The sequence below is a fragment of the Rosa rugosa genome, chromosome 4, assembly GCF_958449725.1.
Source record: "Rosa rugosa chromosome 4, drRosRugo1.1, whole genome shotgun sequence".
Classification (NCBI taxonomy): Eukaryota; Viridiplantae; Streptophyta; class Magnoliopsida; order Rosales; family Rosaceae; genus Rosa; species Rosa rugosa.
Window position 1 is genome coordinate 11,598,885 of NC_084823.1, and position 71,455 is coordinate 11,670,339.

General features: G+C 39.7%; 4 protein-coding genes and 1 pseudogene across 9 annotated transcripts; 1 reads left to right on the top strand and 4 right to left on the bottom strand.

Annotated features, from left to right (window-relative positions):
* The first annotated feature begins 1,459 nt into the window (after window positions 1-1,459).
* LOC133744340 (G-type lectin S-receptor-like serine/threonine-protein kinase LECRK2) lies at window positions 1,460-12,547 on the top strand (annotated as a pseudogene).
* A 1,834-nt stretch (window positions 12,548-14,381) lies between these two features.
* Window positions 14,382-25,269, bottom strand: LOC133706980 (oligopeptide transporter 2-like). 2 transcript variants are annotated; one of them, XM_062132522.1, is made up of 7 exons: window positions 25,255-25,269; window positions 17,873-18,319; window positions 17,687-17,784; window positions 16,853-17,416; window positions 16,502-16,757; window positions 15,091-15,273; window positions 14,382-14,996 (listed from the first exon to the last, which is right to left on the bottom strand). In XM_062132522.1, the coding sequence occupies exons 1-7, from the start codon at window positions 25,267-25,269 to the stop codon at window positions 14,382-14,384; spliced, it is 2,178 nt and encodes a 725-aa protein (XP_061988506.1). The 2 variants fall into 2 exon arrangements, with proteins under 2 accessions (XP_061988506.1, XP_061988507.1); XM_062132523.1 differs by lacking the exon at window positions 25,255-25,269 and having other exon boundaries at window positions 17,873-18,349.
* LOC133707151 (hydroxyproline O-galactosyltransferase HPGT1-like) lies at window positions 21,082-24,443 on the bottom strand. 5 transcript variants are annotated; one of them, XR_009844953.1, is made up of 9 exons: window positions 23,952-24,427; window positions 23,591-23,811; window positions 23,313-23,498; window positions 22,806-22,917; window positions 22,395-22,473; window positions 22,257-22,298; window positions 22,049-22,086; window positions 21,462-21,520; window positions 21,082-21,324 (listed from the first exon to the last, which is right to left on the bottom strand). XR_009844953.1 is itself a non-coding variant. In XM_062132699.1 (9 exons), the coding sequence occupies exons 3-8, from the start codon at window positions 23,331-23,333 to the stop codon at window positions 21,513-21,515; spliced, it is 300 nt and encodes a 99-aa protein (XP_061988683.1). In that variant the 5' UTR covers window positions 23,334-23,498; window positions 23,591-23,811; window positions 23,952-24,425; the 3' UTR covers window positions 21,082-21,324; window positions 21,466-21,512. The 5 variants fall into 5 exon arrangements, 1 of the variants encoding a protein (XP_061988683.1); XM_062132699.1 differs by having other exon boundaries at window positions 21,466-21,520; window positions 23,952-24,425; XR_009844956.1 differs by having other exon boundaries at window positions 21,466-21,520; window positions 22,049-22,298; window positions 23,325-23,498; window positions 23,952-24,434.
* Window positions 25,270-42,013: 16,744 nt separating the features above from the next.
* On the bottom strand, window positions 42,014-46,503 carry LOC133745650 (oligopeptide transporter 2-like). Its single transcript, XM_062173757.1, has 6 exons — window positions 45,960-46,503; window positions 45,732-45,829; window positions 44,813-45,376; window positions 44,237-44,489; window positions 43,111-43,293; window positions 42,014-42,849 (listed from the first exon to the last, which is right to left on the bottom strand). Exons 1-6 carry the CDS (start codon window positions 46,479-46,481, stop codon window positions 42,241-42,243), a joined length of 2,229 nt encoding a protein of 742 aa, XP_062029741.1. The 5' UTR covers window positions 46,482-46,503; the 3' UTR covers window positions 42,014-42,240.
* Window positions 46,504-47,302: 799 nt separating this feature from the next.
* On the bottom strand, window positions 47,303-53,922 carry LOC133745408 (serine hydroxymethyltransferase 2, mitochondrial). The gene is made up of 16 exons (XM_062173471.1): window positions 53,645-53,922; window positions 53,509-53,559; window positions 53,286-53,372; window positions 53,029-53,150; window positions 52,606-52,682; window positions 51,284-51,408; window positions 50,501-50,593; window positions 49,870-49,962; window positions 49,575-49,772; window positions 49,262-49,366; window positions 49,041-49,106; window positions 48,774-48,851; window positions 48,292-48,403; window positions 48,094-48,204; window positions 47,834-48,008; window positions 47,303-47,714 (listed from the first exon to the last, which is right to left on the bottom strand). Exons 1-15 carry the CDS (start codon window positions 53,735-53,737, stop codon window positions 47,860-47,862), a joined length of 1,560 nt encoding a protein of 519 aa, XP_062029455.1. The 5' UTR covers window positions 53,738-53,922; the 3' UTR covers window positions 47,303-47,714; window positions 47,834-47,859.
* Between the last annotated feature and the right edge of the window lie 17,533 nt (window positions 53,923-71,455).

Sequence of the window (71,455 nt, forward strand, 5' to 3'; positions counted from 1 at the left end):
CCTTGAGGTGCGATCACAGAGAAGGCCTTGGCCGGATTAGCGACTGCAGGAAAAAAGGTAAGATAATGTGGTTTTTGTTTGGCATGTTTTTGTTTTTCTTGGGTTTTTTTGTGTTGCGCTTCTGGGTTTTTCCTGGGTTTTTGTTTGTTTGCGTTTCTGGGTTTTGTTTGTTTGCGTTTTCTGGGTTTTTCAGAATAAGCAATATGTGAAAGTGGGTAGGGATTGCTACAGCCGATTGGGTGTTTATGGACTTTGCTTGAATTTCTGGGTTTTTCTGGGTTTTTCGTTTGAAGTGGGGAGTGATCCGCGCTTCACCATGGTCTTAGATCTGGCTAGGCTAACCCTTGTGCTTCTGATTCCAGATACATCGAGTTTGAAGTCCCCGGTATCGTAGTTAGGATGGAATCAGAAACCAAGGGTGGGGATGCGGGATCGTCGTACCAGTCCTCTGCCAGGCAAGCTGAAGTGGACATCGATCGGTACTTAGCGCAAGTAAGTCAATTAGCAGAGAACACCAGATCCTCGACTGGGGTGTTCTCGGAGAGCAGTGAGGAGTCGGACGAGGGTGAGAGCGAGGTAGGGTCGGCGGAGGCCCCGGTAGTCACAGTGGCAATTCCCGAGGAGGGCATACCGAAGCCTAGGTATATACTTGCGGACGGGACCGTGTGCGACGAACCCCGGAGAAGTATGACGATGAAGGAGATCATCGCCATGCGACTGAAGTGGGGAATACCGGATACAGTGGAGCTGAGGCCTCTCAAGGATGGAGAGATGGCCGCAAATCCTTCCCCGGGGTGGGTAGCGCTGCACGAGAACCAGTTCCACCAAGGATTATCGCTACCTCTGCCCCGGTGCCTACAGTATCTGCTGCGGATGCTGAACTTGTCACCGGGGCAGTTGACCCCGAATTCTATTCGTCAAATATACAGTATGTTGGCCATGTGGGACTTGTGCCAACAAGGGTGGCCTTCCGTAAATGAATTCCGCGCGGTGCACAGGATCCTGTACTCGAGGAAGCTGTCCTGTGCGAGTACGGTGACATTTGCTGCTAGGGACTACGAACCGCTAGTTACCGATATGCCTTCCTCGATGAGCAAAAGGTGGAGGAACAAAGTATTTCTAGCCGGGGGCCGGTGGCAAATCAAAAATAAGAAGTGGCAGCTGACCGGTACCTTCCAAGCCATCGGGGACCAGGCCTACAGTTTGTCTGAGGTAGAAAGGAAGAGGATAGCCCGGGTATATGCTGTTTGGAGTGAGAAGGAGAGGAGCTCTTATAGATTCATCCGGCACTCAATACTTTATAGGCTAGGACTAGGATGGCTTCCCGGTGAGGCTGAGAGGTTTTTTTTTTGTTTTTTTTTTTTGTATGACACCCTATCCTTTTTCCTTGACTAACTTCGAACTGATTGCAGTGAAAGCACCGAAGAGGAAACCCCGGAAAGGCAAAGAGGAGGACAGGATGGACGATAATCAGCTGATGGATATGCTGATGGGGCAGGGAGAAGACGCCCTGCACATTGAAGTCGACCTCGGGTCGAAAACTACGGGTCGGTCCGTCGAAGAGACCCTACTGGAGCTTACCGATGCGGGGTACGGGGAACCTGATCCTGAAGCTCCCGCGACCCAAGTCGTACAGCCGTCAGTTGCTGACGTTATTACAATTGCTGATACCGGAAAGGAAAAAGCACCGGCCGCCGTATCTATTTCCTCCCGCTCCACTGGGAGTGATGAGGCCTTGCTTCCGGGTGAGAAGAAGAGATCTCACAAGCATCGGCACCGAAGTGAGAAGCACGAGGTGACTTACACCGGCCAGGACGTTAAGGGGTCCGGTGCTAAGAGACAGAAGAAGGATCACCCGGTACCCGAGTCGTCGCCTTCGCTTGCCCTGTTCTCTCCTGCCCTTCCGGTAATCCCCAAAAAGCCCATCAAGCAGCTGCTGAGTGAGTACGGGGTTGCTGACGAGAAGTTCGTGCGGTCCATGCTTAGTGACCTGAAGGATATTGATCTCGACCGGGTGCGGGCGAAAGACAATACTCCCAAAGAGAATCGCCGTATCGCCCGGGAATCCATGATGCGGGTACGGAGTTGGCTTTACCCTTGTAGCCTTTTATTATCATATATATATTTTAATCGGTGCGCTTGCAGGCACTCTTCAATGTCTACGCGGTGGATGCCAGCGAGGAAGACACTCAACTGAAGGAGGAGGTTAGCAATCTCTCCGGGCAGGTGAAGTTTCTTCATGGCGAGAAGGCCAAGCTGGAGAAGGAGCGGGACTCCTTGAAGAAGAAGGTTGAGTCCTTGACTCCCCTGGTTGCCGAGATGGACGCGGCCAAGCAGCGGATCGCGGAGCTTGAATCTGAAATCTCAGAGGCCCGGGAAGAAGTGAAAAGTGCCCGGGACTCCGAAAAAGAGGCTGCGGAGTCTGCCACATCCTGGAAGGAGAAAGCAGACTACCTGGAGGAGCGTCTTCCCGCGGAGAAGCACGAGGCTGTGGAGGAGTACAAGGCCTCCGAAGAGCTCATTGCCATGCTGGCTGCTGCCCAAGACAAAGCTGTTATCATGAAGTTCAAGGAATGGGTGGCGGCCGGGTACCTGGACGAGGCCAAATTCAGGCGGGGCCTTCTTGAGAAGAAGAAGAAAGACAAGGATGCGGCGGCCAGGTCTGGTGCCGGTGGATCCCAGAGTACCGGTGGGGAGCAGTAATACCTGGATTCCCTTCTTTCTTCTTTTTTTTTTGTATATGTTTTTTTTTTTTTTTTTAAGTAGAAGTAACCCTTGCCTTGAACAATGGCGTAATTCCTGTGTTTGGTAGTCCAGGCTTTTGTGGATTAAAATTTTTTGAATTTGAATGGGAATTGGAAAGGAATTAAAATTTCTAGGATTTTGTACCTTAAGCATTTACTTGCATCACTTATTACTGGAATAGAGTAACTGACAATAGCTATGTCCGGGCATGTCCGGGGTAGGTAAAAAAAAATGCTAGAAATGGTCTGAATAATTCATTTTTCCATTCAAATACCACATGGTGGTTAAATACAGAATGAGTACCCGATGGGTAGCTTGCCATAGCTGTATGGTCAAAAAGCAAAAGCTAGGACAAGATGCTCCCGGAGCTACTTGTAATAGTACCGCAGGCGCTGGGTATTCCATGGATGCCGGGATACGACTCCGTCCATGTCCCGGATAAAAAAGGTTGCGGGGCCTACCTCTTCAATGATCTCGTAAGGGCCTGTCCAGGATGGATCCAGCCCCCGGGGCTCTGGGTAGACCTGCTTCATGACCCAGTCCCCCAACTTCAGTGTGCGGGATTGTACCTTGGCATCGTAGTAGCGAGCTATCCTGCGCTTGTTAGCCAAGTTATGCATGTGTGCCACATCCCTTCGCTCCTCTAGTAAATCGGCATCGAGTTGTAGGCCTTCCGAGTTGGTACCCGCATCGAAGTATTCGATCCGGGGACTCTGGACCTGTGTTTCGATAGGGAGTACCGCTTCTGTCCCGAAAGCCATGCAGAATGGGGTCTCTCCGGTGGCCTCTGTTGCCGTGGTCCTGATAGCCCATAACACCTCCGGGAGTTTAGCAGCCCAAAGTCCCTTGGCATCGTCGAGCTTCTTTTTCAGTATCTTCTTGATGATCTTGTTGACAGCTTCGACCTGACCGTTGGTCTGGGGGTGGGCCGGGGACGCATACAGAATCCGGGTGCCCAGGTTCTCCGTGTAAGCCCTCAATTCATCATTGTCAAACTGGGTACCATTGTCCGTGATTATGGTGTCCGGGACTCCAAACCTGCAGTAGATGTTCTTCCACAGAAATTTTTTTACCTTTTCCGTGGTGATGGCGACAAGAGGTTCTGCCTCAACCCACTTTGTTTGATAGTCCACAGCGACGATGGCGTATTTGAATTGTCCCACTGCAGTGGGAAGTTTACCAATCAAGTCCAAACCCCACTGACAGAACGGCCACGGTGCCAGGAGGATGGAGAGCGCAATGGGCGGTGCCCTTGGGATATTTGCATACATTTGGCACTTGTGGCAAGAACTGGATATTGTTTGGGCTAGGGCCGACATGGTTGGCCAGAAATATCCTGCCCTTAGGGTCTTGTGTGCAAGAGACCGGGCTCCGGCATGGTTACCGCATACACCAGCATGTATGTCCTTCATTATTTTGTGACCTTCCTCCGGTGTTACACACCTCAGACTGGGGAAGCAGCGGCCTCTCCGGTATAACTTGCCATTCATGATCGTGTATCGAGCTGACCTTAACTGCAATCTTTTGGCCTCGACCTTATCATCCGGTGCCAGGCCGTCGATCATATATTTCAAAATTGGGTCCATCCACGAAGCTGTGTGATCCACAGCGAATATTTCTGACACCGTTTTAGAGGTGCTGGGTCTCTCGAGTATTTCGACTTTAGTGGCTCCATAGGTAGGACTTGGGGAAGCTGACGCAAGCTTAGCAAGGGCGTCTGCCTTGTCGTTTTCTGCCCTCGGTATTTGGGTAAAAATGTAAGAGGTAAACCTCTGCACTAATGCCCGGGCCAGAGCCTGGTAAGAGGACATGTGGGGCTCCTTTGCCTCGAAGTTACCGCTGACCTGGTTCACGACTAACTGGGAATCACTGAAAATACTAAGGTGCTGCACTCCTAGTTCCCGGGCGATCTGCAGACCTGCAATGAGTGCCTCGTACTCTGCGGTGTTGTTGGATGCCTTGAAGGCAAATTTGAGGGCGTACTCGTACGCTTGATCGTCCGGGCTAATTAGCAGGATACCGGCTCCACTTGTTTTCTTGTTGGATGCGCCATCAACATATAATCGCCAAGTGCTCGGTGGAGGCGGATCCGGGGCTGGTGGTTCAGATGATTCCCGGGAAGGGTTATGGGAGGGAATCGCCTCAGAAATAAAATCTGCCGCTGCCTGGCCCTTGATAGCTGTCCGGGGTTGGTACTTGATATCGAACTCTCCCAGCTCGATGGCCCACTTAATTAACCTACCCGATGTCTCCGGTTTCTGCAAAACCTGCCTCAGCGGGTGATTAGTAAAAACGGTGATTGAATGTGCTTGGAAGTAATGCCTTAGCTTCCGGGCCGATACCAGGAGGGCTAGTGCTATTTTTTCAATGTCCGGGTACCTGGACTCTGCACCAGTGTACCCCTTTCCAGCATAGTACACCGGGTACTCGCAATCGGAGTCCTTCCTAATCAAAGCTGAGCTTACAGCCGTCGAAGATGCCGCCAGATATATGTAGAGCATTTCTCCTGGAACAGGTTTGTAAAGTAGAGGTACCGCTGATAAGTACGCCTTCAAGCCAATAAAAGCAGTCTCGTGCTCAGCTGTCCAGGCTATTACCTCGACGTGCTGGGTTTTCAGCAGGTTGAAGAAAGGAGTACACTTGTCCGTCAGCCTGGAGATGAACCTTGACAGGGCGGCCACCTTGCCTGTAAGAGATTGGACCTCGTTCCGGTAGGTTGGGGATACCATGTCTAATATAGCCTGCACCTTCTCCGGGTTGGCCTCGATTCCCCTGTGGCTAATGATGTACCCGAGAAACTGTCCTACCTCGACCCCGAAGATGCACTTCTGCGGGTTAAGCCGCATACCATTGCGTAATATGATGGTGAAGACGATTGACAAGTTGGTTACGTGGTCCTCCGGAGTTAAACTTTTTACTAGCATATCGTCCACGTAAACTTCCATGATAGTACCGATGACCTCTTCAAACATAGAGTTGACGAGTCGCTGATAAGTGGCACCTGCGTTCTTTAATCCGAAAGGCATGACCTGGTAACAATAGAGACCCTTGTCTGTGGTGAAGGCAGTGTGCTCCTCGTCTGCCGGGTTCATTCGAATTTGATTGTACCCACTGAACGCATCCATGAAACTGAGTAACCGGTACCCAGCAGTAGAGTCGATTAGTTGGTCAATTCGCGGGAGCGGGAAGCTATCCTTGGGGCATGCCCGGTTGAGGTTTGTGTAGTCCACACACATGCGCCATGATCCCTGGGATTTCTTTGGCACCATGACCACGTTAGCTAACCACCGAGGATACGTGACTTCCCTAACAAAGTTGATGGCCATCAACTTTTTTACTTCAGCTTGGATAGCCCGGTACTTATCATGTGTGAAGGCCCTCCTCTTTTGTCTTACCGGTGCTGAATAAGGGACAATACTAAGATTGTGCGTGGCTATCTCCATTGGTATACCGGGCATGTCCTCATATGACCAGGCGAATGCAGATGAGTTTGAGCGGAGGAACGAGATCAACCTTTCCCTGATAACCGGAGGGAGCTTAGTACCTATCCTAACAGTCCTGTCCGGGAACTGCTCTGATAGAACCACTTCCTCAATGTCCTCTACGGCACCGGGCCGTTCTTCGTCTGAATCGGTATCGTCCCTGGGATCCTCGTACCGTTCCGACAGAGGGTTAGTAGCCACCGGCAACATCTCAGACTTTCCCTTACCGCGAGATACGGTCAATGAATAGCACTTCCTCGCTGCGGCCTGGTCACCCCGGATCGTAGCAATGCCGACCGGGGTTGGCACCTTCATCATCAGCATGTGACCTGCAATGAAGGTTTTCAGACGCCAAAGTGCCGGTCGGCCTAGGATAGCATTAAAGGATGAGACGCAGTCCACCACGATGAACTCTGTTTTGATGGTTGAACAATTTGGGCTTTCGCCTACCGTGATTGATAGGTAATCTGATCCGAGTGGTTGGACAATATCCCCCGAAAAGCTAATGAGGGGCTCATTATCCTGCGACAGCTTGGCTCTCCCTCTGTTCAAAGCTTTGTACGCATCGCGAAATAATACGCTAACTGAAGCCCCGGTGTCCACTAGAACCCGGGACATTATATAATGGTCCATTTGGAGCGTGATTAAGAAGGGATCATCATGGGGCATTTTCAGATCGGCCTCCTCCTCCTGCAGGAATGTCACCGATGTCCATCCGGTACCCCCGTCCGGCCGCGGGGCCTTGTGGAAGTTGAAAACTTCCGGATGACCGAAACTAGAATTTCGCCTCTTCCTTTGGGGATGTAATTCCTTCGGGCCCCCACCGTGGATCGTGAAGATTTGGCCGTACACGTCCACCGCTCCTATCTCCTTAGCAGGCAGGTACCGCTGAAGCTTGCCCCTCTGGATAAGGGACTCGATAGTATTTTTTAAAGCAACACAGAGATTGGTATTGTGTCCGGCATCCTCGTGATAAGTGCAGAACTTTCCGGTATCCTGCTGGGTAAGTTTACTCTTCGGGAACTTCCTTGGGGGTGGGCCCGGTATCTCATCCTTACTTTCGTTCCAAATAGTCTCGTATGAAGCGTTAAGGATTGTGAACACCTCATACCGGGGGGGTGGTGGTGTTCGCGGGGCCTGCTGTACCCCTGGCTCCCGCTGATGGTGAGTGGTTCCATAACTGTTAGTCCTGGAAGAGGACTCCTTGCTTCTTTTGCCCGAGGTATGGGGTGACCTGTCATGACTATGGGCCCACTCCCTCTTTCGTGGCTCATCCCTGACAGTTGAAGCCGGGGTTGGCACCCTTAGCTCTGGTCTGGGGGTGTCCCCGTAGGTTTCGAATTCGGCCTGGGCGTGTATGATGGCAGTGGCCATCAGCTCGTCGTAGTTGGCTGGAGGATTATGGTTAATCCCATAGAGAAATTCTCCGCGCCTCAAGCCTCTCCTGAAAGCCAGCTCGGCCAGTTCCTTGTTAAGGTCCCGGCATTTGGCGGTAGCCGCCTGCCACCGGTTTACAAAAGACTTCAAAGTCTCATTCTCTCCCTGCTGGACCTTTAATAGGCCCTTTGGTGTGTGTATCCCATCGGTGCGTAAGATGAATCGAGCTACAAACTTGTCAGCTAACTCCTTGAAGTTCCCTACAGAACCGACCGGCAGTTCGTAGAACCAACTCAAAGCTTCCCCTGACAAGGTTTCCTGGAACATATTACAACACACCTCATCCGTATATCCCTTGGCGCTTGTTTGTGAACGGAGGGCCTGTAGATGCTGATAGGGGTCTCCAACCCCCGTGTAGTCAATCTTTAGTGGCTTCGACATATCCGCTCGAATGGCTCCCCTGACTTGTTGGGTGAAAGGACCCGGGCGGTCCTCGTAGGTGGCCAGGGCCCTCCATGTGTCCCTGGTTTCCGTGGCCTGCACCCTTGCCTGCAGAGCATGCAAAGAGTTGCTCATTTGCACAAGTAATGCCGTGTTTGCGTCGGTTACCGGGGGAATATTCGGTACTGGCTGTGGCAACGGTGGTGGTGGTAGATGCCTCAAGCTTTCCGGGAACAACTCTACCGGTACTTGGATTACCCGCTGGGCAGCGTTCACGCCCGTTGCTGGTTGGGATGCCCTAGCCAGGGCCTGGGTGAGCGCCTCGTTGTGCTGATGCCTCCGGTCCAGTGCTCGGGCCAGCGCTGTGTTTTCATCTTCCAGCTCCTGCATTTTCTGTTGCGTAAGGCGGTTCGTTTCCCTATCGGTACTCCGTTGTTCCCGATCGATCCTGGATTGTTCCCTGAACGCTGCTATCTCCGCCCGCATGGATTCCAATTCCGATACCGGAGACACTTGGTCCGGTACATGCGGGTCCGAGGATCCGAGACCATGAATTTCTTCAACACCTGGCGCTTGTGCTGATGAAGTACCCGGAGAGAATATCAGTGCCCGGGCGACACTTCTACCCTCTTCTGCCGCTCCTTCCGGCTCAGTCATGATTGCTCCCCTATCTGGCGCGCCAATGTTTCTGGTGGCTTTCTCCGGGTACCTCACACAGAATGCTATACCGTCCGGGGTACCGATGCACCTTCTAAATCCTGTACCAAGAACACACGCTTAGAGGGGTAAACCGTACCGGACGGTTTACACCTCTCCGATGCCTGAGTGAGAAGCTAATATAAGTGTACAGTAAGTAAATAGTAGACGAAGGAGTTATTACCCGTAAAAGGTGGTTGTGCTAATGCCTTTATACTCGAGCATGTCAAGGAAGTCTCCCCCATCTTCGATGTGGGACACTAGTTGTTCTTCTGATGCCATATCAGTTCTCCTGTGTGTAAATAGTTGGGCTGTGCTGGCCTTGCCCAGGGCCCTGGGTGCCCGGGGTGGCATCCCAAATGAGCCCCGCCATGGTGGGTCGTGAACCCGGCCCATGGCATAGTACATGGGAGTACCGATGGGCCAAGCCGATAGTGCCAAACTTAGTTGAGACTTCCCTAGTATGTACAGTTTACAATGAGGGTCACCTGTCATATGTTTGGCTGCTTGTGCCATCTAGAACTTTTGGTATGAGACAACCTATGATGTACGTGCCTTCTGGCCATGGATAAGTAATGAAGTTATCTATTTTCTCAAAAAAAAAAAAATGTAATATTTTTGGCGCTTATATTTGATTGATATGGCTTGGACGGACCAACCAGGTCGCGGATGCCTTAAGTAGGAAGACAGAGCTGGTGGCTGCCACTGCCTCACACTTAACCTTTGTGAGATTGGCATTTGATCTTAGGCTACGAAGTAGAAGTGAAGAAGTCCATCTTATTTACAATTAGGCGGATAAATACCCCGGTTATGAAAGAACGGTAGCTTGCCAAGAAGTGGCTTGCTCGCTCAAAAGCCCCTGGCCGATCATGGGTAAGATATGGCTGGATTGAAGAAGCCTTTCTAGCCATGGAAATACCAGGTGGAGTATAAGCCCCCCCAACCCTTTTGTTTGCCCACCTTCGCATGCTTAGGAACCCCACTTTTACACGGTTCGCCTCTCACTCACGGTCGAGCTACTTCGTCACTCGGAAGTTTCGCTTCACTGATTCTTTATTTCGTTCATAAGGTCTTCCCGCGGACCCTTAGTCCGGTACGTCTGGCCTCCCCTCCTTTGTGTGCCTTATCACCCACGGTGTTCTGAAACAAAAGTAGTGGTGCTAGAGATCCAAAACCAACCACGCCACACTACAGCGTAGTCTCTTCTTGTCAGAGTCGAGCGCCTTTACTTCGTAACCGTCGCATATTGTATACACATATTGTCAACTAAGCCAAGCAGCCCCTGCTGTTTGCTGCACATGATTCGACTTAAACGCAGAAGCTTCTAAAGAATCAGAGTAGAAAATTATATAGCGGAATTCATGTCAAAAGATTCCTTCATCTAATGAAGTATCGTGGCATATATAATGCAAATGATGATGAGTATTCTGCACATCACATCATCACCCAGAGGCTTTCTCGTACCATGGCTTTTGCACTGCCACATCTTTTATGCTTCCTAGTTATCCTTCAACAATTGCCAATTTTCACCACTGCTCAAAATATATCTTTGGGCACATCCCTGACTGCAATACCGGGCAACAACTCTTTTTGGGCCTCACCATCTGGGGAATTTGCTTTCGGTTTCCAAGAAATTGGTAACCATAGTTTTCTACTAGCTATTTGGTTTAACAAAATAGCAGAAAGAACTATTGTTTGGTCAGCCAATGGCAACAGTCTAGTGCAAAAGGGATCCAGAGTTCAACTAACTAGTGAAGGCAAGATTATGCTCAACGATGTAGCGACAGGCAAGCAAACACTGATTGCTGATTCCACTGCGAATGAAGTTGCATATGCAGCCATGCTCGACACAGGAAATTTTGTGCTGGCTAACAAAAATTCAGCCAATTTGTGGCAGAGTTTTGATCATCCCACGAATACAATCCTACCTAAACAGACTTAATATCAAGGCACCACACTCTTTGCTCCCTATACGGTATCAAATTACTCGAAAGGAAGATTCATGTTTACATTAGAAGCTGGTGGAAATCTCTTGCTTTACACTACGCTTTTCCCATTAGATACGGCCAATGCTGCGTATTGGTCAAGCGAAACTGAGGGTACCGGCTTTCAGGTCGTCTTTAACCAGTATGGCTCTATTTTTCTTACTTCAAGGAATGGAAGCATACTTACTGTGGTAGTAAACAATACAGTTCCATTGCCAGATTTCTACCGCAGAACAACTATCGACTATGATGGAGTCTTGAGGTACTATATCTACCCAAAAAGCAGTAACTCGAGTGAAGGAGTGTGGCAGATGGCTTGGTCCACATTGTCCTTCATACCTTCAAACATCTGTGTCAACATTAATTTTGTACTATAAAGGTGGTGGTGCGTGTGGTTTCAACAGCTTATGCAGAAATGACCAGAAACCGAGTTGCCAATGCCCAAATGGTTATGTCTTTGTTGATCCTCATGATGTGATGAGAGGATGCAAGTAGAACTTTCGTCCACAAATTTGTGATTGGAAGGAATTTGAGTACGAGAAGTACACGCCAGTGACTGAAGACTAGTGCAGGCAAGCTTGCCTAGCTGATTGTTTCTGTGCCCTTGCCAATTTCAAAAACGGGGATTGTTGGTTAAAGGGAATGCCTCTTCGGAATGGGACGATCGACCCTAGTAGTGGAGTGAAAGCTCACATCAAAATAAGGAGAGACAATTCCACTTTGAAACTGCCACATTCACCACATTCAAGAACAAAACGCAACTCAACTCTCTTGCTCGTTGGATCGGTGCTGTTGAGTAGCTCCGGGTTCCTAAACTTCCTCTTAGTGCTAATAACCTATTTGGTTGTTTCTGGTACTTACCTTAGAAGACCAAACATGATTCAACCTTACGCAGTCTTGCCTGGTATGAACCTGATTTGTTTCAGTTATGAGGAGCTAAACAAAGCTACCATTGGATTCAAGGAAGAACTCGGTCGTGGTGCTTTTGGAACAGTTTTTAGAGGAGTTTTAGTGTATGAGAAATGCGTAGCTGTCAAAAGACTGACCAATATGGTTAAAGAAAGCAAGTTAGAATTCAAAACTGAATTGAGTGCAATTGGCAGAACAAATCACAGAAATCTAGTTCAACTACTAGCGTTCTGCAATGAAGGGCAGCACCGAATTCTTGTGTATGAGTTCATGAGCAATGGTTCTCTAGCAAGCTTCCTCTTTGGAAAGTCAAGGCCGAATTGGTACCGAATGAAGCAGATTTCCTTGGGAACTGCTAGAGGGCTCTTGTATTTGCATGAGGAGTGCAGCAACCAAATCATACATTGCGACATTAAGCCTCAAAATATTCTCTTAGATGACTCTTTCACAGAAAGAATTTCCGACTTTGGATTAGCCAAGCTTTTGAAAACGGACCAGACTCGAACTACTACGGGAATCAGAGGGACAAAAGGGTACGTTGCCCCCGAATGGTTTAAAAACATGCCGATCACAACCAAGGTGGATGTTTACAGCTATGGCATTTTGTTACTGGAGATTATTTTTTGCAGAAAGTATTTTGAAGCAGAGGCAGAGAATGAACAACAAATGATACTAGCGGATTGGGCTTATGATTGCTACGCGGAGAAGAAGCTGTAGCTACTTTTGGAGAATGACGATGAGGCAATGAACGACATCGACAAGATGGAGAAGTACGTGATGATGGCATTGTGGTGTATTCAGGAGGATCCGTCATTGAGACCCACCGCCAAGAAACTTGCCCTGATGCTCGAAGGAACTCTTCAAGTCTCAGTTCCACCAGACCCGTTCTCATTCACAAGTTCAATAGTGTAAAACTGTAGTTTTGTTGTGCTGGATCATCAAAGACTCGCATAAAACTATCGTGGTACTCGGTAATTCCTTATTATGTGCGTGTGCTTTTTACTTTTGGTCAAACGTGTGCGTGTGCTCCTTTTTAGGTCTGGTGTGTGTGTGCTTGTGCGCATAATAACTATGAACATGCTCTTCTGTGTCAAATATGTGCATTCAAATTCAATAATATTTTTAGGGTGTTTATATTTGGACCCAACAAATTTCTAAATAGACCCAGCAGCTAAAAAATTGTCCCTAATTTTCCAATTTTGCCCTCATTATAATACACCCAGCATACACAAACCCACAAGTGTAGCGGTTGCTATTGTTTACCGACGACAATCCGGAACAAAAGAAACAACTGAGATCGAGGCGGTTCCTATTGCCCTTAAATTGAAAATGGCTTCCACCGAGATAAAGAAAACATAGAATTTTGCTGCAAGCTCGTCATATTGTTCTGCTGCATTGTTGGCACAGAACTTTGCAAGTTCAGGGATTGCAATTGTGGGTTCATCTGATTTTCATGAGATTGCACTTTGAGGAATCTGGGATTGTGACTGCTGCATGGACTGCATATACGGTGGGGGACTTGCCCTGGTTGTAGAGAAGAAACAGGCTTCCTGTGTCTATTTGTATTAATAAAATTTATTATCTGCTTCTTGTATAAACCCAACTTCTCCTTCAAACCAGGTGATATGTTAGTTTTGGAAATTTATAAGACTGTTATCAGGCGCTCCAGCATTGTCTTGAACATTTTCAGCTACTCAAGCTGATCTGACTTTGGCTGTTGTGTTGTGTTTGCTGGGTTTATTTAAACAAGGTTGCTGGGTTTGTTTAAATCAGGGTAAAACGGGAAATATAGAATAATATTTAGAATGCTGGGTGTATTTAGATATTTGCTGGGTACATTTAGAAAGACCCTATTTTTAAACTGTGGATTGAACCAAAAAATTATTTTATCAATTTCTTGAGTATACTACAATATTCTCTATCACATAAAAATTCTTGGCCAGCCATATTTATAAAAAAAAAAAAACAAGTAAAAAAATAATAAAAAATAAAAAATTCTCCAAGAGCTACATAGTCAACAATAAATTTTGTAGTTAGGGAGCCTCTTCAATGAAGACATCAGTCTCGTGATTCCATAAAACGCTTTCAAATCAACAGTTTGATGAGTATTTTAAATTTTAATCAATAGTTAAAACCTAACAACCATAACAATCTCAAGTCTCACGAAACAGACGACAGGGGAAAAACTTTGTGCCATATGGACGATCTCCTTTGTGTATAGAGCGTTGTCAGTTGAAAAATGGCACAACGGTGCTGCACCGTTATATGACATACAAACACTCAATTGTGCATTCCTTCGGCAGTTGCTAAAATTATAGGGAAGCAAATGGTGTAGCTGATCGTTTGGCTCATCTTGCTAGCAGAATTAGTAGACTTGATGATATTTGGCTTAGAGACACTTATGTTATTATTAAGGATGTCCTCTACGAAGATATGTAATTTGTATTCCAAGGCTCGGGGTTTAGGTGTTGTGTCCTCCTTGAGTCCTACTAATTATACTATGCTAAATAATTAGCTGAGTCTTCTAGTTTGGCCGGGTTCCAAATCCCTATTTAAAAAAAAAAAAAAGTCTTAATTAGCTACGACACTTTGAAAATGAAAATAATTGACGCTAATATTTACTCCGTCTTCCTTCTCAATTAAAAGCTTAGATATGAATCCTTCAGTTCAAAAAAAAAAAAAAAAATTAAAAGATTAGAAAAATTCGAATACACATAACTACGTAAGCTAGTGCCTATTGCATTAATTAGAAGACAGGACAACCATCAACAACGATTCCTTTGGCTGTGGGACATGAAGCCAATTCACAGTGTTCACCATCTGCACCCCACCAAGATATGCTCTTCCCGTTCATGGTTAATGTGAAGTATAAGAGCACCGCCATGCAAGCCAATCCAGCATCTAAGGCAGCCGAAAGAACATAATTGTACCTCTGCCACCATGCTGTTCTATATCTAAAGATGTAGTAGCCAAAAATAGTTCCAATAACAATCCAGCAATTGAAGTTTACTGATGTAGCCGGTGGCATTGCAGCTGTTGCATTCAAAAGCACTGGAAGGTTGATAAGTCCAATCCATTTATAACTGGGAAAAGCTCTGTGCAACAACCATACCAAGAGTGGTCCAAATGCACCTATAAGGAAGAACCAGTTGAGTGCTTGGTAGTTTCCGAGAGGTCCAAATATCCGCTTTGGACCGACAAGACCCCAAACGACAGATGCATCAAAGAAGACGCGATCACCAGGACAAGTCCAAGGACTATTAGGAGGGAGTAATTGATCTTGACATATGTTTTCCACAGTAGATAACAGCCACCATGCAACCCCGATATTGACTGTTCCAGCTATAATAGTTCCTATCAACTTCAATAAAAAGGTACAATATGTTTAATTTTCAGATTACATACTTCTTTTATTTGCAAGTAATTATGTATAATATAACGTCAAGAAGACATACCTGAACTAAAAACATTGATCTGGGCGGAATCTTCATGTAATGGCCAAGCTTGAAATCATTGAGAAAGGAAATTGCCTGACTCATGCTAATATAACCATAGGTTTTGAAGCATACATTAAGAATCGGTTTTCCGGGTAAAATCAATCCCATGATGTACTCTGTGATAATGTTTAGTCCCGGCGTCTGACAATTAGTAAGAGAGAGAAACTTTTAGAGAAATTATCTATATAAACTGCAACAAGGACCAAGTCATTTATATGAACTTTTCTATTAAGTTGAGATTATGCCTAGGATTTAAATTTGATAAAAACCTGAAGTTCCTCATAGAATTAAAATAGTTGGACAATAAGATAACACTTCTTATTGGTTATAATGTTGTGGCAATTATAAAACTAACAAAGACATAAGCAAGGCTAACAAATTCTTTACGGGAATAACAATAATATGAGAATATAGCGGGGAACTATCGAGGGGCGTAGCCAGGAATTGAAAATGAGTTAGGCTAATTTTAGTCAACTTATCGTAAAGCACTTCTGTCTGAAAGAGTACTTAGGCCCCGTTTGGGATTGCTTCGCTTTTAAAAAAAATCAGCTTTTGTTCAAAATTTTAGATTTTATTGTGTTTGGTAAATAAATAAAAAGCAGTTTTAATTGAAAGTTATAGGTCACTGGTAGCATATTTTAGAAGCAGCCTAGAGGTTGCTTTTGGAAGCTGTTTTGGATCAAAACACACTCTGCAGTTATTTTATGTACTGACAGCACTTTTAAAAATATTATTTACTAAACAAGAAACTGTTTTAATTCACAACTGATTATTCTCACAACACAGCAGCAGCAGTTTTTTTTTTAAAAGTCACAACAATCTCAAACTAGCCCTTACACTTTAACAAGGAATCAGCTAAGCGAATAAGTAAGAGACTTTTAAGAAAAATAATTTTTTTTGGAAGATGACATAATCAAGACCATAAAAGTAGTCCTCTTCTCTCTCTGGTAGCACAAATACAACTTATATTACTCCCTTTGATTCTTCTACTTACATTTTTGTTATTTCCAGAAACCCCAATATTAATGTCCCTATCCTTCATAGGACATTTTCCAAACATCAACCTAGTTAAAGCCGAAACAAACGGGTCATAAACTCATGCTGCATATTACACAAAAACTTCAACCACATTGCATTATCATGGCTCTGTAATTTAAAGCCCTTACTTCACTACTTACGCCCCAAACTCACAATTCACTCGGTCTAATTTTCGCCACTCAGACCCATTAAACCCCACTAAACTGCACAACTAATATCAACATTCCCAAACCCATCCCCTATTACATTTTCCTAACTTCCAAAAGTTAATGCCAATGTGGGAATAACAAGAATAGCAGGATTATCATGAAGCAAAACAATTGAAGCTTGCCTGATTTGTTGTGGCGGTAATAATGCTGACCGGAAGAGTGAAAATTAATGCAAGGACTGCAGCGAAAATGAGTACCCACCACGGCATCGGAATCTCATCTTTCATGAAAATGCATAGTGCCAGAGCGATTCCAAATGACACCAAAAGAGTAAGATGAAACCACCAGTTAGGTATGTCCTTGTATTTCCTCATCAATTTGGTGTGTATGTCTACCTTTCCATCCTTCTTCGATGCTCGAAATTGTTCATATATCTCCCTGTACTTGCAAATTAGTTAGATTTTTAATACAGATAATAACAACTAATTAACCAAAAATAAGCTTAAAGCTTTGGAATTGGTCTAATTACGTACCTTCCATTGAAGAGGGCCACGTGAGTGAGGGTTGATATAATGGCCGCAAAGCCAATACCATATGTCAGAGCAAAAAACACACTTAAGTTTACACGTCCTTGTTTTTCATACGCCGGCATGTCAATTTGAAATTTGTCATTCACAATTGCTGAAGTGTTATATACTTGACCTTGGGCATCAAACAAATGGGAAGAGAAGATTGGGAAGTTCTTGGCATTGTATAAATTGACTCCCCAGTAGGCAATTGGCAGTATCACAAACATGAAAGCAACATAGCCAACTGCAACATTGACAGTGGCAAAGAAAGGGCTAATCAAAGGGCTTTGAAGGTACGAGGCTACAACAGACCAGTCGAGAGACAATGCACCAACACCAAGTCCACGCATGCCGGATGCAATTTGTTGCACTGTTACTGACTTGGGGTATATCCAACAAATCCATGAAATGGTTGATATAGTTGGGAAAAGGTAGCCTGGGACAACATACCAAGAGAAGCTGCATATGAATGCAATTAAGAAGAATTTCGCTCTGGACATTCGCTTGTTGTCTTTCTCGTGTAGGGCACTTCATAATGCAAAACAAAGACAAAGTTTTTATGAGCAATAACTAACATTGTTCAGAAACCATACTAAAATGCATGGGGATTAGTTTGTTACTTTATTGAACGGGATGTGAGCATCAAATATACTCTAATAATGCTTGTAGACTATGCAGAGCTTACTTTGATAATGTGAGAGAATATGGTAGAACACAATTCAATAGTTCAAAAGTGCACAAGGAAAAGCATTGCGCATGGTTGTTGTCATTATGTTTATAGCCAGGGTTAGAACTTACTCGAACAAGTTGACCTGAACTACACTAGAGGGCCACCACATCTCTCCCGGATCCACCACGTACTTTCGGAGAATTCCAGCCCACCCATACCCCAATGCCTGTAATGTAAAATAAGTAATTACTGTTCTATGAATTGCTTCACTATATATCGGGCACTAAAACATAGCTAGGGTTATGCATGGTTACCTGTGTGGTATTGACCAGAAGCCAACTGGCCAAGAACGATATCTTCCTGTGATAAAATGCCTTGATTATATCGACAATGCCAACAGCATAAGCCGTTCCGCCTCCGAACCCGGATCCGGCGTTGGCAAATATGGATATCAGCACGTGCTCCTTCTTGTTAAACGGACCCGGGTTGAGCGAGAACTCCATCGACCCGATCGAAAACTTCCTAGTGGGCAGTACCCTAGCCATGAACCGTCCGATGGGCAGTGTCGCCACCTGTACGGTGATCATGGTGATGATCAGGGGCTCGGTGCGGTAGGAGAAGAAGGTGTTGAGGAAGGAGAGAAGGACGCAGGAGAGGATCCCTAAGGTCCACATCCGGAAGGTCCATACTGGAAGGGTCGGGTCGTCTTCGTTCGAGACCGTTAAGCGGACCTCTTCGATGGGTGACACGTCGTCGTCCACGTCGAGTTTGGTGGACTCTATGTCCATGGCGGCTACACCGTGAGGGTCAAAGATGGGAGAGAGAATGCTCAGGTTACGTTGAAAGTGGACAACCGATGGGGGGTTTAGCGGCGTATAAATATCAGCAGGAATTCGAAGTTAACATTCTTAAAAAAAAAGAAAAAGAAAAAGGATTTCGAAGTTGAATACAATTCTAATTGCAAATTTACTCTAATTAGAATATTGATTTTTCCTTGAAAACTAGAATCATAGTAGAACTAGCCTCTCAACACACGCTCATACATGTCAATTGACATACCAACAGTTCTTTCTCAGTGCAATGAGTAGAGAATGACCTTTTAGTTCACCCTAACACGCAAGAACCTTCAGCTGACATAATTTCCTCCCAACATGAACACAATGTTGGTATAATTAAGAACGGAAAAAAAAAAAAAAAAAACTGAGGATTCTCTAAACTGATTTCCTCCAAAAACCGGTATTTTGGGCCTGGAGAAATTAAGAGCTGTGTATTTCTTAGCAAATAAATACCCTAGCTTCTTGGTTGTTGTTTTTTTTTTCCTTGGTTGGTCAATGTTGACGAGTTAAAAACAAATTTAACTAGTAAAAAGCAATGAGAAATAATTGAAATTTGAAATCTAACAATTCTAACAAGTGGAGGTAATGATAGAATGTACGTATAAAGGCTTTAGAATTTAAGAAACTGCATGGAGTTGAATGGTTTTTGACTTCTAAACTCATGATAACATAAACACACACTTATAATCCACTATCAGGAAAGAACGAAAAATTGCCAAAATAAATCATCATATTACCAGATCTATTTCGGTGAAAATTGAATTCTAAGACAGAAAATTTTAAGTTGGAAATGCTCGATCTTCATGACATTATATCAATATTAACATTAGTGGGTGCCATTCTCATGCATTAACTATTTTCTGTTGGGGTGTGTGTGTTTGGTGGGGTGGTAAGGCTTTGGTCTCATATATAAGAGGTCAGGAGTTCGAGCCCCATCAAGGGTGGGGTTTTTTTTTTTTTTAAAAAAAAAAAAAAACTATTTTCTGTTGCCTTGCTCGGCCATCTGACTTTTTCATCAATAACCATCAATATCTAATATCAAACCTTATAAAATCACAAAAGCTATATTTTTCTTTGAACGGGAAGTGTTTTTTTTTTTTGGAGGGGAATGAATATTATATTCATTAATATTCGCACAACTTTACAAAGTCACTGCTAGGATATATATTCCATACACCAGAGTCTAAGCTCTCGAACCACATAATCGTTGCTTTTGCCTAGTTGGTCTAACCAGGAAACAAATCCCTAGCAAAGAATACTCATTTTAGAACTGCCTGCACATTTAAGAAAATGACTACTAGCCTAGAGTAACTAAATCTTGACTAAAATGAAGCTAAAAAATCCAACCAATAAACCAGTACATCCATCTACGACCACGTATATCAATACTAGCCACTAAACTGAACCTGTCATAAATGTAATTAACAACATAAAGGCCTCGTTTGGTTCACGGAAGGGAAATCAATTCCCTTGTCTTTCCAGTGGGGAAGGGAAACTAAAGTTCCTGTCAGGTATCCTTTCCTGTGTTTGGTAAAGCAGGGAAAGCATCCAGGAAAGACCATTTGATTTCCCTTCCAGTGTTTGGTTGGTGAAGGAAAGGAAAGTAAAAATATAGCTATGTTTCAATAATACCCTTGAATTTTAATAAAAATACAAACTATGTTTCAATGGGTATAATACCCTTGTATTTTAATAAAAATACAAACTATGTTTCAATGGGTATATTTGGCAATTGTATATTTGAGCAGGGTTATTATTGTCCATGTCACACCCCAAACCCGAGACCAATATTATATTGAAATATGGTACCCGAATTCGTGATGTGGGTTGTTTCAAACAAAACTTCCTCAAAGAATAAATTAAAGTAAGAGAATTTGTAAATAAGTCTGAATAGTACTTTTATTAGGAATTGAAATTATTATTTTTACAATACTGAAGTTGAACAAAAATATATTACATTATTTCTCTTGAATTAGTAGTAGAAAATAAAACATTCATTTATTTAGAGAATCACCCCACTTTCCCCAAGCGTCTACTCGTTACCTGAAAACAAGAAGGTGTAGCATCATGAGCAACACAAGCCCAGTAAGTACACAACTTACATTCTTATATTAATGTGTCTTATAAGAAATCAAACTTGGACAACCAAGTTAAAATGTACCAAGAACCATTTATAAGTTCATACGAATTCTTAAATATGTATATATATACACACAATACACGCACACATATATACAAATATATTCATTCGTGTGAATGGTTTCACTACTACAGAAATTGAAACAGACGACGGGCAAAAACTGTCGTCTGATATGGAGGCTGACCGTCGTATATCGAGGCGCCGTCTGATGAAGGTCGATTGTAGGGAACCGTCGTCTGAAGGGATCGGCAGCATGGGGGCAGCATGTCGACAGCATGCCGGCAGCCTGTCGACTGCATTAGCTGTTGTGACTGTTCTTCAGACAACGGGTGACTTTAAAAACTGTTGTGTGAGTGCGATTCAGATGTCGCTTTATTTTATGGCCGTTGTGTGAGTTTTATTCAGACGACAGTTTTTATTTTGTAGCTGTCGTGACTTTTGTATACATTCGACAGTTCTTTTGACAAAAAATGTGGTGTGAAGGCTAACAATTAAACGTATTTGTGCTTTGATACGACATATTGAGCTTTTACCATTGTGCTATAGCGTGTTGGACAATACTTTTCATTTATTCTTGTTGTCTAATTGTTACAAAAGTTCTAAACAATCAAATTAACTCAAATCCCACCATATATAAAATGTATTCAGTAAATTGATATAAAAAAGGGAGTATTTTCCTCTCTGATCCTAACATGCCTAAACAATCCCCGCAACAATTAACTTTATCTTCATATTCTGAAACCACATCTTCCTTCTCATTTTTGTTCCTTGTTGCTTGAAATCTTTAGGCCTACGGCACAGCATTAAAGCACCAGTCAACATTAGAAAACACATGAAATGTGGCACAAGGGTAATTATTTTTAAGAGAAGGCTTTAATGGGGGAGGAAGGGGTCTAGCATTCAGAGTACTAATGGGGCTTATTGAACTAACCTGCGTTATCAATCTTATCCACCAACAACTCAATCTTCTCACCACGGTCAAGAACCTGCATAATAGATGAATCTCCATGACTTAAATACCTGATGAATCATTGCTATATACGGAAAACTAAGCCACAGAAAAAAAAAAAAAAAAAAACAATAAAGAGATGTAAGCCACAGTAGTATAAAGAAAATTAGTCAAAGATAACACACAGAGCTCAAAAATCATTTTGGAAAGCCTAGTAATAATCAGACAGAAGTACGCAAATCAGGTTGTAACTGAATCAGTCATCAACTTCCAAATTACTCATACAACGTACTATTCCAAAACATAGTCCACATTTGATCTATTTGAGCAAATTAACTACCATACCATACATTCAAGTAAAAATCCCTCAACAATATCAAAACTAACCACCATTTATGCCAATTATCTTAACCCAGAAAGAACCAACTAAGCAATCACATCACACCCACTGAACCTAATTAAGAAGGAAATCCACCCAGAAATTCCAAAACCCAAGATCTTACGAGCTTAACAAATTGCAAGACACAAATGAGGTCCAGCTACCCCAGATCTGAAAATCACTTACCAAATGTAGAACCTTCCAAATCCCTAAACCAACTTTCCCTGCAAAACACAAATCTCAAAAAACAATCAGACCCAGTAAAACACACAACATCCAATCATCCTCTCTTCTACTCCCTACAAACACCACTTGTACTAATCAGCTCCGAACATCATAACCCCAAAATATAAACCGAAAATATTCGAATGGAATAAAAAACATCATAACCCACGATTTTTTTTCACCAAACTTCCACCATTCTGGTTCATACCACCTGTAAAACACCAGCAAGCAGTTATATGAGACATAAAAAGATCATGAAATTCATTATGATTGTAAACACTTGTTTATGAAGTTCTAGACTACTCACAGCTCAGAGAAAACTTCGCCCGACTGGATGCACCCAATATAAACGCAAGGCTTGTCTAAATGAGTTGCAAGTGCAGCTCCTAGAACAGATGTGCAAAACAAAAAAGAAGTGAAATAAGATAAATCATAAAGAGCCATCTGCAGTGTAAATATATGCCAATGAGAAAGATCTCTAGCATTAATCATTGGTAAAAGCAAATTTTCATTAAGAACTATTAGACACAATCTTTTCTATTGACAAAGAATATGGTGTTTTCCAATCTACATTTACAGAAATCATACCTCAAGAACATGATAAACACATTAAATAATAGAATATTAGCTAAAACAAAGGGAGGGGGTAGCAATTGTGAGGAAGCAGAGCTGGTACATAAACAAATCCTATTGAAAAATGAGTCCATGTAATACTGACCAATATTTAAATAAACATCATCATTGACTTTGGCATAAAACTTATCAGCAACATGAGCAAAGAACAGTGTAGCCTTCTTCGAGAACTCTTCAGGTGCCTCCAGATGGGTATCCTGCCAACAATGGGGTGAAATTAATCAGAATATTGACAATAGTATACCATATATTTGCGCACACCTACAAATTACCGAAAGTAAGTTTTACTTTTCAGCCTATTTCCATGATATAGCAATATGTTCACATCTAACATTGAGGCAACGATGTTAATTGTGTAAAGGACCAAGCACATGGAACAATGGGAACATGCCTTCTCTAGGTCAAAGTAGTCAACTAGTCATAACATCTCAAGTCTAGAACTAATACAGCAAGACCAATAAAGGAAAGAGTTATCGTGCACAACAAGATCTGGATTTGAGACCACTATTTCCTTATACAATCAGCTAGATGAGAATAGAACAAAATCGAGATTTCTTAATAGGAAGTAAATACAGAGACTATAAATTCAAACCTTCACTATTACCAGCAACATTGCTAAGCAGCTGTAGGACTCCAGACCCGAGGGCAGTTTCACTCTCGAAAATCAAGTAGCTTCCACATGTATGTTTCCAGCTCAATGAAACTCCAGACATTCTTCCTAGAGTTAATTTGCTCATACTGCTTGCAGCTCAAAACCTAAACTAAAGTAGTAGGAGACCTGATACACATAAGAATTTGATAAACAATTTGGCTCAACATCAATGATTCCATCACAAAAGAGACATTGAAACATTGAAACTACTGGCTTACGATTAGTTTTTCGTAACCACTGAAGAAACAAAAGAACATAACATAACCACACAGCGAAACCTCAATATTTCCACCGCACCTCTCTTGGTTATGTTCTTCTCGAACCCCTCCACCTTCCTATCAGCAAGTTGCCTAGAAGTCGTCTGTGCATTTGTTCAAAACCCCCAATATTTCTATTAACTCAAATGTCCCTACCTCTAAATCTCCAAATCTACACAGATCTGAAATTGCACAAAACCGAAAAAAAATTGAAAAATTGAACTGATCTGAAATTTCGTTTCGAAACGTAGATTTCAGAGAAAAATTAATGACAAAACAGATAGAGGAAAGAGAAATCAAATGGGTGTTAAGGATTTCATACCTCGGCTCTGAAATCAAATGGGAAGAGCAAGCTCTCTTCATCCACAATGAGAGAGATACTAAGTTTGCTTTCTCAAAATTTCTAGGGTTTTACTAGACTTGAGGGGTCTTGAGTCAGCTCCGAGTTCTGAGTCTTCGCTCCAATAAGCTCACCGGTTCGCCAACAGTGCTTCGGAATCTCTACCTCCAAGGGAATGAGTTATCTGGTGAGTTTCCGCCCGGGTTGACTCGGTTTGAGAGGCTGAATCGGCTTGATCTCAGTTCTAACAACTTCACTGGCTCAATCCCGTTCGCGGTCAATAATCTCACGCAGAGAGATGAGATTGGTTGGAGAGAAGAATGAGGGTGTGGGACAGTGAGGGTTTCGGTTTTGGTTAAGTGGTTTCAGCCGGGTTTGTGAGGCCCTATCAATTTGGACAAGGAGTCACACAACAGATTTGTGTAAGAATGTGGTATGAATGCAGCCATTTAAATTTAGGGTTTGTCTCCTATTAAATTGACTTCCCTCTTTTGGGAGTTGGAGAAAAATGGTGGTGGGAAATCTCCCTCCTTTCTGTCAATCATATTAATCAAACCACAGTTTTATTGTTTCTCGTCGTATGATTAATACATGTTGGGGGAAAATTTGGGGTTTGCGATGGGGTTTGGCACCACAGACATGGTGGGAAACTTGCCGCTCAATTTTTTTAGGGTCACACAACAGTTCTATCCTTAAACGTCTTCTGAACTAACTCATAATTCCACATCAGACGACGGATTTTATAAAAACGACGTCCAAAAAAAAAAAAATCAATCAGACGACAGAAAACTATGATACGTCATCTGAGAGGCGTCGTCTGATTCAATTTTTGTAGTAGTGTTTATGAGACTGGTAATAAATCACTTAATCACATCTCCTTATTGAACCAACAAATATTGCAGCATTAATATGTGAAATAAACTTTAAGCAATACATGCTTGATTCTCTTTTCACTTAGCACCATAACATATTGATAATATATATCGCAGACAGATATTTGATCAAAATAATATAAGTACACTTCTCTTCTTAGTGAATTTTAGGATTAACTGGTAACAAATCATAAATCCACGTGTTATGGTCCATAATACCAAAACACGGGAAAGCCAGGTTGACTGGTAATAATTCATAAATCCACGTGCTAGGGTCCATAATACCAAAGCACGGGTAAGCCGCAGCATACTGAGGACACCTCCAAAGTATGTATACCCAAGGTAGACACCTCTTTCCTATGAGTATAATAGTGCACTATCTGTAGGGACTAGGGCCCAGGCTAACTCCTCATAACACCAAAACACATTTACCAGTAATTCACTTAAGTACGGGGTAATACTAATCACTCGGCTTCACAATTGTACTTTTCAAACATAATCAAATCCTCAAAATACAATCTTTATGAATTATAGATCGTAATATATATGTATATGTACACCCACATAAAGAGACATATACTTAGGAATAATCTCATATGAAAACATATGTAACATAATTGTATAACATAAAATAAGTAAATTCACTTGCAAACATAATAAAATAAATAAGCTTATACATAATTGAAATCAAGTAAAATATGAAATAATAAAGCACAAACATTAAATGAGTAACAATACAAAATTAAATTATAGTTAATATTTCAGTTCTTATGTCCAAATTCATTGAAGTTCATCAACCGTGTTCATGTTTCTCCGATTAGAGTCATCAAACTTCAAGATGTGTTATATTGTCCATCACAAGTCCGAATTAGTCAAATGAGTACACCATTTCAAAGGGTTTTTCACAAGGAATTCAATGGAATAAGTCATGTAGTCCAGATCAGAGGGATATAGTCCAGAAATGGTGAAGATCCATAACAGTGCAGAAACCGATATTTTTGTTACTGCCCTTTGATGTTTAAGTCTTTACGTACGGTGTATTTTACCATTAATTCTCAAACTCTCCAGATCACAAGTAGAGTTCCTAAGCTTCAAATTGATATAAAGTTTGTAGAAAACGGATAAGAAATGAGGGAGATATGAATTTTTGAAGTTGTGATGGCTGTATGAGATTTCCAGCGAGTTTAAAAGTTGAAAACTTTGATTAGCCATAACTTCTTCATTTCTTAACCTTTTTGAGTGATTCAAAAGCCTAAATTGAAGAACTTTTGATGAGGAATTTAATACTGTAATTATTTTTGACAAAACATAATTTGTTATATACGAAAATACGGGTTTGCAGCAAAGCAGATCCTTTTCCATTTTATCATTGATTATGCAATTTGATAAATCTTAAAGACAAAAGAATATAGGAATGTAATCATGTACTTACTTAAGGAAATCAGAAGGTCTTGTGATCAAACTTTGGACTTCTTTCACAAAAAGGAAACTTCTTAAGAGAAATAGGATGAAGGATTTGTGTGAAGAACTTCTAGTTGAGTTTTCTCTTCAACTAAGGGAGTTTTAGATCAATTTTGCATTTGATCTTCAAGCTTGTAGGAAGTATGATCAGATCATATGCTTAAATAGGCTAGAATTAAGCATAAAATAAGTAAGTGACTAATTATTATAAGGTGAGTGACTAGTTACTATTTAGGTTAAATGATTAAAATGATAAGATAAAATTAAAAAAAAAAAAAGAAAGAAAGAAAGCATAAATCCACTTGCTAAATATATATATATATATATATACACACACACACACACACACACATATGCACAATTACCCAATTAATAAGTAAAGAACTTTAGTGCTTTCTTAAGGTAAAAAAAATAGCAATAATTAGTTCTAAAATAACATGCATCACAAAAATAACATAGATAATAGTCTTGGGTTTGAAAACAAATATCGAGTGTACACAAGTAATACGAACTAACGTATTTTAGAAAGTTTACTAGAACTCTAAAAATTTACCTATATAACTTGTAAGTATAGCATGTGGTATCATCGGTTTCAAAAACAAGTGCTTAGAAGATACTTGGATTACTTCTAAGTTTAAGGTATCTTAGAGTGCTCTACAGTGATACTAAGTTTCGGGTTATTACAGTCCAAAATTGCAGTCATAAATGCTGGGAAAGAAGAGGGGAAAATCAATCCCATGGGTCTTGAGTGGAATGACCTTCCCCCCAATTTTCCCCTCTGTCAGGAAAGTGCTTCCAGATTTTGTGGTTACCAAACAAAGGAAAGGAAAGACTTTCCTTTCCTGATGCCTCAAATCCATGAACCAAACATGGCCAAAGATCAAGGTATAACAAGGCCAAAGCCACTACACCCACCAGAAAGGTGGAGTTTTATAACTTTTATTATTAAAAAACAAACTAAACAAAAATAACCCAAAAGACCCTAACCTAACAATGGCCCTGCCAAAAGATGGCCTGACCCCAGTGACCTAATGAAGATCCAAGGCAACCCGTGTTGCCGTTGCAACCAAGATACCAACCACCAGCCAATATCACCCCAAAGCCTGAGAAGACCTCCAAAATGTTGTCGCCTATGAAGCCTGGTACCCATTGGCCAGTGCCGCGCCCCAGCCAAAGTCATCAAAGTAGCCACCAAAAACTCAGAACAAGAAGGAATCCAGGTCGCCTGACAGATTGACCGACCCTCCACCCTAGAAACTTTGTGATCGAAGCACCCGATCGCCCTGCTTGCTAAGATCTTGTTGCCTCTGAAAATCACCTCGGCCAGAAAGCCGAGAGATCAAGGAACAAATGTCCTTTTTGGTGAGTAGATTGCGGGGCGTGCCAGCACACGGCCAGAAGGCCAAGTGTGCAATTGTAGTTGTAGTAGATGTAGTTCTGACTTATCAAGCAATTGTTGGCCGAGGAAGGAACTAATTCTCGGCCGATAGTTCGCTGCTTTTGGATCAAGGACTTGATGGCTGAAGGTCGGGTGAATTGGGTGTGGTTGTGAGAGTGTGAGTGAATATGAATTGTCTGGTCACAGGGCTTAAGTCAATTGAATCCAAGTAATAACAAGTAACAGTAAGAGTAAACTCGTAACGAATGAAATCTTCAAGATTAATAGCTACTATGCGACTACGAACAATAAATAACATGATCAAACAAGTAAACCATAAAGACAATAAGGAAATAGAAAGTAGATTAAAGACAAGACTAGTAAACTGAAATATAGAATGGCTAAACAAATAAACGAAGCAAACCGAAAATTATCAACTATTGTTTGAAAGAGAACAATGAAAATAATTCAAAATCGATACTAGGCTACAAGAAAGGTAAAGTAACTGAAATTGTAACTAGCAGAGCAAATAAACTAGGGAAACAGACGGAACTTGTTTGGCTCCAATTTTGTTGCAGCTGGTCAACAGTCTCTTTTCTTGCGCGGGCGTGCCAGCACCGTTGGGTGCGGTCGTCGGGGGTGTCCCTTGACCTGACTTCTGTTGAGCGATTGTAGACGAGGAGAGCACCAACCTCGTCGTGGGATTCTTTGTGCCTCGTGGCGAGGACTTTTGCTGAGCTTCTTGAAAATCACAATCGATACTCGATGTTGTAGATCGAGCAGAGCGAGAACCACTGGGAAGTGAGGAGAACTTGCTAAAGCGTGACTTTAGCTTGGCTGGGTTGCTAGGGTGTTACCCTTGCTTGGCTGGTTCTGTAACCGTTGTGGTTGCGGCACTACCGTCGGCTCCCGAGGAGACTAGGACCGAAGTACGTTGGCAGAGGGTTTGGTGGCACTGAAAGTCGGCTTCTGAGAAGATTAGGACTAGGAGTGTGATCACCGGTAAGAGAAAGAGAAGGAGAGGAGTTGCTCTTAGAGAGGTTGCTCTAGAGAGAACTGAGATCATCTTAGAGATGTTTTGATGTTGTGAATGTGTATCTAGAATGAGAGGAGAAGGTGTTTATATAGAGAAGAAAAAGAAGAGTGAAATGATGAGTGGAAGAAAAATAATGAAAGTGGAGTATGAAAGTGATTTGTAAAATATGGAAAAGATAGAGAAATAATGAAATGAAAGCAAAGCATGAAGGTGCAGAAACATGGAAGTGATGATGATCTATTAAAGAGATTGTAGTAGAAAAATATATCCAAGGAAAAAAAAGAAAAGCATCTAGCTTTCTTCATGTGGGTAGGAAACATGAACATGTGAATATTAAGCTGGTTTTAGGTCAGTTTCTGCCCCTTTATTCCTTCAATTATTTCTCCAACAAGACTGCAGAATGAGCCTTCGACTTCTTCATAAAAAATGTTCCATTATGAGTGTAGATCATCCTGACAAAGTTTCAGAGCTTTATTCTATGCGGTTAGGCCGGAAATGCTGCTGGACCTCTTACAGGTTCAGTTTTCCAGTTTTGCTTCTGTAGAAAATTGGACTGATTGCTTCCACTCAAAACAAGCTCTGTCACTATTCATAGGAAATTATCCTTGGGATGTCTAGTATTAATCTGGAAAGTTTTAGCTCATTTAGATTTCATTTGGTTAGTCTGCCGCCCCTCCTTCCTTGTTTAGCTCGGTTTCTCCTAGCCGAAGTAGGAAAATGTGCTAAAGTTAACTTTTCATGCTTCCATGCTTCCATAGTAGGCTTTATTTAGCCTCTAAATATATATTTCGAGCTTGTCGACAATATATAGCTTGAGCCACTGACATTGGCTCAATTTCTCCAACACTTGCCTTGTCAGGCCAAAATGTTCATTTTGGGTCCAAACAGAACTTCTACCTAAGCAAAAGGTAATACGAAAATAAGAAAATCTTGATGGCTTGAGTTGTGTGTGTAATGTCTTCTGTCGATGCTTCTATTTATATTGGCTGCTTTGTGACTTGAACTGATCTCTTGGCTCTTTGAAGTTGAGTGGAATTCGGCCTCCTTCTGGCTCAGTGACTCTATCTTGCTTTGGCTTCAATACTTATCGTCGGCTGACTTGACGCTGGACTCTATCTGGATCGGCTCTGATGGTCGTCATCAACGGCTGCAATTAATCTTGAAGAAGACTATCTTGGATTGAACTCTCTTCATTGGCAACGAACTTCAATTTGGTTGGACTACTAACTACATCAGCTATTATCTTTCTAAGTTGAGTTCGAGTTGGAAACTGACTAGAGGGACTTGAATAATCGGCCGATGGGGTTTTAGACAATAAGTTTCTTTTTAAATTGACGACTACGGGCCGGCCGATAACCAATGGCCTAACTTTCGAAACTTCCCATTGGCCTTAGTTTTTATGTGACTTGTCTTGGACCAAAATGAATCGTCCAATTAGAAATCAATCTAACTATGCACATTAGCTATGTCTGAGTGGACATGCAAATGTGGGTACAAACATTGCCCCCCTAAGTTTCTTAAGCATCAGCGAATATCTCCGAGTGGTTGAGAAATTTGAGTCAACTCGGCCCCCTAATCGACTTCCAAAAACTCATGTAAATATGTCCCACATGACCTCCCTGATAGCTAGAATGTATTTTCTTGTTCGAATGATATTTCGGAAAATCGACTAAATTGGCCTAAGCAAGTAACTGAACAAAATGATATTCGAAGTGAGCGGTTTGTGAGTAAGCCAATAAACAAGTTTGAGTAGGACAACAAGTGAATATGCCTCATGGTGGCCAACAACTCAATGGATGCATGTAAGCCAATAAACATTAATCAAGTCGGCCAACAGAAGAATAAAGAGGCAAATCGGCTAATGAAGGCCAACAAATAACGTACTCGAGTTTAGCCGATTGATAGAACTGGAGTTGGCCAACAAGTGAGAGTGGCTCATGGAAGCCAACAAGTGAAAAATGCTAGATATCAGCCAACAAACAAAACATATCACTGGAAAACCAATTTGTAGCTCATGTTGGCCAACACATGAAAAACCTTAAGTTGGCCATTAAATGAGTGGCTAGTGGGAGCCAACACATGAAAAATTTCAAGGAAGCCAACAAAGCTATTTTAGGTAAGCCAACACATGAAAAAAAAAAAAAATCAACTTGGCCAACAATTTTCAAGTTGGCCAAAGTAAGGAGGAGTAAGCCAACACATGAAAAACCTTAGGTTGGCCAATGAGCCCAAGTGAGGAAGAGTAAGCCAACAAGGGAGTTCACATTTTTAAGTTGGCCAAATGCATGAGGAAATTCAAGTCAGCCAACTTAAAAGAAAGGGAGCCAACCCAAAATGAAAGTTGGCAGCCAACACAAAAAGAAAGTTGGCAGCCAACACAAAAAGAAAGTGGCAGCCAACTCAAAAATGAAAAGTTGGCAGCCAACACAAAAATGAAAAGTTGGCAGCCAACACAAAAAGAAAGTTGGCAGCCAACACAAAATGAAAAGTTGGCAGCCAACACAAAATGAAAGTTGGCAGCCAACACAAAAATGAAAAGTTGGTAGCCAACTACCCGTTTCCCTCTTTGATCCTTTTTTATTTTTTTTAAACGACAATATCTTGGCTCATATGCATGTAATATACCTTTGCCCTTTGCCCTTTGCCCTCCCCCCCCCCCCCCAAGTTTCTTGGTTTTCAGCGAATAGCACATAGCACCGAATAACGAGAAACTTGATGTACACCGAGAAACATGATGTGCTAACCAATGATGCTATATAACTTGTAGGATTGGGTCAGCCAAGCGATGGCTACGAAAAGGACTAGAGAAGACAATTATGAAGGCAAACAAAAAAGTATTACCAGACGCGCATTAGCAACTTGAGAATGACCCTCAGGACACTGGTTGAACCTTGGGAGTTCTGAAAGCTTTATTAGCCGAGTAATGATGATTGATGTATGTGGCTCTATTGTCGGCCGTTGGCCGGTTTTTGTAAACATTTGAATTTTATGGGCCGATGAAAAACTAATTATTTGCTTGCCGGTAACTTATCATAAACATTGTTGTGTCATGTATAGATTATATCTTGTAGTAGGAAGTACAAACGAAGCACAATGGTCAAGCAAACAAACTGATAAAAGTAATAATCTTGTTGGCTTAACTGCATCGGCCAAAATCAAGGCGGCCTAAACATATACACATTATAAGCTAGTGGCCGACTTGGTCACACCATAACTCAGTAGCTCGCGCTTTCCGCATTGTGGGATAATATTTCTTGAGTTTTGGCTTCAGTATCTTCTAATTCTGCTGGGGCTGGGCCGATATCTTCCAACTGTAGTTCTTCTTCCTGTTGTTCTGTAATATATTCCATCAAGTTGATGGCCGAGTTAGACTTGGTAGTCCTGTCGGCCCAATAGGCCAGCAAACATCCTAAAATAGATCGGACTGCGGCCTTTCTTTCTAGAGACCTTGGGTCTCTAGACATTGATATTGTCCTTGAAGAGGTCAACCAGGATTGGACGCTCTGCATATTGCAAAACATCCTCATTCCCTAGGTTGACAATTTTTTGGGCTGTAACTTGAGTAGGTCGGCCCTTGCTATCTCGTCCACTGAAAGTGAAGTAACCAATATCATCCTCGTAAAACCTTGCTTCTACTACATTGGTGGAGGCCTGAAATGGGTTATTGTCTGCTGGAATGACCTCAATTTTGTCTCCATGCCAGAAGATCAAAACTTGATGCAGGGAAGAAGGTACACACAAGTTCTGGTGAATCCAATCGCGACCAAGCAATGTATTATAATGAGCAGATGAATCGACCACGAAGAAAGCCGTCATGTTTGTCTTTTCCCCCACGGTGACATCAAGTGGGAGGATACCTCTTGGCCTACTCTTACCTCCAGAGAAGTTGCTCACTGTAATGTCTGAAGGGAGCAAATCAGATTCAGTTCTTCGTAATTTCTTCATGACGGCTGTAGGTAACACATTAACTGCTGCACCATTGTCCACCAAAACTTTCGTTATTGGATATCCCTCTATGTAAGCCGTGATGTATAACGGCTTCAAATGTTGAGCCATTTTGGCCGTTGGTTTTGTGAGTACCACACGGCCTTCTTCATCCTTCAACTGGGCATCGACTTCATCAATCTCAAATCGAGGTTGTTGATCGGCAACAAAGTCACCGATCAATTCATTTGACTGACCTGGTTGAGGTTTGAGTTCTGAAGGTAGGACATAAACCATGTTGATGTCCATTGTATTACCTTCTCCTTTTCCAAAGGCCTCGTCCTTGTAAAATGGGGATAAGTTTTCTATGTCAAAAGCTGTGTCATCTCCTATGTTGTAGTCGATTCCAGTTTCATTATCATAGTCACCTTGTTCCTCCTCTTCCCCATAATCGACTTCCTCATCACCTTCGTCTCCAAAATCGTCTTGCCTGCCATTGTTCGTGGCAGCACCTTCTACCATTTCCTCATCCTTCAAATGCTGATTGAGACTGGCTTGCTCTTTCTTTAATTCTTCAATGGCCCCAGTTGTCAGCTTGGTGGATGCCTTTTCTGTCTCAGCTTGCCATTCAATTGTACGAGCCCGTAGGTATTTGGACAAATTGTCCAATAATTTGCTCTCGGCGGATGTGAATCCATATATCTCAGCAGCCGGATGTTGTTTATGGTAGGTGTGGAGGTAAGCCAGGTCAGCATCGGAAATAGGCAGGTTGTCAGTATTGGCTTCCAGTTAACAATTCTCCATCATTACCTGATAACTGATCTTTAGGCCGATGCTAGAATCCTCAGTGATGAGGTATGACTCTGAAGACAGATCCGTTTCCAACATCTTCATCGTCGCGCTTTCCTCCTCAGTTAGGCCATAAGTGGCCAATGCTGAATACATCCTATGATATTTCTTCATCATCCCCAGATCTTGATTTGAGAATGGCGGATCTTGTCCTCTTAGTACTCTTATGGTGGGGATTTTCCCATTTGGAGTTTTATCCTTAGCCGCCTTTTGAATTTCCTTATGTTGTTCGATATCCTTAGCTTTGGCCTCGGCATTCGCTTGCTCTTCAGTTGCGAAGTCTTTCTTTTCTAAATAATCGTCAAGCTCCCTTACAAGCTGGACCTCTTCTGGCGTTATGCCATAGGTTTCCTCAGCCGAGTGACTTCTATGAAAACATCTAAGGAAATGAAAGTCGGCTTCTGAGATTGGAATTTGAGCGACGATATCCTTCTTTTGGATTCCTTTGCGGTGTGCTTGATATAAGGCTTTCAAACCAGGAGTAATGAATCGGCTATGGAAACCCTGCCGAATCAGAGCATGATCTGCATCAGAATTTGCTATTATTGCATTAAGAATATAATCTTGACTCCTTGGGAGCCCATAGATTGTAAGGGCTGAATGTTTCTGGTGGAACTTTCTCATTGTTTCTAATTCAGCCAACTTAAATGGAGGGTTGAGATGTTTGAAGACCTTAACCCCTCCTTCAGTAAACCGCAGATGGGGTAGCTTTGGGAAGCTAAGGACATTTTCAAAATGGTCGCCGATGGTCTCAAGTTCCATAGGTTCTCCTGAATCCTTATGAAAGTCCTCTCTTATTATAGGGGCTTTTCTGTTATCTGCTTCAGTTGAGCGTTTGATTTCCTGCCCCTCAGACCCTTGCTGCCTTGCGGCAGCCACTTCCCTCTGCATGCGTCTCTTTTGAGTTTTTGTCAAAGGGGAAAATGGTTGATCTCTGGCCGCTCGGCCATACCACCTATTGTCATGAGTAACTGGTGGCCAATATGTCCTATAAGGTCTACGGCCTCTATTTCTAGCAAAGTAATCTTGGTCATAAAATCGATCATCTTGGTCAAAACCTAATCGTCGTCGGCCAGTGAAACCGTCAGCAAAATTTCCCTCAAGATCATCATCCTCAAAAGTCAACCTCCTCCTCACCGAAAGTCGTCCGCTCTCGGCGTTTTCAGATTCCTTTATCCTCTTAAAAACACTTTGGGAAGTTTGCTGTCCCTGATAAAATCCCTTGGGACAGTGAGGGCCAAAAAGCTTAAGTACTTCATCCTCAGCCGAGTTGGCCGTGGGAGTCTCCAATTCATTGCCAGCATGTTTCTTCCCTGTGTCTCTTTTCTTACTTTCCTCACAATTAGTTGGAGTTTTTAACCCAGGCTTTGCCTGTTGATCAGTAGCTAACTCTTGGTTCTTGATTTGCAGAAGATTACTGAGGGTTACCTCACAATTGCAACGGCTGCACAGAATCACAGCACTGGCCGACAATGCTTTTGAAGTAGATGACAATGAGGCCTTCAAAGCCGGTGGCATTGTCATATTGTATGCATCCTCATCCTGACTGTCATAAACTGGCTCCCTCCTCTGATCACGAAACATATACCTCCTACGGGCCCTAGGATCAGACAAGTTCATATTAGGCCAATTCCTCCTGTGACCTCTTGGGAAGTTGACGTACACCATGTTGACTGGAAAAGGGTCCGTATCGACAAGCTGAGCTGGTTTACTCGTCTCTGGAAACTTCAGCTTTCCTTTTTCGATGAGATCCTGCAATGCATCACGGTAAACCACACAATTGTTAGTGGAATGCTTCCATGAATTGTGAACTTTACAATAAGACTTATTTCTAATTTCATCGACCTTAGGTATAACATGGCCGTTTGGAAATTTAATTACTTTCTCAGCAAGAAGTTGATCAAAAATTATGTCAGCCTTTGTGATATCAAAAGTGTAAGTGCGGGTAGGTGTCAATCTTAAAGGTGTGCCATCTTTGGTATGGTAGGTTATCGGCTAAGGTTTATCCTTGATTGGGTTTGTTGGCTTTGCAAGGGCTTTACAAACCATTGGCTTGTTTATAAACAATTCGGCAGCATTGATATCGGCCGAATCTTCTTCCTCGACCCTCAATCCTTCAAAATTGGCCTCTATAGCATGAACAGTAGGATTCTTATAATAAGTTCCCTTTGAAGCTGATCTATCTTGTGTTTCTTCTCTGATGATTGCCTCGTATCTAGCCACGCTAGTGGTTAATTCAAAGATGTCTCTAATATCAACTCCTTCATATTTCTTGCGCAACTCGTAATTTAGACCTTGTTGAGCTATCCGGACAAACTCTAGCTCCCCCAAATTAACTCTGCACTTGTTTCTTGAGGCTTAAATCTGTCTAAGAAATCTTGGGCTGATTCATGTGCTTCCTGATACATCTTTGCCAAATCGGCAATTGTGACTTCTGGTTCAGCTCGATAGAATTGCTCATGGAAAGCTCTTTCCATGTCGGCCCAGTTTTGAATAGAATTAGGTGCCAAGTTAACGAACCACGCATGTGCAGGGCCAGTCAATGAGTTTTCAAACCACTTCAGCTTCAAGTCATCATCTCTAGAGTGTTCGGCACACCATGATGTGAACTGAGAAATATATATGTGCTATAGTTGATTGGTAATCATCTCCACTGAAGAGAGGAAAGTCAGGAAATTTGAATCCCCTCGGATAATCTCTATTTTCAACCCTTTCCGGATATGGTTTGGTGTTTCTCGGCCTGACCGTTCTTCTAGGAGCCGGCCCTATAGTTTCTTCACAGATTCTCCTAATTTTTTCGACTGTCAACCCATTCCTAGGTGGATTTTGTCCTCCTAAACCGTTGTTATTTATCGGCTGTTGCACATAATTATTGGCCATTCTAAATTGGGGTTGAGCTTGAAATGGCTGTCCACTAATAGGAAACTGAGCCTGTGGCTGTGGAACATAAGCATGAGCTTGCTGCCATGGAGGCTGAAGTGCTTGGTTGAGTTGGCCTTGTTGATTTTGTATCAACAAGGTTTGCAAAGTGTTCTGACCATTCACCATAGCCGCCATTGTTTGGTTCAACTGCTCAAGAGACGTTTGCAATCCTCCAATTGATCGGTTAGTATTCTCTCCCAAAACATTGGCTAACTGATCTACCAACGTTCTATTGTTGATTTCTCCTCGGGCAGCGAGTTCATTCGTCTGCAATTTAAAAACTTCATTCAATACTTTATACATATACTCGGCTGACACTCCAGCCGATTCTAAATAGTCAGCTTCCACAGTATCTCTGACTCTTCCATCTCGAGCTGCATATATGATAGCGCCGGGAGTGGTCGCGCTATTTGAAGCACCCTGAAAAGCATTTATTGGTGAGCCTCTAGACGAACTTTCAGTAGATTGTCTGGCCAAAGCTGCTTCAGCGGCCACTCGTCTCATGTCTTCTTGCCTTTCATCGGCGTCGGCTGCCGCTGCTTGTGTAGCCTCCTGCCTTGCGGCTAATTCGGCTGCTGCAGTCTTTGCTGCTTCTTGAGCTCTACATTCATCGGCTAATTGCTCTGCCGATGAAGAATCTGAAGTCCCATTCCCACTTGACTCAAGTGACATTCTGATTGGAGTAAGATCGAACTTCGGCCGTGATGGACAAAAAGTTGAATTATGTCCAGACTCTCCACACCGAAGACACTTCTTTCCCTTGTTTACACTGTACGGGTTGTCTTGTTTTTCTTGACTAACCTCCTTCCCTTGCATTCAACCTTACTAAGAAAATAGTAATCTTGTGTCCCACTGGGCGTGCCAAAAGATGTTGCCTCTGAAAATCACCTCAGCCAGAAAGCCGAGAGATCAAGGAACAAATGTCCTTCTTGGTGAGTAGATTGCGGGGCGTGCCAGCACACGGCCAGAAGGCCAAGTGTGCAATTGTAGTTGTAGTAGATGTAGTTCTGACTTATCAAGGACTAATTCTCGGCCGATAGTTCGCTGCCTTTGGATCAAGGACTTGATGGCTGAAGGTCGGGTGAATTGGGTGTGGTTGTGAGAGTGTGAGTGAATATGAATTGTCTGGTCACAGGGCTTAAGTCAATTGGATCCAAGTAATAACAAGTAACAGTAAGAGTAAACTCGTAACGAATGAAATCTTCAAGATTAATAGCTACTATGCGACTACGAACAATAAATAACATGATCAAACAAGTAAACCATAAAGACAATAAGGAAATAGAAAGCAGATTAAAGACTAGTAAACTGAAATATAGAATGGCTAAACAAATAAACGAAGCAAACCGAAAATTATCAACTATTGTTTGAAAGAGAACAATGAAAATAATTCAAAATCGATACTAGGCTACAAGAAAGGTAAAGTAACTGAAATTGTAACTAGCAGAGCAAATAAACTAGGGAAACAGACGGAACTTCTACCTAAGCAAAAGGTAATACGAAAATAAGAAAAGCTTGATGGCTTGAGTTGTGTGTGTAATGTCTTCTGTCGATGCTTCTATTTATATTGGCTGCTCTGTGACTTGAACTGATCTCTTGGCTCTTTGAAGTTGAGTGGAATTCGACCTCCTTCTGGCTCAGTGACTCTATCTTGCTTTGGCTTCAATACTTATCGTCGGCTGACTTGACGCTGGACTCTATTTGGATCGGCTCTGATGGTCATCATCAACGGCTGCAATTAATATTGAAGAAGACTATCTTGGATTGAACTCTCTTCATCGGCAACGAACTTCAATTTGGTTGGACTACTAACTACATCGGCTATTATCTTTCTAAGTTGAGTTCGAGTTGGAAACTGACTAGAGGGACTTGAACAATCGGCCGATGGGCTTTTAGACAATAAGTTTCTTTTTAAATTAACGACTACGGGCCGGCCGATAACCAATGACCTAACTTTCGAAACTTCCCATTGGCCTTAGTTTTTATGTGACTTGTCTTGGACCAAAATGAATCGTCCAATTATTCATTGGCCAATATTTCTATCTATCGGCCCCCCATTACCTTTTGAGCGGCTCATTGTAATTAGAAATCAATCTAACTATGCACATTAGCTATGTCTGAGTGGACATGCAAATGTGGGTACAAACAGATCTGCATCGCCGGACATGACTCACTGAGACCACACCTTCGACCAAGCCTCCTCGTCAGGAGCCGCTAAACCACTTCTGCAAAACTCCCCGTCCGGCAGCACTCACTGTTTACCGCTCACCGACGAGGTAATCGACCAGGCACAGCACGACGTGGGAGCTATTGGATGAGAACTAAATGAACTTCAAAGAAACCCTAGCCGCCCTCGAGTCTCACTGTTTCTCTCCTCTCAAGATTCTGTATATTGAACTAATTTTCCAAAACTATAATCACAAAGTGTTTTTGTTTAATTATGTGCCTTGTTTGGAAAAAAAAATTGAGAAACTCTGCACTCTTACATTTCATGGCATTGTTAGTTTAAAATATTTTGATGGACCGAGAAAATTGAGTTTATATCATTTGAGCAAAATTATAATAAATCTGAGGTAATTCAGAGCGATTTTGCATATTCATTCAGATATATGACAAAGTATATATTTAGATTCTCTCATTGTAACAGTAGGAGATGGCTCCATATATCTGAATGGATTAAATCAACAGTTACAGATGAAACAAAAACAATATTATGAAATGGCAAAGCAGTTTGTTTTGCAAGTTGACAAGATAAGCAATCAACATCTTCAACACTAACATGACCTAACTGACCATTGGAAATCAAGAGAAGAAGTAGAAGTGGAGGAAGTGGATGTGGAAGCGGCAATGGAAGATGAAAATTTGATGGAATTAAAGACTAATGAGCTCAAACAACCGTCCAATCTTATGCCCGATCCCAAGGACCTGCCTCGTCTGTGGACCCTGCACACGACAACCAGAATGAGAAAAGATGATATCAAGACCAAGATCACATAGTTGACCAACATAGAGGAGATTTAACGTGAGTTTGAGAATTAAGTAAGTGTCAGAAAGTGATAAATTGGAAGTGAAAATTGTGCCATTGTGGGTAACAGACATATTTGAACCATCAACTATATGAATATTTAGCACATGAGAAGTATATTGTTTGGAACAAAAAATGGTTGGGTCAGATGTCATGTGATTACAACATGTAGAATCAAAAAACTAAGAGTAATTACCTGAGGTAGCAGACATGGCAAAAGGTGGAGGTGTACTAGAATTAGAAAGAAGAACCTTTTTGTGAATGGATTTTAAATCACTCAAAGAAAAAGATCGAGATGGGGGAAGACATTGAAAGATTAAGATCGATCATCGACATTTGAATCTTGATTTGTAGCACCAACAACAGAATGAGAATTAAAGCTAGATTCATGACTGAATCTGTATTGGCCTCCTTTAGGTTTATTGTTGAGGCGTTTGTTAGGAATGATTGGACAATCATCAAGGTAAGAACCTATTTTGTGGCAATATTTGCAAATCCTTTTTGGACAATCCAACAGAAAATGACTTGTTGATGACAATATTTGCACATCCTCTTGTCCATGGTAAAACAACAAAAAGGAACACAATGATGTGGTGACTTTTGATAAAAGATACGTTGAAAGAGAACGATCCTAATCAAAAGGTTGAGATGGGTGAAATGGTTTGAGGTCACAGAGTTGAAAGCTCTGATACCATATGTTGAAATGGTAATTGAGATTTTGTTGTTAACTTGTATATTATGTACAAAACAAGATGAATCTAGACTAATCTATGTCTAAGTACAAGTCTTGGAATTACATATACATGGCTATAAAGTAGATAGAGAATCAAGGAATTGATTATCAATTAAGATTAATTGAGAATTGAGAATCAACCAAAAATTACTCTAACATAGACTTTGGAGCTTCATTGCTTAAGGAGTCTATCAATGAAGACTTTTTGCCTACGCTTATATATCAGTGTATGTACTACTCTGACTGTTTTGAATGATTTCATTAATACAATGAACTGCTCTACCCGTAAAAATGAGACGCTGTAATTAATCTCAAATCCTCAATGATCCATAAAATCCATAACTTTTCACTTCCTATATTTCATCCGTTGGTTGTTGGTGGATGACATGTTAGACCATCTCCAACGGTGGTGTCAAAATCCACCGTGGAGCTCCAACGGTAACATAAGGCCTGTGAAACCAACTCCAACAAATCTGTCAAATCCTACGTGTATTTGACATATCAACCCAATCTGTCAAATTTGACAGATCTCTCAAAACTGTCAAATGCCTCAAATAGCTCATCTTCATCCGTTCATCGTCTTCAAAGATTGCTTTTTTTGCTAGAATCAGAAAGGAATTGGTCTATTCCCAAAAAATCAAACCGAAAAACTTCTTCACGATCTCGATTTGAAATCCCAGATGGCCAGATTCGTTATTATCATGACAAGATCCAGAGCTTTCTCTCGATTTCGATATGAAATTCTCTCTCTCGATGTCGATCTAAAATCCCACATGTTGATATGTATCTGAAATTCTCTCTCTTCTCTACATTGATGTTGTATGTCGATCTCAAAGAAACATTAAACTGCAGATAATTGAGATAGATGAGGAAGAGAAGATGGAAAAGAATTGTTGGAAAATAAATGAACAAGAACTCAATAACCATGCCGATCTTTCTGATCTTGATCTGTTTCCCAAAAACTCAAACTAAAAAACTTGTTCATGATCTCAATATGAAAACAGATGGAAAAGATGAAGAGGAGTCGTTGGAAGACAAATGAAAAATAAGAGTTGCGGCAGGTTGCTGAAGTGAGAAGGAGAAAGATTGATTGATGAATAATTGATGATGGGTTGGGTTTTGTTTGCAAACTCAGCCAAAACGATGAACAAAGCAAAACGCAGCCAAAACGATGAACAAAGCAACAACAAGAAAGGGAAGTTAAAAAAACAACTCTGACTGTTCATCATTTGGTGATGGGTTGGTGGGTTGGATTTGACAGATGGGTTGGAGGTGAAGTTCACAAAGTGTTATTTGCCAAGTCAGCTGTCAAATTTAAATTTGACAAAAAATTTTGACATCTCTTGTTAGAGATGCTCTTACCATTTGTAACACGTTTGCCTTTCAACGATCCCGTTCCAATGGTCAGCTGCTGACCATGGAATTTTTGCTCACTCACCGTCCGATTGAAATCGGACGGTTCACAGCTAAGTGATGAGAGAGGAGAAAAGAGTTGTAAACCGTCCGATTTCAATCGGACGGTGATTGAGCAAATGATCCCTGGTCAGTTGCTGACCAGGTGATCAGGACTGTGCCTTTCAAATATTATTCTAGTGTCCATCTTACTAATTAAGTAGCACTGAATGCTTAAAGTTTCTCCCCGTTTTGAACTAGTATATTCCCTACCTTGAGTGATCTTGGGCATAGGTGACTTAGGCCTGGACCTAGGCCGACTAATTATAGTCATGGTTAAAAGCCACTTATAAAATTTTTACAAAAAAAAAAAAAACACATATATGCCGCGTATTTTTGTAGGCAAAGGTCAGGCATAAAAGAGTAGAATAAAACCGGACATATCCGACAAAAAAAAAAGGTCGTTAAATGCCTTCTGTGAAAAAAAAATGTAAAAAAAAAACAAAAGTCACAACCAATAGGGCTTCTCAAATGACACAAGGAAAGGACAAGACTTCAAGACAGGATACTTCTTTGGAATATACAATCATTACAATGCCTTTCTTTTAGATGAAACCTTCACCAAAACTCAAAATGTTAAACCACATAGCCTTCAAAAGAAAATCAGACAATTCAGTGTTCACCATACACAAGCATGACCAAGATCCAAGCCTTCAGCTGTTGGACAGGTAGCCAGCTCACAGTGTTCCCCATCTGTTCCCCACCAAGATATGCCCTTACCATTCATTGAGAAATATACAAGCACCGCCATGAAAGCTACTCCAGCATCTAAGGCAGCTGAAAGAACATAATTGTACCTTTGCCACCATGTCTTTCTGTATCTGAAGACATAGTAATTGAAAACAACTCCAACAATAATCCAGCAATTGAAGTTCACAGTTGAAGCCGGTGGCATTACAGCCGTTGCTCCGAAAAGTACGGGAAGGTTGATCAGCGCGATCCATTTTTGACTTGGAAAAGCTTTATGCAACAACCATACTATGAGAGGTCCAATTGCTCCGAAAAGGAAGAACCAGTTAAGTGCCGAGTAGTATCCAAGGGAGCCAAATATTCGTTTTGGCCCGACCAGACCCCAAATTACAGAGGCATCAAAAAACACAGCATCATTGACACAAGTCCAAGGACTATCAGGAGGGAGTAAACTTTCTTGACATATGTTTTCCACAGTAGTTAGCAGCCACCATGCCACCCCAATATTGACTGTTCCGGCTATCACAGTTCCTATGCACTTTTGTAAAGCAACGAAGAGTAGATTAAGTTGGAGTAATTAGTTAGATAATTGCAACATTCTTGTCAATTAATTAATCTACTTTCACAAATTAGCAATTAAGAATATAATGAAGGATATTACTATTGAAATGGTTACCGACTTAAGTACTAGTCAAACTTCGAAAAGAAAAATAAATAAAAAACTGCATATTACATTGCATTTGTTCAAAATCCAACAAGTGCATAGTGTATAAAATTAATATAGTAGGGGAAGATGTACCTGAACTATGAACATCGATATGGGTGGGATCTTCATGTAGTGACCTAACTTGAAATCACTCAGAAAGGAAATTGCCTGCGCCATGCTTATATACCCATAGGTTTTGAAGCATACATTGGCTATTGGTTCTCCAGGTAATATCAAACCCATTATATACTCTGTGATTACGTTTAGTCCTGGTGACTGAAACCAAAAAAAACAAAAAGGGAGTGTCAATAAAAAGCAAGTTCGAGTCTATTGACTGAGGGTTTAAATCCTTGATTACCGTACCTTTTTTTTTCTTCTTCTTTTTAATTATAACCCATCATGTGCTATTTGATTGACCTAATCCGTTATGCTATGACCCAACACCTTTTTTTTTTTTTTTTGGGAAAGAAAATCAACTTATATCGTGTAAACTAAACCAAATAAGTATGTGAAGCGGCATATAAGATAAAACAAAATAAAATGATAAAATGAGCATATTTAATTTTGTAACCTAGCTAAAACGATAGCAACCATAAAATATGAAACATTAGTTGTTCTTGAAGAGACATGTCTCTTCAATCTTTCGAGGGGTAAGGTTGTTGTCTTCCCCTTGCCCGTCTTGATGTACTCGTTTTTCTTTTTCTTTCAATAAATTTCCCTCGTTCTGTTGAGGTTTGCCAAAAAACAAACAATTATGCTAATATTTTTTTTAATTAGTTACCAAGCTATGACTTTTTTGCAAATAATTATTTCCGTTTTTTTTTCGTAAACAAACAATTATAGGAGCACTAAAACTCATCTTTAATGCTTTGAGCATTCCATTTATAAGTAAGGTTAAGTCAGGTATTTGAAAGAAGTTTAGATAGCAAATTTTACTTTTTAAAAAACAAATAGGATGCTTGTAACATTGCTAGAGGTCAAGGCGTCATGTCCCCCTCTATGCACCTCTTTAATTCTAATATAATAAGTCAGGCGTGGGGATGAGCCTCCCAGCTTGGCTGGGTTCCAAACCCCTTCAAAAAAAAAAAACAAATAGGAGGTGTAAAGAGCATGTGAGGTCAAATGAGCAAATATAGAGGTCTCAATATGATTTAATATTGTTATTTTAAGTGATTATCATTAAGCCAGTGAGAGAGTGGTTCAAGAGTATGAAACTTGCCTGATTCGTTGTTGCCGTTATAACGCTAATCGGAAGAGTGAAAACCGATGCAATTGCAGCTGCAAAAAGGAGTCCCCACCAAGGCAGTTGTACCTCATCTTTCATGAAAATGCATAACGCCAGAGAGAGTGCAAGCGACAACAAAAGCAGAATATGAAACCACCAGGTAGGTATGTCTCTGTAATTTCTCATCAATCTGGTGTGGATGTCCACCTTTCCAGTATGTGCAGCTTTGTATTTCTCATACATCTCCCTGTTAATAATTTGAACAGCCATTCAATCCATTGCCACAATCACAGCTCGAAATGGGGAGATTTCGATGTTTCTTATCAACCCGTATCTTTATCTCCTTGAGTTAAATTGCGAAAATCCTATGTGACACAATAGGCAAGAGTACATTGGCCATTTTTCCAGGGCATGCAAAAGCAAGGGTAATCTTGCACGTAGTGGCACATAGGACATTCGTCACATCTTGAAGATAACAATTTAATTGACAAAAATAAGAACGGGCACCAACTTTGGCAACTAAAAAAGAAACAAAAATCAAAATTTTGAAGTCTTATAAAGGTTTATCACCTTCCATTGAATAGAGCCACATGTGTGATGGTCGATATAACACCAGCGAAGCCAATCCCGTAGGTCAGAGAAAAGAACACACTGAGGTTTATATGTCCTTGTTTTTTGTAGGCAGGCATGTCAATTTCGAACTTGTCATTGACAATGGCCGTGACATTATATATTTCACCATGGTCATCAAACAAGTTTTTAGAGAAGATTGCGAAGTTCTTGGCATTATATAAGTTGAATCCCCAATAGGCAGTCGGTAATACCACATACATGGTGAGAATATAGCCAACAGTGATATTGACAATGGCAAAAAATGGGCTGATCAGTGGGCTGCCTAAGTACGAGGCTATGACAGACCAATCCAATGTAAGTGACCCAATACCAAGTCCACGCATGCCCGACCCGATTTGATGTGCTGTTATTGACTTGGGGTAAAGCCAGCAAACCCATGAAATGGTTGATATAGTTGTGAAAAGGTAGTCTGGGACAACATACCAAGAGAAGCTGCATACCAGCGCAATCAGAAAGAATTTTCCTCTGGACATGCGGTTGTTGTCTTTCTCGTGTAGAGCCCTTCATATTGTAGCATATAAATCAGTTGACATTTACAACTAATTAGACGCATAAATGCATTAGTAGTTTATGTAGATCATGAGAGTTTGAGCAAAAGCCTATATAGTGCACGTAGAGTAGAGTACCTATAGATTCGCCCCTATGATGTGATATATATAAAAATGAACAGGAAAAGAATATTTATCCAGATTTCTCAAAGACAAAGTTTTCAAGATATAGTACAATGCATCATCAAGTCACAGACTCACACATACACATATAACACGAGTCATCGAAAAGAAAAATAAATGTAAACGTAACAGAGTTGAGTTCAAATCTTCGAAAGGGTTTGAGGACTGTTTATGAAACGACATACCTAAACAAAGAGACCTGAACCAGACTACTAGGCCACCACATCGTAGCCGGATCCACCACGTACTTCCGGAGAATACCCGCCCATCCATACCCCAAAACCTGCACTTTGCCGCCACAAAACCCCACGTTAATTGTCTGCCTAATCAATTAGCTAATATGTCGCATTGAAAAAACACAGTAATTGTCTGCAACTCTGTATAGTAGGAAAATATATACAACAAAACATTACCTGCGTGGTAATAACAAGTATCCAACTCGCCAAGAAAGATATCTTCCTCACATAAAACGCCTTTACGATAGTCACAATCCCAACTGCATAAGCCGGACCGCTCCCAAACCCTGCTCCGGCATTTGCAAAAATCGATATCAACACGTGCTCTTTGATGTTGAACTCACCAGGGTTAAGTGAAAACTCTTTCGAGCCAATTCGGAACTTCCTCGTGGGCAGGGTCCTCGCCATGAACTTTCCGAGGGGGAGACTCGCCACCTGGACGGAGATCACGGAGATGACGAGGGGCTCGGTGCGGTAGGAGAAGAAGGTGTTGAGGAAGGAGAGGAGGGCGCACGAGAAGAGGCCTATGGACCACATGCGGAATGTCCATACTGGGAGGGTCGGGTCGTCTTCGTTTGACACTGTTAGACGAACCTCCTCGATCGGTGACAACTCATCGTCTTCATCGTCAATGTCGATAACATCTTTGCCACCGTGTTTGGCCACGACAAGCTCGGTTTCCAGAGGTATGGTAGCCATTTGAGAGTTGGTGAGTAATGTCAGAGTTAGAGTATACGGTTTTAAAGTATTACTGTTTTGTTTCTTCTTTAGGAACAATCGATCTACAGTTTTACCATTTGTTTTTACTGAAACTCTGTTACCGTGCATGGCCGGCACGGTACGTCAGCTGGAATTGTTCATCCGGAATTGACAAGAAATTCCAGCGACTTGCCGAATGCTGGGTCGGTCTGATCGATGATCGATGTGGATTGGTTTAAATTTCGCATATATAGAATCAATATAGAGTTATAAACAAAACGTACAGAAACAAACACTAGTTAAATAAATGGAACGAATGAGCTGTGAGTTTGAGAGGGCTGTGTAAAACAAGAAGATGCTTCACGCTTCATTAGTCTCGATCTCTATTGTTTTAGTGGTTACGTTTGTAGAAACATTCCAACAGTATACAAACGGTACTTAGCTAACAACCAATCATCGTTATATACTTAGGTACTTAGCTATCCCAAATACTGGTTATCGTGAACGCCTCTGTTGGGTTGCTAGGAGATTCATCAGTAAGCTTTTGTCGCTGGATGGCAAACATGTGCAAACAAACACTCAAAGTTGACATGAATCTATCATTCTAACAAAGTTTAATTAAAGCAGAAATATTATGCTTGCCGTGTTGACACACTAGCTTCCATTTTTCCCTCAGATATACCAAAATTGATTTCAGTCGGATGCCCTTTTGACTTTTTGAGTATGTCTCGAAAGAAGTTGAACTGCGCCTTATAAAATTCTACTTATCTCAAAGTTAACATGAATCTTCCATTCTGATAAAATTTAAATAAGCAGACATATCATGCTTGCTGTGTTGACACACTAGCTTCCACTTTTCCTTAGTTGCTGAATCACTGTCCATTAACCAGATCAAAGCTGGGTAAATAAAGACAGTTACTACAGTTTCATGCAGACGAGAACTCATTGGATAGAAAAATAGCCTTGGTTATTGAGAGAATGAGGAATATCTACTCTAATGCGGACAAGCTTTGAAGAAAAGATAATCAAGAATTACAATCGGCACAGGAATCAGTGGAACAAGAAATAAGATCCAAACATGTATTGAATACCTAACAGATTCCTTCATTATTGTATTGGTGAATGTCTGACGTGTTCCTTGTCTGAAATTGCAGATCTTTGAGGTTTTATCACTATCTGCTCAGGCATCGGAGTCATTTGCAAGCACACTTGTTGCCTGTTCAACAAATTTATCTGCAAAAATGAAAGAAAATGAATAAGATAACGTTTCCCAAAAAGAATGCTCCGAAATAATTCATAAACATCTAGCAAGGTGGTAGTTCAGTTGTCAGAGGTGCAGATAGGGGATTGACCTGTAACAATGACAGGGGTTTGCTCTTCATTCTTTGTATCTCATTGTTTCTTTCTCAAATCCAATAGTTGGAAATTCTTTAGCATACTGCTCAACCTCATGGCGTAGCTTTGCAATCTCAGATTGTATTTGACCATCTGATTCCAGAGTTGCCACAAAATCCTTTAACTTGGTACCTGCAATCATATGCATGCAAAAAACTTGCATGAGCATTACAAACTATAATGTGTGTGTGTACATATATTGTTGCAGAAAATACACCTTTTGTAGCAGCCTTAATCTTCAAGGCTATCTTCACGGCTGCATCAAAATACTCTGCTACTTTTTCAAAGTCATCCTCCATAAAACCCCTAGATGTGAGAGCCGGGGTTCCTGAAGAATCAAAAACAGGACCTTGATCAGAATAGAAGTACCTAGCTATGACTAGCTGCTGAAAAAATGTTAAAATCCAGGTCTTACCCATACGTATACCACCAGGAACCATGGCAGAAACATCCCCTGGGACAGTATTTTTGTTTGCTGCAATATGAGCAGCTTCCAGAACCTTTTCAACTCTTGAGCCATCAATTCCCTGTCAAAAGTTCCAAAAGAATATGCTGATTATTTTCATGCATAACCAATCATGAATCACAGCAGAATCAGTGAATTCATCATAAAACCCATATTTCAATCCTAAATTTGGCTATCCACAAGATCTAAATGGCTAGTGAGACTCTTGAACCTAACTTTGAAACTTAAGATCTATTCCACAGTTCAATACACTCTTTTGGAGTTGTTCAGTCCAGTAATATTATCTTTAAGTAACCATGGCTTAATCATTCCCAAGGGCCTAGGATTTTGTCTAACAAGCAGAAAGAATATACTTGGTACAAATAAATCTCCCTGATGCAGAAAAGAAAACGAAGAACAAACAATAATAGGAAGGAAGAATCTCCTTTTACCTTGTCCCTCAAATTTACCAACACTAAATGGTTGTCAGTTCCACCAGAGACAAGATCATAGCCCTTCTCTAGCAAGCTCTGCATGTTCAGAGGGCATAAAGCTATAAGAGAAAACTAGTGAGACATATACTTTCAAAACAATAATGGAAACAAAGTATTGTGTGCATTTTAGATGGCAAAAATACTCATGAGAGCTTAATTAGAACCAACTAAACGAAAAGTATTGCTAATTAGCATAAATGTGTGGGAAAGGTGATGATCACAGACCTCTGCAAATTTTGCGGAATTACTGAGAACTTGTTCTTGGTAAGCTTTGAACTCTGGAGTTGTGGCCTAGAATTGTAATATAATCAGCAATGCAAATTTATTAGTGGCTATTTTCTTGAAGAAAACTCAGACGGAAAGAGAGATTGGATAATCATTAAAGAACAAAGATGCAAGAATCTGATCATATGTAATAGATATTTCGTAAAACACAGAAAAATTACCTGCTTGAGTGCAACTGCTAACCCAGATATGGTGTGATTGTGTGGACCACCTTGGAGTCCAGGAAAGACAGCCTGATTAATTTTGTCTTCATAGTCATACATAACCTGTAGAAGGAAACTTAACATTTATACTTCATTCTAGATGCAGCATTTTGGGACTTGCTAAATGTAGTACCAAAAGAACGAGAACTGACCAATGCAAACAAAATTACTAGAGTAAGATAAAACCTTTTTCTTACACTCCTCTTTCTTCTTATTTTGTCTTCAACTTCTATTCACTTAATTTTTATTAAAATTAAAAAGTATAACTCACTTCTTGTCCTTGCTTGTTTACATTTTTGACCCCCTTCCTGAAGAAGATCATAGCCCCACGAGGGCCACGAAGTGACTTGTGAGTTGTGGTTGTAACAATATCTGCATACTCAAAAGGAGATGGAATAACACCTGCCGCAACCAATCCACTGATGTGTGCCATATCAGCTAACAAAATAGCTTTCTGCTTATCACAGACCTGACAACAACACAAGAAAAATATCTCACTTAAGGATGGAGTATTATAGGTGTTTCATGATCATTGCCACAATGGCGAACCTCAAGCGAAAGCTTACCTTGCGTATGCGTGCATAGTCGTACAAGCGCGCATAAGCACTGGCACCAGCAACTATTAATTTGGGTCTGAATAGTGTGGCACTTTTCTCCAACTGCAGATATATTTTGGTGGCATAGGTCAGCCCTCAACAAACAAAGATTAAGATTTGTAGGAAAGTAAAAGAGTGGAAGTATCTCTTGGCAAAAAGCAGGGCACTTATCCATGCAAAGAAATAGTTTCAATATATTACATTATTGTCACATGGTGGTGATTCCTTACAAAAGTAGGGACTTGAAAGCCAAATATTTAGGCAAACATGTACCAAAAAAAAAAAAAAAGAGAGACAAATTCAAGTTTGTCCAAAGGCCAAGGCTAAATAAAGATTATGTTCCTGGTTCTAGTAATATTCCAAAGATTAAAATGTCATGACAATTAATACTGTTGATTATTACCAGCATCTACATCATTATATACATATTTTATTAATATAATCTGCATAACAATAAACCAGACAACAACCTCTCACATCCTATTTCTGAGCCTGAATGAAAGCAAGTCATATGGAGAAGCATGCCATGATGATACAAAGTCTGACTTTCCAATCCTTAGAATAAAGAAGTTAGAGAAAGGAGAAAGGGTAAGCACTGTACCTGATCATAGTCAATGTAACCAGTGGTTTCATCCAATCTGTATGGCATTGTCTCGAAGAATATCGAGACAGCAGATATCTTTTTGGTGTCAGTCTGAAAATAATAAAAAATAATAAAATTATCACACGGTAGCATTTTGGTTTATGTATTATTACCAAAAAGATATGCCACATGGTTGCTTGAATAAGTCATTTTCTTTTATTTATGATCCTAGGTGGAAAAGTCTTGGAAACTATAATATAAGGCTTCTATATAGAAGGCTAATTATGCACTGACTGATAAGAGCTTTGTCTAAGCTTCTTAAGGATGGGATTGCCTACTGTCATCTATGCTTTCTGTTCTTTTGCTATACAATTTTAAGTCAGAAAATTCCTGCAACCTACGAATTTAATTCAACAGCTCAGCACCCATCAAGGTTCAATCTTTATTAAGTAGACAAAACCACTACTGAATCCTCTTACATAACAAACTAAACTTAAAACACATTACAAAAACTAGAACTCCATTAATATCCTCAATCTTTCTACAAATCAGTTAATATCCTGCATCTGCTCATGGAAATATCTTTAATCTGGCATCTGCATGGACAGTTATACATTGTTATATCTTTCTCCAAGTCGTATGTGAACATTAACAGGTGAGACAACAGACAGTGTAATTTACTTTCCATGCCAAAAGAACGAGAAATAAAGTCAGTAGACTATCCTTCAACTACAAAGTCATCTTTGTTAACCTCCAAAAGCAGAACATTATAGCAAAATAATCAACAGAAGATGTAGAAACCTGATAACCATGAGAAAGATGTCCACCATGAGGCAGATCAAGAGCCATGATTCTTTCATGAGGTTTCAACAATCCAGTGTACGCTTGGAAGTTAGCAGGGGATCCAGATAATGACTGAACATTCACTGAAAGAATAAAGCACGTGACATCCTCAACAGGTATTTAATATACATTACTTTAGTAAATACATGAAAGGTTGAATCACTATTTAATATGGATCTAGAGAGTGACATGTTTCATAAGACAGTGCAGAATACAAAAAAACTGATCCCGAATAATGTTTCAAAATAATGATTGACATGTTTTACACTAACATGTTACATGAGAAGTCCTTTAATTGCATATTTGAGGTTGCCATGTAGCAGAAGTTATACTTCTAATTCCATCCAATTCCAAAAACTAATTTTTCTTACAAAAGGACTTTCAACTTCAAGATAATGAACATTAAAGGCTAAGCATTTGAAAATCAGATTTTTTTGAAAGGCCTCCTCAGAAACTTCACTCAATCATAATATTACAGCGACATGAAAGACTTAATACTAAAACAAAATTAGTCTACCCTACCCTACTCCACTATTATATAATAATATATGGTCTAGTCTAGTTGTTTCTAGAGTCTAGCAGGCTCTCTCTAGGTTGTAGATACCCTAGCTAGGCACATTATTAATTACGTCGAAAGGGATAGTTGGCATTGGCTTTGATTCTTTGGCAATCTGATAATGATGGTGTAGAAAAACAGGATTTTCTTTATTCTTGACTATTGAGTGCACTTTAGAAAAACTAGAGTGTACAAAACACCGCGAATGAAAACAATTAAAAGAGTACAAAATTTACATACTGACAAAATAAAAGAATGTTGCCAATTTTTAATTCTTCCAAAAACAAATTCATAATATGGGAGAAAAAAAGACAGAAAAAAAAAAACAAAGGGCTTTAGGCAATAACCGTTTAGGAACAGTAAAGAAGATGATAAAAAAACAGCAATCAAGTTTTACCACACATATTCAAGATCCGGCATGCCCAGTTGCCCGCAATCAATATAGAGCAAGACAAAGCAAAAGCATTTTACTTTTTTATCGTATTAATAATTGAACTTGCAGGTTCAGTATCTTTAACTAGACATAAAAACGCCTTGCTGGACATTTAAGGAGTTCAAACTGCAAAATAATATCTTTTAACGAATCAAATAAGTCAAATGGATGTACTTGTGGAATGCTAGCAATCAATTCAAACTTGCGTAATTTCAATTTAGGAGAACCAAATGTGAAAGTGTAAGTTGAACTGATGGGCCACATGTATACTATAAGTTTTAGCTCCATTACCTCCCCATTTTGCAGGATCTAACTGAAAAGCTTCTAATGCGCGTTTTTGACACAGGGTCTCAGCCATGTCGATGTATCTACATTAATACATAGAAAGCAAAAGATGTCATATCAATCAAGTGTAACTCGAGAGAAAACATGGCCAAGAAAAAATACAGGGACTCATATATGAGCATGCATGCATTACGAACTCACAACCCAAACAATAGAAGAAAAAAAGTACAAACTAATAATAGTAAAAAAAAAAAAAAAATTGTCACTTCCTCATCAGCTTTACAAATAGCAATACTGGATTAGACAGCACAATTTTTCTCAAATGACAGGCCTAGCCCCCTTCCCACCCCCCAAAACAGATTTAAAACGCCATATTTACACTGGATTGGATAAAATGACTACAAAGGAATTCGATGAAGATCCGCTTACTCATTCCCTCCATAGTATCTAGCACCGGGATATCCTTCACTGTACTTGTTGGTCATGACAGAACCAACAGCTTGCATCACCGACAGTGATGTGAAATTTTCTGAAGGAATAAGCTCAAGCCCCTATATCCAATACAACCAGAAGCACCAAAAAATCAAATTCTAAACTTGGATGCTCAACACTTCATTACTTCTCAATGCCGATTACATTCTCGAATCTACGAAACTCAATCAGTAGTTCCTAAACAGTAAAAATACCTTCCATTGCCGAGCTTTTTCAAGCTCGATGATATCAGCAATCTCGGGATCAATAACCTCAAGCGGCTCATTCAGTTGCTTTATCCACTGAATTCATCAAATCACAATTCCACAACATCAGCATCAATACGACTGAACATGACAGAGAAATCCAGATCCAAAAGAAAACTCATAATCAAAACGATATACGATGCGAGAAAAGGAAACGATCGAAGCGACATACAGTAGTACGAGCTTGCTCCTTTTCCTGAGCTGCTTGGCTGGACAGTGCGGACTGCAATCCAAATCAACATCAAGTCGCTGAACATAAAACAAGACGAACAGAGAGCCGAAGCAAAACGTATAAGTAAGATGATTACCATGTGGTAGACGGAGCCGCCATTGGCAGTGACGAAAGGTTTGAGCAGTGGCTTGTTGATGGCGCTTGAGAGCCTGCGAAGCGCCATTGCCATGAGTCAAGGTGTCTCTGTGTTTCTGGGTTTGGCGGAGAGAGGCGGTCACACTATGACTATTGTTATATTGCGTAGTGAGTGGGCAAGTGCGGTTGGGTTGGTGGTGACGTTGATTGTAATAACACCACGTGGGTCCAGCAGATCGGGACCTGGGGTTTCGTCACTTAGTGGCGGCAACGTTACCAGACGACAGTTGCCGAAAATGGTTTCATGGGACGAAAATAACATTTTCTTGACATTTTGCTCCTCAACTAGTTACGAAAATTGTTCACAAGGTCATGTATGCTTACACGCAGAATCTGGATATGACATTGTGCAAGTCACTATGATCTATTTATAGCTTACACACCGTTAAATCCTGTTTGTATGTCATACATGTATATAAAGTAAGACATTTTGATTTTCATAAGGTATTATTGAGGTTCTATCCGTTTTAGGTAATGTCACTCTACATGTGAGCATTTTGTGGTCTCTTGATGAAAATGTTAGGTATCAGTGTTGTTTGGATGATTTTGCAGTAAAGGCATAATGACAATGTAAGTAGTATACTAACACTACCCTCTTTTAAATACATGTAAAAACTCAATTTTTTTTTATCAAATAAAGGTTATACTCGTTTCTAGTAACCAAGGTTTTGGCTTGATTGGTTATATGAATTTTTTTCGAGTATTTTAAAATAAAAAAAATTATACTGTAATAGAAATAATAAATGAATAAAAATCAATTGGATGCAAAACGTTGTCACTTCACTTAAGATCGGTGCGCGCGCCGCAGTTGTAAGTTGTAACAGACTAACAGAAACCCGTCCAGCTCGTAAGGAGGAAGTCAGGATTTTAGTTTCATGCCCCGGTAATTCAAAGTGAAAAGTTATCCTCCAAAAGAATAATAAACGAGTAGAGTCAGTTGGATACAAACGATGTCGTTTGGTTCAAGAATGGTGAGCGCGAACCCTGGTACCAGAATGACCCGCCCAGCTCTAAGCCCAACGATCATCAATTCATTCAGATTTTACAAACTCTGACGCCCTCTCACTTTGCCAAAAAAAAAAAAAAACTCTGACGCCCTCTCAAGCTCCATACTTTTAATCTTTCGTCAAAGGCAATGGCGACTTTACCAGTTTACCACATGGTAAGCTTTAACACTCGCATTTTCTGCAATATACTTTTATTCGCATAACATATATAACTTAACTCCGGCCTCTCTGTGCTATTTTCATACACCCCAATCAAGGTTGAATATTTCACAGTTTGAGTTTTGATCTATGATCATTTCTGTACGTAATGAGTTATTACCACAGTATGTACGATTAGGCTATGAAATTTGGGCAATCTTAATCCTCAGAATGGTTTTGTGACCTTATTAATTGTCGGACTTGTGCTATTTGGAGAGAACTGATTACACTAACAGATCTTTGAGAACCCTTTTTCGAAGACTCCCAAGAAACTAGCTCAGGCCAGCGTCTAATCAAACAAATGTAGATCCCTGTGCATGTCTTCATGATCCCATTAATTAAGCTTTTAAAATGGGCAGCTAACTAAGAACCTATGAATTGGCAAAACAATCCATGAACATCTCATCATTTCCAGTCAACATCTAACATCATCGACATATTTCAGACCCGCTCTCTAATAAACTTGCAAGCAAAATGTGATCGAATTTCAATTGTCTACCTTTTGTATTGATTGCTTGCCCGCAGAAATATTGTTCTTGGATCGGTGTAATAGGCATGTTTTGGAGTCTGAATTGATTGCTTATCGGTATATTAAAAATGCAATTGTTCCTGTGTATTCTAGATGCTCAGAAGTTGAAGGGGATATGATGGTTCTGATCGAAAACTGTGCCAAGTTATGATATGCTTTCATATACTTTTGCTGTAAAAGGGTTCTTAGAACATGGGCATGTAAATGAAGCAATGCAGGGCATGTAAATAAAGCAATGCAGATTTTGGGTATGATGGTTGGTGAGTGCTTGATTTAGTATATCGTATATTACCAACTTTGAGCTTTGTGCACATGTTAAGGATTTGATATTAGGTATTGTTTGGCGCAAAAACCAGTTGGCTTGCAAACTGTCTCTTTTGAGCGTGTGCGCAGGCGTGCCAGCACCGTGGGGTGCAGTCGTCGGGGGAGTCCCTTGACCTGACTTCTTCTTCAAGCGTTGTGGACGAGGAGAGCACCAACCTCGCCACAAGGTTCTTCTCTAGCCTTCCGGAAAAGGACTTCTTGCCTTACGGATAAGGACTTTGGGTGTGATCTCTTCGCGTCACCGAATCGATACTCAGTGTTGTAGGCTAAGCAGAGCAATCATTGGGAAGTTTGGGAGAAAGCACGGGCTTGTGCTAAAGCGTGACTTTAGCTTCGCTGGGTTGCGAGGGCGTTACCATTGCTTCGCTGGTAGTAACGGTGGCGGTTGCGCTAGCAGTCGGCTCCTGGAGAGACTAGGACTGGAAGTACGGTCGCCGGGTTGATCTGGTGATGCTGACAGTCGGCTCTTGGAGAGACTGGGACTGGCGCGCGGTCACCGGGTTTCAACGAGGTTGAAGGTTTGCTCCGGGGAGGCTTTGTAATCGCTGGGATTGATTGATTTTAGAGAGAGGTCTTTAATTCGTCCTTGAAACCTGGTATATATACCTAGGGTTTCGACTGCTCCTTGCCACAGAAGGATTATTGGTTGAAGTTTCCTATTCAATCCTCGCTACCCGACTCCAATAAGGTTTCGTTTTCCTTATGGATCACGGAATGGGTGAAGCTGTAACCCAAACCCGAATAGGCTTATTTTTGGGCCGCAGGTATCGGCCCGCTGTGCTGAATCCACTAAAGGATCTTGCCAAAATTACTTTTGGGCTCAAACAGGTATGCAAGCAAGTTCACAATCGAATATTGATGACTGACATAAAGCGTGATGTCTTTCGAAGCAGTGTAAGGATTGATATGTATGGAAGTGTGTGGTAAGGCTTGGAATACAGTGTAAGTTTTTTTATGCTTGCAAGCTCGGAACTTAGTAAACTGGACATCATGGTCACTTATTTTCAAAATGGGTACCATGAGAAAGCATTAGGTCTATTTTCCTAAAACGAATCATCATATTTCTACCCTCTTCTCAAAAGAAAAAACCCTAGCAAAGTATTCACCCTCTCAATTCATCTATACAAACAGATTTGATGGCAACGGCGGCTGCTAATTTGCTTCCATTCAAGTGGAAGCAATGCTACTCAAATTGGCTCCGTCCCCAAGCTGCACGCACTCGCACTCAGTGCAACCTTCAACCAAATTATTAAGCTTCAGAGCCGCTTAATCACCACCAACCCTGAAACCTGTGTCAATAAATGTTAAAACAGTTATGCACATTGGAGCTTTCTTAACTATTCTCTAGTTATCTAGATTAATCTAGAACTTGTACAAATCTAGCTAGATTAATCTTTTGTTTTCATAAGAACGTCTTGATTTCATGAGCCTTCTAGAATAAATTCCACTTTGTAAGAAACAGTGACCCATGAATATGATACTTCATTATGAAATACAGTAGAATACATAGATGGAATGCAACATAAAAAGGTTTGATTACAATTTTCTTTATTATTGGATTTGTTAGCATTTAATTGTGTTGGATTGCAACTTATAGGCCTTTCTGATTTTGGATACTTCAAATCAACCATACTTGGAGTTTCATTTTTTTTTTTTTTTTTATAACCCTGAGTTTTGTTGTTTTACTATTCAAGTTCTTATTTGATATATCAACATTTCCACAGGCTGTTCATTCAGGTGCTGACCTTGAATCTGCTGCTGAAGTTTTGGTTCCCTCTAATAGGGTAATGTTTGTGAACTAATCAAAGATTTCACTGACTATTGAACTTCCCCTTTGTTTACTGTCAAAAGTGTATTCTTATGCAGTTTTGCCTAATAACTGATTCACTTTTTCCTTCTTGATCTCCAGTATCATGATTTCACAAGCACTGTTTGTTATTTGTCCCCTAGACTGCAGGGGTAACTTTTCCTTTTTGTATTTTAAGTCAACTTACGCTGAAATCGTTCTTGTAACACTTTTCTTTTTCTTATGTGAGTGATAAAACTCTCTCTTGTTGCGCTTCAAATAATAGGAGTACCTAAACTTTGTCAAAGGTCATGGTGATGAAGATATTGTTCCACTAATGGAGGTTATACTGTGTTACAAACCTTTAACTTTTCATGTCCCTATTAAGGAATCATTGTGAAGTTTAAAATCATGTTTCAGAAGTTACAAGAATCTTGTATTGAGCGTCGCCCTCTTCTGATCATCTCCCACAGAAGATTAAAAGATATGCTGTTCCTTGATCTTGCTTTGGCTTCAGCTGTCGAAACAACCTTGGAAAGGGGACTCACAGATCTACATTTTTCTAACCCACCGGTAACCATCAAATATGCTGTAATTAGCTCTAAATATCTACTTAATTATTAGAGTAATTAATGTCAATAGATACGATTATGCAAACAAAAATGTACTGGACTTTTTTAGGATACTGAAAACAGGAGATTATGTTCTTCATTTCCTTGGTGCTAAAAAATTTATGCCTGTACACAGTTAACAATGAAGATCTCATTTACTGCACCAAGGTAGATCTCTCCATGAATGCTACCATGCTGACCTTTTCTCGCATATCATTTAGGGAACTTCTAGTTTATGGTTTTCGTACTTGCTCTATTTCAACTTCTGGAAATTAAATGTTTAGATCCTTTTTTGTTTTCGAAATTTAAATGTCCAATGAAGTCCCAAAAGAAGATCCAGCCCAGTGCAAAATATCTTGGTAATGTGCTTGGTGTTCAGAAGTCAGTGGTATGTTGTTGTTGCTTGACTATTGCATCTATAGTAGACAACGAGTGAGGATTCCTTTTTATGTCTTCTCCCTGATATCAGATTGATACTTTTTCTGAGGAGTTACTAAGGGCTGGATCAGAGACTATTCTCTCTACTCTCATCAATCACTTTGATGTTTGAGAGGAATGGTGCCAGCATGGATTAAAATTCCCATGTCAGTTGCCATACCATTTGGAGCCTTTGATAAGGTCATATTAGAAGATGTTAATAAGGTATTGTTTACAAAAGAGACCTGCTGATTGGTGTTTTTGACCTTTTAATTTGTTATACATGAATTTTTATTGTACATCAATTCTATTATCATTTGATCGAATCTCAATTCCAAGCAATCTGTGGGTAAATTTGTTCCTGAAAATTGAGATAGCTAGAAATTCATTCCTTATGCGCATTCGGTTCAGATAAAAGTATACTTGTTTCTAGTGCACTAAATTCAATGAGTTTCAAGTTCCTTTTGTAATCAACCGCTAGATATTATTATGGTTCTTTAGAATTGAAAAGAAGAAGAGATCATAAGTTGACATGAGTTTCCCTTCAAGTAGATACTGATAAACGAATACATTCGGACAATCTTTTCAGGAAACACCTAAAAATCCTCATACAGTTGTTAGAATGGGCTGATTCTCAAATCCCTGGTTACATTTCATAGGCCAATATTTTGTTCCATGATCATCAATCCTGAAATGGATGGAAGATTTGAGAATGAAGCTCTGAATTAGGCTTATATTAAAGTATCTGATGGAAGATCTATTGGACATGCATTTGTAAGAAACTAAGAATACAAGACTACGGTGACTTGAGATACAGCATATGATGCTATTATGATGAAATTTATTTCTTCCCTATTCTTGACAGGTTTGGGCTTCAAAATGGAATCAAAGAGCTTTTATTAAATGTAGTAAAGCTAAACTAGATCATGAGAATATATCCATGGATGTATTGATTCAAGAAATCATCTGTGCTGATTATGCTTTTATTATTTCCATAAAGAATCCCTTATCAGGGATACTGCAGAAATTTACACAGAGGTATGACTTGTCTCTGAGTTTGATATCTCTCTCCCACCCCCATCAAATGTGACCATCATTCTTATTTTTTCATGCAAATACAGAGTTAAAGAGAGGAGTAAAATACAGTCCTTTTGTAAATCTGGAGTAGCTCAATCATGTGGGTGTGATGACCAACAAAATATTGTCCTTTTCTAATCCTGATTTTTTTCTTTATCTTCTCTACCTTGTGATTCAAAATCAAAAGTCTGAGAATGGATCCACTATTTATGCTATGCGGCGCATGCATACCTGAATTCTGGTTTGATCTTTTTGCTTGACTGATTCCTAGTTGTCTCTGTTTCTAGGCCTCAGAGCTTCAAAACAATATAGAAAATTGTGGTGAAAGTAAAAGTTAAAGAACTTCAAGGTCAATGACATTCAGTTTGTAAGTGTATGCATCACTATCGAACTCCTGAATTGCTGTAATGAAGTGCCTGTCCTTAATTCATGCTACTCAGTTTTCTGGATATTGATAAGAAGAACACTGAGATTACCACCGCAAAATCCTAACCGAGATTGGCAAGAAAATTATAAAGAAGTTGACTAAGGTGATTGAAGAATCAAAGAATGGGATAGAAAATCGTGATATGGAAAGGAAATATTGTGTGCTAAACCTGAAGAGATAGAAGAGAAGGCATTTGTAGTTGAGGAGAACTATGAGGTAATACATGCAGAAGGTATACTTTCTTCACTGTGGTAAAAATTATACTGAGAAGATTCTGTATACCTGCTATATGATTTGTTTTGTCTTTGTGCAACTAATGAGAATGATGAGGGTCTTTTATCTTTCTGCAAATTGCCCTTATAAATCATATGGAACAGTATGTGTATTTGAGAAATATACTTGTCTTGGAACAGTGTAAGGAACCAACCACCTGCTTATTACCTGTTCAGATAGAAATTTATAGAATGTATGAGAACTGTTTTGTTTATCATCATGACAACACAGGTAGATCAATAACAAAGCTGGGACTGTTAGTTATAAAAGAGTATGCTACAAACTGAAAATACAAGTGTTGGACTCCCTTTGAATTGCACAATATCGCGTTTTTGCAGTTGGATATAGAACTCAATTTGAGTAAAGCTCAATCTTACTATTAACTGAACTAACATCAACCATAAACTTTACAGGATATGGTTCTACTGCGAATTATAACTCAAGTTATGGCTCTCAAATGCCTGGACGTACAATTCATATGGTGGAAGTGGAGGATTATATGGTGGGGGGATGTACAGCAAGTCGCAACAGCATGTATGCTGGAGGTTCTGGTGTGCTCTACAGGGACTACATTGAGGGACCGAAGGCCACTTCTACTGGATCTTGGTAAAATGTTTGGGCACAAAAGTTCATTTGTTGAGAGATTGTTCATTGACAGAATGGTACCAGTTGCAGTGATATGGTGCCAAACTAATTACAATTTAAAATAATCCAGAATGTGATGCAGGTGTATATAGAGTGCTGGTGTATTGGGGTTTAATCTGGGAGTCACTCAACCAGATGATAGGGTTTTGGGAATCACTCACCAAAGATCAGAGTATATTGTTTATTCAATCACGTTAATCTCCCCAACAAGGCCAATATTACATGATATATATGAAAGACACCACTTAATTGAAATTCAAGTTTCAATAGGACTCTCACTATGATCAAAGATAACCTGACAGCTTTCCCATACGCATGACTTGTTTTAGAGACAAGGAATTAAATTACTTCTTGCACTTCCAATGGATATTAATTAGATTAATTGCAGCTGGTCCCTTAACTGATGCATCAGAATGTGCGCAATTATGTAAGTATCGAGCGAGGATTTTGTTGTTTCTCAAATTTAAGATTTCCTTTATGAGAGCAACTCCAACAGCTTCCCTATAATTTCTGTATAATATGGAGATTTTAGAGAAGAAAAAGATGCTAATTTTTGTATTATAGGGAAGCAAAAGTCAAAGCTTTAAGCAATTTTTCTTCTTCAACTCCAACAGATTCCCTAGTTTACAACAATATCTAAAATCTCCAAATTCTTCCTTAAAATTTTAGAGATTGCTGTAAATTTAGGGAATTTTGTTTTCTCTCTCCTCACTTTCCCTAAAATGGAGAAAGTTATAGGGAATCTGTTGGAGCAAAAGAGGCTCATTTTTCCCTAAAATAGAGAAAAACTAAAATATGGGGAAGCTGTTGGAGTTGCTCTGAACTGCCTTGAATTCCCTACGGTCTCGTTGCATCGATGTGTATCATTTGTGGAATCTTGTACTGTGGCCGCTGAATTTCACACTCGGCCTAGTACAGTGCAATATCGTTTTATCAATCTTTATCATGACCTCATTCTAGCTTAGTTCTTGCAAGCAGTACACAAAGTCACATAAGCTGTACTAAAACACAGTTGGAACAACATTCCAAATGACAGTTTTTTAGATGCATATATATTCCAAATGACATCTTTTGGAAGTTGAAACAAAACTTGATATCTATAATCTATACCAACCATAACAAGTGTGTGTAATAAAGGAAAAAATTATCTAGGTGTTATTTGTATTCCCAAGGGATTGGCAGTTGAGTTGATTTATAATTAATAAATGACTACATTAAGTGACCTCTTGCTCTTCCGGAATGTTCAATTACTTCTCTATCATATAAACTAAAATCAGCCCCCCTTTTTCCAGTTTGAGAACAGATCAAACTGCAATCATGAATAAACTCTAAAGCTCTAGCTAGAACTTCAACCATGACTTCTCTTCGTCCCCAAGTTGACCGCCGGCCAAGATTTCAAAACATATTCTTCCAGTATTTTTCAGAGAAAACAAAAAGAAAACTTGTAAGCCTCTTTTCTTTAAACATTATGCTTCTATATATGTCATATTCAAATACTTTGCTTATCAGTTATAAGTTTCATCACCAACTCTATCTATAAGTTTGTCATATTCAAGCACATATGTTGTAAAGCTTAAAGAAGATACATTGGCTGTATTTTTTTGTGCAGAAGCTTCCAAGAAAGTATGTGAAGGACCATAGAGATGAGCTGTCAAATCCTACACATCTTAAGTTTCGCGGTAGTGAATGGGCAATGAAACTTAAAAGATACAAAGATGAGGCTTGGTTTGACAAGGGTTGGGAAGAGTTCTCAAACTTTTACTCTTTTGAGTACAATGACCTGCTCATTTTTGGATATGAAGGCAATTCAACATTCCAGGTTTCCCTTTTCGATAGAACACCGAAGTTGATAGAAATTGATGCAGATGATTTTCAACCAAATCCTCTGTTTCATATCAGAACTAGGACAAGTTCAAGTGGTGGTAAAGCAGAAGTACAAGAGGAGGCTCCAAGTCTTGAGAAATCACAAATGAAAACCAAAGTTACACATAGGTCCAGATCAGAATTGAAAAGTAAGGAATATATATGCAGTTTCTTTTCTTTTTTCTTTTTTACGTTACCATGTATTGTGTTTTTTTTCTTTTTTCTGCCAATATCTATGTTCTAGCTTGTGATTATATCCTATTATAAGTTTTAACAAGGTAAAGGGATCTTCCAGCAAAAAAAGATAATGGTGAAGCAGAAATTGACCTCAACTTAAGAAAGGGGATTAAGAATTCAGAAATGAAAAGTGTGATTAGGCATTTTGGTTTATATTTCTGACTTCATTATTGTATACTATGCCATTCTGTTCTAGCTTATAATATGTGTCATGTTATAAACTATACTAGGGAAACAAGATTTTTATGGGAAAAAGACCAAGGGAGGCAAGTCTAACACTCAAAGGTTCCAAAGAACATCCGAGGCTATGCAGAGAGTCAAATCTGAATATCAGTTTTTCAGAATTGAAGTGCAGCCCACTGATATCCATGGAATGATATTGGTGAGATTCAACTTTTTTACACATACATCAAAACTTGCTTCCTTATATAAAGTAGAATCACAAATATTCTCTCTATAAAAAATTTCTTACTGTCCTTCCTTTTTTATTCTTTTATTTCTTTTACAGTGCTTGCCATTTGAGTTTATGAGGACACATCTTGTTAATGAATCTGGTGAGGTTACCCTTCAGCTTTCGGATGATGGAAGAATTTGGCATGTTGAATTGAAATGTGAAAACTCAAGAGCCGAATTCCAGTCTGGTTGGTGGGATTTTATGCAAGACAATCATTTAAAAGTTGGTGATGTATGTGTTTTTATGTTGATTGACAATGCTAGACTTCTATTTGAAGTTGTCATTTTCCACAAGGACCGCACCATAGAACCTGTAAATTGCATCTTGCCCGCAGGTAACTTATGATTTTTCAATTGTTGTTTGATATAAGTGTCATAGAGACTGACTATATACCATATCACCTCCACTCTTGGGATGGACCTAAAGACACTGATGAAGATAACGGTGATAAAGAAGACAGCAACGAAAATGATGAGGACAATGATAATGCTGCTGCTGACGACAACCCTTCTTTCAAAATTGTCATACAACCATCTTATATCAAGCTTCTCTTGGTAAGCATTGTATTTATAGGTCTTGACTTAATCAACAAGAATTGAGCTTGAGCAACGATACTCTTTTTACACAACAGAATCACAAGTCTTTTATTTGTTTGGTCAAAATTTTCAGTGGCTGCCTTCTAAGTTTTCCCAGACACATCTTACTTCGGACACTACATATGCTACCCTTTGTGTTTCGGGAGGGAAGAGAACTTGGTCTGTTAAATTAAATAATGAAGGAGCAAGAGCTAAATTTCAGTCTGGTTGGAGTAAGTTCGTGCAAAACAATAATTTGAAAGTCGGAGACGTGTGCAAGTTTGTGATCATTGATGCTGATAGAGTCTCATTTGAAGTAGTCATAGAAGCTGGGAATACCACGTTATCCTTAGGTCAGTTATGTATTATTTTGGAGTTGTTATTTGATGGAAGTGCCAAAAAGACTAACTATGCCATTGTTCCTTCCATTATAACTACAACTGCAGACAATGATGATGATGAAAATGAATATTCAGAATTGGTTGAATCTTCATTAGCACAACGGCCTCACAAGAGAAAGAGAACAGGTTGTAATGTACCAACTTCATACGGTTGATTTGGGATTCCCTTACTTCATCATGTTTGATTCTGTTTTCGGCATGGGTTGGTGATGGATCTATATCACAATTAGCTGCTACATTTTCTTCAATTTTTCTTATTATGCAAAAGTTGGTGGCTATTACTTGGACATGAAGATGCAAGGGTTATTTGGTTTGATTACGAAGCTTAGACCCAATGGTATTTATTTTCCTTGCATTGTTTTGCATTGTGAACTGTTTATCTGGAAGTTGGGAAAATTTCAAGTTCACCATCAATTTTTTCACTTCCTTTTGTATTTCTTTCTCATTTTTGGGATAAGGTTTATGTCCCCTACCTTCTTTAGGTTGTATTTTATTTTATGTTATTAATAAAATTGTAATGACCTGGATTTTCGTGTTAATTTCGTGTATTTTACGTGAAATTAATAAATGTCCTAGTTAGTACAAATTATGGTCTCGATACTTTGTTCTTTTGATTTATCGAGAATTTGAATTTATTTCGAATAATTATTCACTCGGAATGCTTTGATTCAAGGGTTAACTTTTTGTACGTTATGATTTTGTAAAAACTTCCTTCACGAAAGCCGTAGAGCGTGTCTATACAAGTGTGTGGATATGTGGAACGTGAAAATTGGAGTTCGTAGAAGAAGTTATGGCTTTTGAAAAAAATTTCTATTTTTGTATAAAGGATGAAATCTTGCAAAAATTACAGAAAAGCCCAGATTTCCAAATTTGGAAACCTGAGCTCTCTTCTCTCTCCTCCCACCGAAAATCGTCTTTTTCTTCTTCCGGCGATATCTCCTCCGTCCGGCCACCGTTGGACACGCCACAAATCTTTTTCGCTTCACCTCTTCCTCCTCTACCATTCTGTGGTAGCATCTCCGCCCATCTCGGTCCATAGATGTCGCAGCAAGCAGTTTTTATTCGATGTCCACTTTTTCCACACCACATAGAAGCTGCAAATTATACATTTTGTAGCCAACTAATTCATGTAGATTTGCTGTCCACAAAACTTGCACACGTTTTTTTTTTTTTTTTTTACACTTTTGGAGAAGGCAATTACCAAGGACCATTCAAGTTGCAAAATTAAAAGAGTTGCCGGATAGATCAATTTCTGAGATCTCTACTGTTGTTTTAATTAGTTTGTCTTTCTAATTTGTAGTTGCCAACTTGTCATCAATATCATTTATCTAAAACTAAGTCACGCAAGAATGAAAGTTTTAATTAAATCAGTTGCCGACATTCCAGCATATCTGATGGCATGTTTCAAATTTCCTACTCCTCTATGTACGCAAAATCTTATCCATTAGCAAGTTTTTGGTGTGGAAATGGTGAACAAATAGAATACATTGGAAATTCGGTGATTGTTTTAGATTATTGAAGAGTTGTAGAGGAAGTGGTTTCTGAAATCTAGAAGAGTTCAATATTGCCTTACATGCAAAACATGCATGTCACATCATCCAAAATCCCAGGTTCCTTTAGGCAAAAGTTCATCAACAACTCTACCATTCTTAAAAAGACTCCATAAATTATTTTTAAAATGTTGTACAAAACCATATCCGCAAAAGCCAAATATATCATGTGGCATACAATAAACGATATACTTCAATCATCTTCCCTTCATATAGCTTTATTAAATGAGGAATTAACATTATGTAACTAAAAGAAGGAAGATTGTGTTTCATTTCCCTCATCTTTTTCACGTTCAACAAAACAGTTAATACTTAAATTTCAAGTATAGGATGTTAATTCTATGAGATATCATATAGAGTGTACTTGAATTTAACTCCTCAAAAAGCGTAAAAATTTGATCGCTCTCCCTTGCTGGCTGACCTATATTACAAAATATATATGCCATTGGCAACCTTTTAGACAGTTCACATCACAATCTACACTTCTGGAAAAAAAAAATCCACCCATCACTACCCCGCTCATTTTCTCAGTGCTAGAAAATGGATCATATCTATCCAATGGTAGTGTGAGCATTTGAGATAGAATATAATTTCACATCTCTATGCCAAACCTGAAATTAGAAAAAAAAAACGAGAAATAAATAAGAGTTATAATGTAGTGTGAATCGGATGAAACTTTATTATTCATTTAACAATGCAAATAAGAAACATAAAGGCAAAGTTTGAAATTACTAGAGCTGTGTCATCGGCCGATGCAATATGAATTTCAAACAACACATATTATAAGTGGAATAGTTCATCCATGACGTTAAAAAATGTGAAATATTGATTCATGTCCTCCTATTTTTCATATGTAACACATATGAACTATAAATACGTTTTCTTATCAAAATGAGAAACAATAAACTAAACACAAGAAATCAATTTGAAATTCTCTTAACCCCATCCACATTAGTCTAATAAAATTATTTTCCTAATCTTTAGAACAATATATTGGTATAAAGATATGTAATTTCACTAACAAAATCAAGAAGATTTAGATGCATAATAGTTCAAAAGATTTGTGAAGAGAATTTACTCGTAGACCGTGGTAACACCATTTGTCCAGGAATGTGGAGGGTACTTCAATACAATCTTTCTCTATATTTCGAAACTAGTCATTAGCAATTCATCTTGCTTTGTCAATACAAGCTGAAATGCATGTCCAAATTCATGGAAAACGGTTCGTACATACAAAGATGTCATTATTGTGTAAATTTGTAAAACAATAAACCTACAAATTTGTGGCATCCACTATATAACCCAAATTTTCCACTTCTTGAAAAGACTTCATAAATTATTTTTAAATTGTTGTATAAAACCATACCCGCAAAAGCCAAATATATCAGGTGGCATACAATAAACAATATACTTCGATCATCTTCCCTTCATATAGTTTTATTAAAGGAGGAATTAACATTATGTAACTAAAAGAATAAAGATTGTGTTTCATTTCCCTCACCTCTTTTCACATTCAACAAAACAGTTAATACTTCAATTTCAAGTACAGGATGTTAATTCCATGAGATATCATATATGGTGTAATTAAATTTACCTCCTCAAAAAGTATAAGAATCTGATCGGTCTCCCTTGTTGGCTGACCTATATTGCAGAATATGTATGTCATAGACAACCTTTTAGAGAGTTCACATCACAATCTACACTTCTAAAAAAAAAAAAAAATCACCCGTTGCTGCCCCGTTCATTTTCTCAGGGCTAGAAAATAGATCAAAATATATGTATCCAATGGTGGTGTGAGCATTTGAGATAGAATATAATTTCACATCTCTGTGCCAAACCTGAAATCAAAAATAAATAAATAAGAGTTATAATGTAGTGTGAATCGGATGAAATTTTATTATTCATGTAACAATACAAATTAGAAACACAAAAGCAAAGTTTGAAATTACTAGAGCTGTGTCATCGGCCGATGCAATATGAATTTCAAACAACACATATAATAAGTGGAATAGTGCATCCATGACATTAGGAAAGGTGAAGTATTGATTTCTATCATCCTATGTTTCATATGTAATGATAGGAGCATTTTAATGTGGTATTTTAATAGTTAATTCCTCACATTTTGCTTAGTTAATTCCTTAACGAATCGATTTTTAACTTAATTTCTATTTTTTTAGGTACATTGGAGTAGATGATGATGAAATGAGCATTAGGTCCATAATTACCTATAAATGATGGAGAAAAATGGAAATGTACTAAAAGGTCAATTTTACACATTTTCCTACTCCGGCTAGGAGAAACCAAGCCAAGCAAGGAAGAAGGAGCGGCCGCCTGACCAAATGAACTCCAAATGAGCTGAAACTTTCCAGATCCATTCTAGACATCCTAAGGACCATTTCGTATGAAGAGTGCCAGAGCTAGAATTGAGTGGAAGGCCTTCAAACAGTCAGCCCAATTTCCTGCAGAAGCAAAACTGGAAAACTGGACCCGTAAGGAGTCCAGCAGAGATTCTGGCCCAAAGGCATGGAAATAAATTCTGAAATTTTACCAAAATGATCTACACTCATGGTAGATCATTTCATATGAAGAAGTCAAGAGCCAAAACTGAATTCCTATTGGAGAAATAATTGAAGGAATAAAGGGGCAGAAACTGACCTAAAACCAGCTCAATATTCACATGTTCATGTTTCCTATCCACATGAAGAAAGCTAGATGCTTTTCTCTTTTTCCTTGGATATATTTTTCTGCTCCAATAGATCATCATCACTTCCATACTTCTGCACCTTCATGCCTTGCTTTCATTTCATCATTACTCCATCTTTTCCATATTTTACAAACCACTTTCATTATTTTTCTTCCATTTATCATTTCACTCTTCTTTTTCTTCCCTATATAAACACCTTCTCCTCTCACTCTAAACACATTTCCTTCATCCATTTCATCTTCTTTGTCTCTCCATTTCCATTCCATTTTTCTCTCCATTCTCTAGTTGCAAAATTCTGCGTTTTCAAGTAAGAAGAAGAAGAAGAAGAAGGAGCCGGGAATATCATATCCTCCATCGTCCACCTTGAAGGCTTGCTTCCAAGATTCAAGATTTCAATGTTTCAAGCACTCCATCTCCATCTCCAACTCACGGTGTAATTCATTCTTTTTCCTTATTTAATTTCGTAGGAATTTGTTTCTAGTTAACAATAACATTAAGGGCAAAGTTTAAGCCCAATTTCTATGTTTGAATATAAATTGTGATTTCTTTATGTTGATTTTTATGTTGCTTATGTGAGATTGCTTAACTGATTTTGGATTATGGAAAACTTTTATATGTATGTGTTCTTTGATGGCCAACTTAGGATATATGCATGTAATTGGTGCTAGATTTAAGTAGTAAAGGCTTTGGACAAAAGTCGAAATCAATTAAGGAGGATTGCAAATAGATGGACTTTTTCATACTAGGTTGTGCACTTTGGTTGACATCCTTTCTTTGTTCTTCATGCATTGAATGTGTTCTTGATTAGCTAGTTTTCTAGACTATGATTGCATGTTCAATAGGTTTAATTTAGGTGCTTTCACTTAGATTAAATATTCAAGGAAAGTAAAATATGGGAAATCATTTGCTTCGAATGTTTCACATGGTCAACTTATTTCTCATGACATAGATAATCAACTATAGGAATTGTAATTGGATTTCATTCATATGATTGTAGTTTTGATCTTAATTTGTTTCTTGTGTTCCACCCTTGTATATGTGTTTTTACACTTTCTTTATTTCATTTAATTTTAATTCCAATTCTATAATCTCAAAACCCCCCTTTTTATATTAACTTGTATATATTTTTATTCTTTATTTTATTTTTGTACATAATACTTTTTACTTTATTATTTTTATTCTTTATTTGTTTTTTTTGACAATGACAGGTGTACCCTCAATCCCCGGAATAGAACGATCCCTATTTGCTTATACTACTAACGATGTTTTCAGGGTTAAATTATGCGCTTGCTTTTAGCGTATCATGTAACACATAAGGACTATAAATAAAATTTCTACGCAAAATGAGAAATATAAACTAAACAAAATAAAAGCATGAAAAACGAAAGAAAGTAATTTGTACAATTCTTGAAATGTGTTGTTTGTAGCCCAACACAACTCCAAAAATTGTCCAATGGTATTCACAAGAATCATATGTAATTGTAGACACGTGCAAACATAGCAGCAACCAAGCAGAAACATCAGAGAAAAAGAACAAAAGTACCAATTAAGAGAAACTATTTTATCAAAAACAAAGAGAAACTATACTTTACTAAAGTTGGGGTTCGGAAGAGAAGACAAGATGAGCACTAACTTGTACTAAATGAGTACTAACTTGTGTTAAATATGATATTCACAAGAATCATATGTAATTGTAGACACGTGCAAACATAGCAGCAACCAAGCAGAAACTTTATACATCAGATAACAGGTTGGTGTTTGTCACGCCCCGAATTTTGAATAATAAATTCAAATCCGAAACCTGAATAATTACAATTACAAAAAACCAAATCTCGAAACTTCGAGTTCATTATTACAATTCACTCTCACAATATATTATAAAGCTCAAATGAGCATAACACACCTCACAACTTACAATTGTTGTAAAACTCTAACAATTGCTCTAACCGCACGATCACCGTCCTGGTTCTCCTGTCCTGTAGGATTACCCGCTACACAATTTGAATAGTGTACCGGGAGTTGCAACAACACAAAACCCGGTAAGCTTTTTACAGCCAGTATGAGTAAACAAGAAAGAACTGTTGATTTATTAGATTTCAAGACTACCACAAACCCACGTTACTTTCTCACTCTCATATATATATATAGACACTTATGAGTTACTCTCAATTTAGCTCATAAGATCACTCACTCTCATATATATATGTAGACACTTATGAGTTACTCTCAATTTAGCTCATAAGATCCCTCACTCTCATATATATATATAGACACTTATGAGTTACTCTCAAATTCGCTCATAAGATTTCCCAACATTTGGTAGACAGACTCATATATATATATATAGACCCTTATGAGTTACTCTCAATTTCCCTCATAAGGTTACCATATATATATTGACACTTATGAGTTACTCTCAATTTCACTCATAAGGTCACTCCACATTTGGCAGACAGACTAGAGCTCTAACTGAACGTAACCACTCGTCCGGCCACAGACGTGATTACGATTTAATACTATTAATAACCACCAGCCCGGTACGAGAGCGTGATTCACTAATAGATGCCATGGTCACCTCGTGACCTAGTGATCTCCACAGATCACAACAATTTATTGTTCCTCAACAATAAAACTCAACACCTCTCACAATATATTGTTTCTCAACAATAACTCA

Coding starts and splice junctions, on each gene's coding strand:
- LOC133745408 (XM_062173471.1), bottom strand. CDS start 53,737: ATGGCAATGGCGCTTCGCAGGCTCTCAAGCGCCATCAACAAGCCACTG. Junction 49,963..50,500: donor GTTACATTGACTATGATCAG/GTACAGTGCTTA, acceptor ATATATCTGCAG/TTGGAGAAAAGTGCCACACT. Junction 49,367..49,574: donor TAAACAAGCAAGGACAAGAA/GTGAGTTATACT, acceptor TTCCTTCTACAG/GTTATGTATGACTATGAAGA.
- LOC133706980 (XM_062132523.1), bottom strand. CDS start 18,346: ATGGACATAGAGTCCACCAAACTCGACGTGGACGACGACGTGTCACCC. Junction 17,417..17,686: donor GTTCAGGTCAACTTGTTCGA/GTAAGTTCTAAC, acceptor TGCATTATGAAG/TGCCCTACACGAGAAAGACA. Junction 14,997..15,090: donor GATCAATGTTTTTAGTTCAG/GTATGTCTTCTT, acceptor TTTTTATTGAAG/TTGATAGGAACTATTATAGC.
- LOC133745650 (XM_062173757.1), bottom strand. CDS start 46,481: ATGGCTACCATACCTCTGGAAACCGAGCTTGTCGTGGCCAAACACGGT. Junction 45,830..45,959: donor TACTTGTTATTACCACGCAG/GTAATGTTTTGT, acceptor GGCAAAGTGCAG/GTTTTGGGGTATGGATGGGC. Junction 44,490..44,812: donor GTGGCTCTATTCAATGGAAG/GTGATAAACCTT, acceptor AATTATTAACAG/GGAGATGTATGAGAAATACA.
- LOC133707151 (XM_062132699.1), bottom strand. CDS start 23,333: ATGTTGCTGGTAATAGTGAAG. Junction 22,474..22,805: donor TGATGTTTATTTAAATATTG/GTCAGTATTACA, acceptor CATCTGTTCTAG/GAGCTGCACTTGCAACTCAT. Junction 22,087..22,256: donor AAGTTTGGTGAAAAAAAATC/GTGGGTTATGAT, acceptor TGTGTTTTGCAG/GGAAAGTTGGTTTAGGGATT.